The 72,089-nt window shown below is 32.6% G+C and overlaps 5 protein-coding genes across 5 annotated transcripts in view; 4 read left to right on the top strand and 1 right to left on the bottom strand.

Annotated features, from left to right (window-relative positions):
- The window catches only part of LOC111702270 (mucin-5AC), an 8,482-nt gene extending 8,442 nt beyond the window's left edge, over positions 1 to 40 (bottom strand). Inside the window, exon 1 of the mRNA XM_023473906.1 lies at positions 4 to 40. Within this exon, the coding sequence (XP_023329674.1) occupies positions 4 to 34 (31 nt within the window). The 5' untranslated portion in view covers positions 35 to 40. The remainder of the gene's footprint in view (positions 1 to 3) is intronic.
- Positions 41 to 14,548: 14,508 nt separating this feature from the next.
- LOC111702266 (uncharacterized) lies at positions 14,549 to 15,746 on the top strand. Its single transcript, XM_023473902.1, has 2 exons — positions 14,549 to 14,885; positions 15,356 to 15,746. The coding sequence occupies exons 1-2, from the start codon at positions 14,554 to 14,556 to the stop codon at positions 15,420 to 15,422; spliced, it is 399 nt and encodes a 132-aa protein (XP_023329670.1). The 5' UTR covers positions 14,549 to 14,553; the 3' UTR covers positions 15,423 to 15,746.
- Positions 15,747 to 24,260: 8,514 nt separating this feature from the next.
- Positions 24,261 to 32,665, top strand: LOC111702269 (protein fantom). The gene is made up of 10 exons (XM_023473905.1): positions 24,261 to 24,403; positions 24,768 to 24,860; positions 25,688 to 25,792; positions 25,852 to 25,978; positions 26,662 to 26,798; positions 27,197 to 27,242; positions 29,226 to 29,300; positions 30,282 to 30,323; positions 32,046 to 32,120; positions 32,588 to 32,665. Exons 1-10 carry the CDS (start codon positions 24,264 to 24,266, stop codon positions 32,663 to 32,665), a joined length of 918 nt encoding a protein of 305 aa, XP_023329673.1. The 5' UTR covers positions 24,261 to 24,263.
- A 384-nt stretch (positions 32,666 to 33,049) lies between these two features.
- On the top strand, positions 33,050 to 48,885 carry LOC111702280 (protein fantom). The gene is made up of 18 exons (XM_023473921.1): positions 33,050 to 33,133; positions 33,464 to 33,552; positions 35,291 to 35,336; positions 36,080 to 36,232; positions 36,834 to 36,907; positions 38,253 to 38,303; positions 38,895 to 38,959; positions 40,025 to 40,112; positions 40,520 to 40,617; positions 40,915 to 41,002; positions 42,242 to 42,366; positions 43,065 to 43,177; positions 43,480 to 43,668; positions 44,038 to 45,108; positions 45,631 to 45,768; positions 46,381 to 46,511; positions 47,535 to 47,772; positions 48,663 to 48,885. Exons 2-18 carry the CDS (start codon positions 33,479 to 33,481, stop codon positions 48,717 to 48,719), a joined length of 2,799 nt encoding a protein of 932 aa, XP_023329689.1. The 5' UTR covers positions 33,050 to 33,133; positions 33,464 to 33,478; the 3' UTR covers positions 48,720 to 48,885.
- A 5,942-nt stretch (positions 48,886 to 54,827) lies between these two features.
- Positions 54,828 to 70,333, top strand: LOC111702268 (G protein-activated inward rectifier potassium channel 3). The gene is made up of 15 exons (XM_023473904.1): positions 54,828 to 55,948; positions 56,238 to 56,301; positions 56,832 to 56,909; positions 60,798 to 60,913; positions 61,484 to 61,564; positions 63,103 to 63,267; positions 64,130 to 64,188; positions 65,276 to 65,425; positions 66,131 to 66,192; positions 66,299 to 66,348; positions 66,597 to 66,692; positions 67,178 to 67,292; positions 67,730 to 67,836; positions 68,390 to 68,465; positions 69,572 to 70,333. The coding sequence occupies exons 2-15, from the start codon at positions 56,239 to 56,241 to the stop codon at positions 69,899 to 69,901; spliced, it is 1,548 nt and encodes a 515-aa protein (XP_023329672.1). The 5' UTR covers positions 54,828 to 55,948; position 56,238; the 3' UTR covers positions 69,902 to 70,333.
- The last annotated feature ends 1,756 nt before the right edge of the window (positions 70,334 to 72,089 follow it).

The raw sequence follows: 72,089 nt of genomic DNA, 5'->3' as shown, positions 1-72,089 counted from the left end.
TACCTAACATATAAAGATACAATGCGGTCTGCATGTTCAGTGCTAACTGTTAGGAATGAGAAAACTAATTTGGAAACAACAATAATTAATATTTTGTAATTTTTCCATTCGCAGATGTTAAATGAGCTTAAGTAGCAAGCAATGAGTAATTAGCGAGAGTTATTAGTGCTTCAAAGCTTTTCTGAAAATACTACGTAAGAATGGAAATGTTTAATACAATAAATTTAATTGTTGAGTACTTTATACCTAGACGGCATGTACCTTTTGTTTACAAAAACACCTTTGAACTATTAAACCAGAATCTGACAGTTTCGTTCCTTTAAAAATAAAGCTATGGATATAAAATGTAACTATGTATATTTTGAAAGCCAATGAAATATGGAGTTTTAAATATGTGTTACATACAAATGCTTATGTTTGGCCACCAAATAATTTAATTACATTTTTTAGATACATTTTTTGAAGCAACATACAGTGAAAACCAGAAAACTGTGGAATAAAACGAAGACATATCATCAGATAAGACAGATATAAATAAAAAATAATGAAGTTTTATGACATGAAAACTATAGTCACAAGTTTGAATCTTTTTGGGACTCATTGTATTGAATTTGTGGAATTTTTTAAAACTTCAATGTTTTAAAAACTAAGATTATTGGCAAGAAGGGCAAAGAAAAATATTTTATTTTGTTCTAGGTGTAGAGGTTTACAAATCAAATTTTATTATGCCGGCGTGTGATGTATAATTTGTTCAATCTTCTTCATAAATATCAGTTTATAAAATGTGATTATAATTCATTTTGAAAATTTTTTTTTCAATTTTAAATAAATGAAAAATATTGTTTGGATTTCTGACAAATGTTGCAAGTATAAATCTTTTGTTTTTACATTGCTCTGACTACTAAATATTGTATGTACAGGGTGTCCCACGAAACATGACAGTTGGCGAATGGTTTTTAATGTCTTCTTCCTTATACTATATTTGATAAAGACTTTTTGCAGTTTATTTCGTTAGAAAAATCTTTTACTCAATTATATTTTACTTTGAAATCAATTTCCCTATAAAATTACTGCCATGTTGTATTTCTTTTCAATGATAATTAATCTCTTTTGTATCAAAGAACTTAACAAATTATCGAAGAAGACATTTAAAACTATTCACCAACTGTGGGACACCCTGTAGTTCAGGTGCTTTTATTTCCAACTTAAAACTAAAAAAATTAAACAAATTCTTTTTTTTGAGTGCTTTTCTGGATTTTGCATTTTGCCAATTAATCTGAAAAATATTAATACAACTTTACGTCAGCAGTGGATAAATGTCGTCTTCCAGATTCTATCTCAATTTTATCATGATTTTACGTGAAAGATTGAATCTTGTGAATCGGAAATGCCCCTCCTTTTATATAATGAAGGGTCACTTGAAACTAAAACAACAGTTCTTTAAATCAATAAACATTTCAGATTGTTAGTTTAAAATTTGACACCCTGTAGTACAGTACAAGTGTCCTAATAAACATGGGAATTAATTGACGACTTCTATATCATCTTTGTTCCATGCTGGATTATTTCGAAAATATAATTTTGTAGTACCACAATTGAAACATTTAACACCAAAAAGTACTAGTCTCGGGATTTTCAAATTGTGGTCTACCAATTTTTTTATCTTCAAAATTACCGGAAATATTAGGAAATTTGTCCGGATTCCAGTTTATTAAAAATTAACAAAACTGTTCAAATGTTAATATTTCCGTCAATTTTAATGATACAGAAAAAGGTAGACCGCATTTTGGTAAGCTCATAAGACTTTCAATCTTATTTAATGCTCTTAGTGTAAATTATCAATTATCGAAAATCAAAGGCGATATTCAATTCCCATGTTCCCATGTGTACGTGCTGTAAATATTTAATCGACAAAATTTACATAAAACACCGGGGTTTCTGGTAAAAACGATATTTTGAAAGAACATTGTGGCTCTCACTAGCATCGTCAGACAGCTAGAAGGGGTTAGTTGTGTTAAAAAATTAAACTATTGTGTTTATTTTCAAATCTGTGAAGAACCTGTGTGATGACCGACATCACTAACAGATTTAGATTAATAGAAATCACTTTAAATTAATAACAGGGTGAAACAGCTTGTGTACATTTCACATTAAGGTAAAGAGAAATACAAACAGGTTTCACTTTTTTGGCATAATTTTAAAAGTCATAAACTAAGATTTTGGGTGTATCAGACAATTTTAAATCAAAATATTTTTATCATTTAAACAGAAATCTTCTGATAAAAACCAAAATATTATATTTCAGTCCATTTACCACTTCACATTTAGAAACTATAGTTTCAGCAAGGATTAATTAAATTTTTTAGAAACATACATAATGCAGTAATCTCTTTTGACTGAGTTAATATTTTTAAAAAAACAAGGGTATTAAAGCAACAAGGAATAAGATTGATTCTCAGAAAGTTGGGATGGGGGGCTGAATGGAAGGGGGCTGAGGAGGGGCGGAACCGAATGGGAGTGGGGAACCGACTGGGAGGGGGGTAAGCCGAATGGGAGGGGAGCTTAGGGGTAGGGGGAAGGCGAGGGGGAGGGGTGGCTGAGGGAGAGGTGGGAGCTGAGTGGGGGGGGGAGTAGAATAGATTCGTCGTAACCCCCCCCCCTCTAGCCGTGGGTGCAGCTATGGTTTCAAATTTGTTTGGTTTAAAACTAAATCTTAGTCTTGGTTCTGTATTAATTAGTGTTGACCCAAATATTATGGAACAGCTTGATGTTAGTATTAGAGCGTCAGATGTTTTAGCAACAAGCATTTATCCTTTCATAGAATTTATGCCTAGGTTTTCTTAGTTTAATTCTATAATCTATCATCTCCGTTTTTTAGATGTTTTCTTCTCTACATTATTTTTTCTCATTTATTTCTATATTAACCTATTCTCTTTTCATAAATTTATATTCAATGTATATCAACCCCTTCTTCGACTCACCCTTTTTATATAGCCAAATTATTTTTCTAATTTTTATTCTTTTTTTCTTTTATTGCTCTTTGCCTTTTTTATTCCATCTTTTTTCCTTATTTATTTATCTTATTTCCATTTTATTTCCTTATGTATTCCCATAGTACCTTTATTTCTCCACATGTTCCTCTTCCTTCCTTCTTTTAATTTCGTTTCTCCTTATTTTATGTAAAATATACATACAATATTCATAAATGCTTCATCGTTAACCTTAATGATACTTAGACCTTAGAATTAAACTTGATTTAATTATTTGGTTTATATCTTTAAATTCTTCACGGGCGGGCGGTTGAAGAATTCATGGTTTGTTTCGTAACTAACCATCACAGCTGTTTCAGGTTTAAGCTAATCAAATCCTCACAAGGTCACAATTTTATTGCGAAATGACGAAAACATAATTAGTGTTTTTTAGTAAACAGTTTTATCATTAATGATTTTTTAAAAGTGTGCACTCATGGTCGCTTCATGGTAAATTGCATTATAGACGTGCTTTAGAAGTAATCATCATGCTGTATAATTTTGAATTCGCTGTTTATCATAAGTGCTATAAAGTTTCATCGGTTCCCGGATTTTCTCAAATTTACCTATTAAACACTATTATTTGGCACACGTCTTATAAAGATTTTGAACTTAAATTTTCTTTGATTTTCTGATATTTGATTATTTGATAATATAATCTTAAAAAGCTTAAACGTTGCTTAAACCTTCTCGATAAAGAGAAATCTTTATAGCGCTGCAAACAAAAATATTATTGTTATGAATAAGTCCTCAGATTAAAGTTGGTTTTAGTGATATTTGACAGAAGTTTTTAGAATAACTCGTTTTTTGATGGTCAAACATTCGAAAAAAAATGTGAATAATGGGAGAGACTGAAGTTTTCAATAATAATTGGAGACTACTGGAGAGTACCGGAGGGTTCTAAATCCAGTGGAGAGAAAATTATTGCTACTGGAGAGCTTTTAAATTTTTACCAAAATATAAATTCTACCGGAGGGTTTTCTTTTCCACTGGAGTACAAACTATTCATATCAGGGAGCCTTGGAATTTGAACCTAAATTGAGCTTTCTTCCCTTATTATTCCAAAAAAATGTGTCCAAATCTCGAATTTTTCGAGGCACCCCCCCCCTCCCCAACCCCGGTTTGTAACCTTGGTTTGCACGATAAATGCAACAAAAAATGCAGTGTGAGTGTTTACAGTGTACACATCACATTTGTAGAATGATTCAGCAATTATTTGCACTGTTGCTGTTGCAATATTTTTAAGGATGATTTAGCGGAATTCAAACCATTGACAACAAAGCATCATTTTTGTCCATCGGTCAGTTTAAATTGTGTGTGGAGGTCTAATGTGTTGTTGCAGAATATGTAATAGTTGTCTGTGAAATCTAAATGTTTTTATGTTAAACGATAATTCCTATTTGTCTGTGAAATCTAAATGTTTGTATGTTAAACGATTATTCATATTTGTCTGTGGAATCTAAATGTTTGTATGTTAAACGATTATTCATATTTGTCCATGAAATCTGAATGTGTATCTGCTATCTATTAAATGATCAGTCCTGATTTTCAGTGGAATCTGAATGTGTTCCTGTTAAAGGATCAGTTCTTTTTGTCCTTGGAATCTGAACTGAATGTGTGTCTGTTAAAGGATCAGTCCTGATAGTCTGTGGAATCTGAATGTGTGTCTGTTAACGAATCACTCTAAATTGTCCGTGGAATGTTTGTCTGTTATCCGTATAGAATATGAATGTGTGTCTGTTAAAAACATCTGGTGACTAAATGTTACATATGCCTTTATTCCAAGGATTTTAGTTCAATAAAAGCTAAACATTGAAAATGAAGTATGGGGGGGGGGGAATAGCAATATTATAACTGTCTGTATAGTTAACTGTGTGTTCGTGATTATTTAGATTCGCGTAGATTAATAAATTTCACTTGTTCTGGTCTCTTGCTTTCAGGACATACAATACACACCAGATCCAATACACACCAGATACAATACAAACCAGATACAATAGACACCAGATAAAATACAAACCAGATACAATACACACCAGATAAATCCAAACCAGATACCATATACACCAGATACCATATACACCAGATACAATACACAACAAATACTACATACACCAGATACAATACACACCAGATTCTCTATACACAAGATACAATACACACCAGATCCAATACACACCAGAAACATTACACACCAGATACAATACACACCTGTTACAATATACACCAGATACAATACACACCAGAAACATTACACACCAGATACAATACACACCAGATACAATGCACACCAGATACAAAAACACCAGATACAATATACACCAGATATAATACACACCAGATACCATATACACCAGATACAATACACAATAAATACTACATACACCAGATACAATACACACCAGATAATATACACACCAGATACAATACACACCAGATACAATGCACACCAGATACAATAAATACCAGTTACAATACACACCAGATATATTACACACCAGATACAATACACTCCAGATGCAATGCATACCAGATACAATACACACCAGACAAAAAACACCCCAGATAAATACACACCAGACACAATACAAACCAGATACAATACACACTAGATACAATACACACCGGATACAATACAAACCAGATACAATATACACTAGATAAAATAAACATCTAATACAATAAACATCAGATACAATACACTCCAGATACAGTTCACATCAGATACAATACACTCCAGATACAATACACACCAGATACAATACACACCAGATACAATACAAACCAGATACAATACACACCAGATACACCCTGTCATTTAATTCATTACCGTAAGAAAGCAACATTTGTGTAAGTTAAAATAACACAATTTTAACGTTTTTTACGTAGATTTAGTTGAAGCAATTTATTGTTTACTTTTAATTATCCTTCAAATAAACCAGGTTTAACGATTATTTTACCAACAGAGGAGATTATTAAAATTAATAATCCTTAAACATATGTTAGCTCAGTATGGGAGGAGGGAGGGGGGGGGCTACAGGAGTATGATCGAGGGGTTGAGGGGTTTCGTTAATATGGATAGAGAGATTATGAAATTATTACCCCTTCCTCCCCTCGACTTCAACCCTACTCCAACCACTTCCCCCTTATCCCTGCTCCAACCCCTCAATGTCACAATATCCCTACTCCAACCCTTCACTTTCACCATATCCCTACTCCAACCCCACACTTCCCCCTTATCCATACTCCAACAGCTAACTTCCCCATATCCCTGCTCCAACCCCTCACTTCACCCTTATCCCTACTCCAACCCCTCACTTTCACCATATCACTACAACAACCCTTTAATTCCACCATATCCCTACTCCAATCCCTCATTTTCACCATATCCCTGATTCAACCCCTCACTTCCACCATATCCCTACTCCAACCCCTCATTTTCACCATATCCCTGCTCCAACCCCTCACTTCCACCATATTCCTACTCCAACCCCTCACTTTCACCATATCCCTACTCCAACCCCTCAATTTCACCATAACCCTGTTCCAACCCCTCACTTTCACCATATCCCAGCTCCAACCCCTCACTTCCACCATATTCCTACTCCAACCCCTCACTTTCACCATATCCCTACTCCAACCCCTCAATTTCACCATAACCCTGCTCCAACCCCTCACTTTCACCATATCCCTGCTCCAACCCCTCAATTTCACCATAATCCTGCTCCAACCCCTCACTTTCACCATATCCCTGCTCCAACCCCTCACGTTCACCATATCCCTACTCCAACCCCTCAATTTCACCATATCCCTACTCCAACCCCTCAATTTCACCATATCCCTACTCCAACCCCTCACTTTAACCATATCCCTACTCCAACCCCTCAATTTCACCATAACCATGCCCCTCACTTTAACCATATCCCTGCTCCAACCCCTCACTTTCACCAAATCCCTACTCCTTACCCTTACTTTCAACATATCCCTACTCCAACCCCTCAATTTCACCATATTCCTTATCCAACCACTCAATTTCACCATATCCCTACTTCATTCCCTCACTTTCACCATAACCATACTCCAACCCCTCACTTTCACCATATTACTGCCCTAACCCCATACTTCCCCTAAAGGTATAGGGGTCGGGATTGGGTGAAGGTATATATGTTTGGATGGTATGGGGTGGGGGAGTTATGGGCCATCATGGGAGCAGATGTGAGGTGTTGGGAAGGTTAGGGTTGAGTATGTGGTGGTTGGGGGAATAGGGGATGTATGAAAGACATTAACCCCGAAACCCGGATGCGTATCTTCCGTTGACACATATGCAGAAATATCTTAATTCAAATTTCACGATTTTTTTCTCCCGACTTTGACATTTAACATTATGCAACTTTAAGTTTGTATTGAGGATTGTAGCATTAAGCGGGTAAGCATAATATTCTGTAAACTTGCAGTACGCTGTACATCAAAAATGATTTAATGTTTTAAACTTAGACATTTTGTGATTTTTCATTGAAACTGCGTTTCAATCGAATACTTAACATGATTAGCTCAAATCATGCGATATACTTAAATTACGCTATAACATATGGACAGAGAAGATTGACTGTGAAATATCTATTCTCTTTAATCCTTTAAATATGTACCTTAAACTGAAACTGTGCGATAAATACGTAATAAGATGGTCTTAATCATGTAATATGGATAACATTGTAGGAATTGAATTACGTCAATTCCTGTTAACTTTGTAACTAAAGCTATTGAATAAAGTTAGTTGAATGAGACTCTGCTTTTGATTACGTTATCAGAAGCCTAAGTAAGCTTGAAAGAAAGCTTTGGTACTTGTTGAATTAAACGAGTTGAGTTGTTTGAGTAGCAACTTCATTGTACTGTTTGTCCTTTAGAACCAGGGAGTTTAGCCTGGTTAAGATTCGGCCTGTGTGTCCTTTAGAACCAGGGAGTTTAGCCTGGTTAAGATTTGGACTGTGTGTCATCTAGAACCGGGGAGTTAAGCCTGGTTAAGATTTGGACTGTGTGTCATCTAGAACCGGGGAGTTAAGCCTGGTTGAGATTTGGACTGTGTGTCCTTTAGAACTGGGGAGTTAAGCCTGGTTAAGATTTGGACTGTGTGTCATCTAGAACCGGGGATTGAAGCCTGGTTGAGATTTGGACTGTGTGTCCTTTAGAACTGGGGAGTTAAGCCTGGTTAAGATTTGGACTGTGTGTTAGAACCGGGAAGTTAAGCCTTGTTGTGATTTGGACTGTGTGTCCTTTAGAACTGGGGAGTTTAGCCTGGTTAAGATTTGGACTGTGTGTTAGAACCGGGGAGTTAAGCCTGGTTAAGATTTGGCCTGTGTGTCATCTAGAACCGGGGATTGAAGCCTGGTTGAAAAATTGCATGAGTAGCAATTTCATTGGACTGTGTGTCCTTTAGAACCAGGGAGTTAAGCCTGGTTGAGATTTGGACTGTGTGTCCTTTAGAACTGGGGAGTTAAGCCTGGTTGAGATTTGGACTGTGTGTCCTTTAGATCCGGGGAGTTAAGCCTGGTTGAGAATTAAGCCTGTGTGTCCTTTAGAATCGGAGAGTTAAGCCTGGTTGAGATTTGGACTGTGTGTTCTTTAGAACTGGGGAGTTAAGCCTGGTTGAGATTTGGACTGTGTGTCCTTTAGAACCGGGGAGTTAAGCCTGGTTGAGATTTGGACTGTGTGTTCTTTAGAACCGGGAAGTTAAGCCTGGTTAAGATTTGGACTGTGTGTCCTTTAGATCCGGGGAGTTAAGCCTGGTTGAGAATTTGGCCTGTGTGTCATTTAGAACCTGGGAGTTAATCCTCGTTGAGATATTGCCTGAGTGGCCTTTAGAATCTGACAAGTTAGTCCAAGTTGATCTTGATAACGAGTAGACCTGGATAGATACGTCTCCAGTAAATTGCTTTAGAGTAGATATTCGCTACAGGGGATGAGTAAAAGAAGTGTAATTTGTGTCGGACTGTGCAAAATTATAATCTTTCCCGTGCTTAACATTTTAAATGTATTTCTATAGTTTTTTAGATTCTTTGGCAGGGCAAGAAACAAAATCATTTTTCCTCACAATATCAGTAATTAAAGAAGATAAAAAATATTGATATCTATTTCAAAGAGGAAAATTCTGAATGCGTTGAACGCAATACAAAAAACAGAAAAGAGAAATCAGACTTTCTGAAAAAGAATAATTGCTTCAAACTTAAAGAGACTCTGCCCATTTGTAATGGTTTCCTTTAAGAACGCTGTACTATAGACAAATTCTTGCTAACAGTTTGCCTCAATTTAGTCTTTTTTCGTGTCTCATGGCTAAGTCATCTTTAATCAAATAAATAATGTAGATCATAAAATATAATTTTTCAACAAAAAAAAAACTTTTAAAAAATTGTGTACGTTATGGATAATTGTATGAATGTAATATGGTTCATGAGCATACTTGAAATAAATCTAATGTTAATTTTCTTTCACATTTTATTATTAAAAAATATCTGTAGACAATTTTTGACATCGTTTTAGAATGATTAAATGTACTTAAAAACATAGTTTTGATTCATTTTTAATTCATTTTTCCTAATTTCTCACTGTGTTTAACTGTTTTATTTACAGAAGTATTATTGCATTTTTTTAGAAAAAAATCTATTGGCCTTGCAATGCATTTATCTCGAAATAAGCAATTAATAAAACAAAAGATTATCATTGTTGGTGTAATGGAATCCATTAATCAAATATTGTTGGTGTAATGGAATCCATTAATCAAATTACACGAAAAAATAAAAACTGTCATAATGTGATTTTACGTATCAAAGCTTGAACATTCTACCTAAATTTAAAGATAAAAATGCATAAGTTAGATGCATAAAATAGTTTAAATTAGAATGGATGACAAATCTAATTTTAAGTACACTGTACTACTTTATCTTCTCAACTGCAGGCACTTGAGCAAAAATGTTTATTAGTCATACACAAAATTTACATTTTAAACAAGATGTCAAAAATGCTCTAATGACCTTCAAGAAATACAATTAACATACAAGAAATATTTCAAGAAATACTATTTTCAAACTCTACTGAGAAAAGTTATGAAAATGTGCAATTTTTCGAACAGACTTTATTTATTCACAAAATGGGAAGTATTTTCCGCCTGCACCTACTTTAAATACTGATAATATTGGAAGGTTTTACATTTACAGTACACTTACACTTGTAGAAGAATTCAAAATCTATATCTCTTTCATCGAGTAATTTATATAAGATATAAATCAAAGTTGTTTGTGTTATTCTATGGTTGAAACAGAAGGAAATGACTTGCAGATTTAGGCTGCAGAGACAGTGAAGATAAATGTCAGAATTAAACACTTTTCAATATATAAAACTACGACATCTTTCTCATTGTTACTTAAATAAAGGTTTAGAGGTTGTGGTTGTGAATCGTACACTGCAATAATTGTGTCAAGATAATTGTAATCGTTCACTTGACAAAATACATTTCGTGAGAAAAAAATCTGCCATTAAAGTCATTAAAATTAGTTATTTCTTCATTGAAACTTTCAAGAAAAAATTGTTCAAAGTTTGCAATGTTTAGAATCAATCTATATATAGCATATGTATTTTGCCTCAAAGCAATATCGAATTTTAGATAAACCTTGAAAGCCACTGCGAAATCAAAAAGTATCAGGTTTTTTATTGTAAAGCGTTATCCAAACATTTACAACTTCAAAAAGTGTGAATTTTGAGACAAGTTGAGTGGCTTGTGCAAACTTAAACCAATTAAAAGTTTGGAGTAAAATGTCAAAACTTTTATTCAAACATGCGAATTACGCAATAATGTTATTTACAAAAAGTGTCAACATCTTGTGTTAATTCTACCAAATTGTGGGAAACAAAGCCAAGACGTGTACGCGTGCTACATACGATTCTTAACGAGAGTTTACGCATTCCTGCGTAACCTTGGATTATTCTGCAGCTCTGGTCGGAGCAAAGTTAAACTTTCCCCAGGGTCTACATCCGCCACAGCTAGCGTTAAACTCTCCTGAGCTCCGCCAGACCGCGTTCATGTCTCCAGGATAGAAGTAGAACACAGATCAGTCTCCGCCAAACCATTGAGCCTAGTACTACTAGTACACAGTAGTAGTATTTATTATACTGCACTCCACAGTATTAGTATTGGTTTAAGTGTGAGCATTTAAAGATAAATTTGTTAAATCAAAACCATAATATTGGTTTAAAATCAAACTTTTTAAACATTGAAATAAGCATTTGTTTTAATGATTTATACCTTTTTGATGATTAAAACTTCAATGTTTGTTTTACTTTCCCTGCTGTTAAATTTTTGCAGAATATCCCGACAAAAATGTGAGAACACATTTTGTTTTCTCATTTGTGTCTCTTCTGTTTTATTTGGTTGAGTCATCTTGTCTGAGGGGAACCCCCTCAAAGAATTGTCCAGTCATAACGTACACTAGACTACAGTACACAATTCAAGATCTTTGTCATCAAAACTTGCATTTTTACATATTCTATTGCAATTTATCATTTTTACATATTTTATTCCAATTTATCATTTTTACATATTTTTTTCCAATTTATGATTTTTTACATATTTTATTTCAATTTATCATTTTTACATATTTTATTCAAATTTATCATTCTTATATATTTTATTCCAAATTATCAGTTTTACATATTTTATTCCAATTTATCATTTTTACATATTTTATTTCAATTTATCATTTTTACATATTTATTCCAATTTATCATTTATACATATTTTATTCCAATTTATCATTTTTACATATTTTATTCCAACTTATCATTTTTACATATTTTATTCCAATTTATCATTACTTATTTTAATATTGTTGTGTTCAGAAACGGAATTGTGAGGATTAACCAACATTTTTTTTTAAATTGCTGATTCTTGAATATTTGTCACAAATAGGGATCTTGCAACCCAATGTTGAAGACCTTAGAAATTTTGTTAGATCAAAAAGTTTGAAATATCAAAGGTTTATACTATCAGGAAGCAAAGATATAAGGATTCAAATATTTGAATTTGTGACAAAAACTCAATTCCTTTCCGAATCCTTTTATACCCAACTTAGACAATCAAACATGCACTTTGGATCTTACAGCATGCTATCGGTTTTTATACTTTCTATTCGCATGCTATTTTCTAACCGTTTAAACATGCTGCTTTTCTCCAACTTTTAAGCATGCTTTATACAGTTTAGTTTCAGTATGCTGTCATTAATTTCAAATCTTCCAGAACGCTGGCATTATCTTCAAATCTATCGGCATCCTGTCCACGATTTAAAAATTTTAAGCATGATGCTTTAATCTTTCTATTTTTCAGCATGCTGTCAACCCCTTGCATACTTTCTTTGATTTGTTATAAAAATGTTTTAATCTCTTTTTGAAATGTGTTGAAATCTATGATAATTATAGGGATTCAAAATGATTATTTAAATATATTACTTCTAAGCCCTGGGACAAATAATGTGAAATTTACTAATTATACTTTCTGTGCAATCCAAGAAATGAACAATAGTGAAATCGTGACTAAATCTAGGAAATTGACACCCTGTAGAAACAATAAGATGCACAAGAAAACGTTTTCAGTTTCAAAATATGTTGAAAAAACACTTTCATTATTTCTAACTTTTGTTTTGGTAACTCTTGTTTTCTATTTGTTCCGGGTGAAGAGTTTTATAACCAAATAATTTCATGTTTATGTATAGTATCGTAAATAGAGCACATTTCCTCATTCATCACACCTTACAGCACACCTCAACCATAATATTATTAAAACTTTAAATAGGAATAGATCACAAAATAAGTATATTAAAGGCAAAAGGTTAAAAAGTAACCAATTTAATATGTTTAGCTACAGGGTTACCCACAAAGAATGAGATTGTAAAGACGACCTGAAACGTATACATTATGAAGATTCCATGGTTTAAATCAGAATCAAATAAGTCTTGTGGATTACCCTGTACTATGTATCTATGTATGAGCCGGCGATTTAAAAAATTCAAGAAAATACGACTCAGGTCTAAGATGTTGTTGAGCCTTATTTACGGCTCGGGCTTTCGGATTTCAGTTACTCTAATTACAGAGTTTAGTTCATAAAACGTGTTTATTGTTGTATTTGGCGGATTTTCATAATTGGTTTTTTAATCGCGGGCTCTGGCTGGTTGCTTATATCCGTATCTATGTATATGTATCTTGTATCCATATCCGTATAATGCTTCGCTTCCTGTCCATCTAATTCCTGCCATACTGTTGTGATTATAGTCCACTTCCTGTCTTCCCAATATGATTCCTGCCGTGAAAATTGTGCTTCTAGGCTAATTCCTGTCATACTAATCTAGTTCCTGTATAATCCATTTCCTGTCCTGTGAATCTGATCTATACTGTACTTCTAATCTATTTCATGTCATGTCATCTCATTCTTGTCATGCCTCTTGGAGATTTTTTGGATGATTTCAAGTTCTTGCCATCGAGATTGTTTATCATATTAAGTGGTGGGATCAAACCTCTTTACATTTCTCATATTAGAGCTTTGATCTAATATTCAATTCCTTGCAGCTGAATTTTTGTTTCTCTTTTTTGTATTTAATGGGATTTTACACGACTTTATAATTCCCGACACGGTACCATTTCAACCCTAGTCTCAGCAGAAATGATACAAATATGCTTGTTTTTCTATCTACAAATTGAGTATTTTCAATTGTGTTTTATACATAAAAATGACTTGCGGATTTGACCAGTAGAGACAAAAAAGAAAAAGGGAAGATATCTTTTTTTAAATGCTGCTCAGATAAAGGTTTAAAGGGTTCCATAGTGAATCGGAAATGTAATTCTAAAAATATGAAGGTTCACTTGAATTTTAGTCGACAGTCTCTTTTCTAATTAGTTTTGAAAAATCAATTGTTTAGAAATATAAAATTAATATTAGACTAGTTGATGATATTACCACGCTTCGGCCTTTGTTCATGGTAGGGTAAACTCTTGGCACATTATGTGCTTGTGTGTGTGTATACTTTCCACGCCTTTGAACCTTTAACACCTTTAAAACCTTTAAACCTTTAAACCTTTAAAACCTTTAAAACCTTTAAACCTTTAAAACCGGGCAAACAACAAAATTGAAAAAAAAAATTAATTTTGAAAATCTAATAAAATATTTTAATAATATGCACTTTTGATTTATATTCTAAAGCTTGAAGAAAAGGGAAAGTGAGAATATAACCATATGTTTATCGAACCATATGGTTGGATAGTATGTATATATGTATGTATACATGTCCAGCTGCTGTGTTAGCCTAATGACGGAATAAGGTCAATCCCTCTCAGCTTTAATTAATTTCATTTTCATTTGAATTTTGCACGCTTTAAAACCTACCCTTAATCCCCGGCATGCTATTCTTTAAAAATAAACATTAAATTTAAAAAAATAGACTAAAGATGATATTTCTCCATGTCATTCTTAAAACTTATTCCAGATAAAATGAAACTGTTTGCCTGTGCCATTGCCCTCGCCCTGTTTGGCCTCAGCTCCGCTGAGTCCTACGAGGATGGAGATGAGAGGCTGGGATATGTCTCCGTGGGTAGTTCAGGCGCAACCTCCCTTACCTTTAACGCAACCTCTATTCAGAACGCGGTCATCCTCGGTCTTTTTATCCTCGTCCTTGCAGCTCTCATCCTTCCCCTGTTCGGTATAAGTCTGGCTAGTCTTTCTGGAGATAGCGGGGATACTGGATACGGATACGGATACGAGCAACCAGCCTATGATACTGGATACGATGCTCCCGCTCAGAACTATCAATCCTTCGCTAAGAGGTAATCAATCAAATTATTTCAGGTGCGGGTGAGTACCCTGAAAAAATGTCAGAATGCGCCGGATTTGGTTTGAAATGTCTGATCGAATATTTATCCGCCGTGGCGGAATCTATCATGGCCGATGAAAATTATCGATCTGAGAGAGCTCTTACCGTGGATCTTGGGGCGGATGTTGGACGTACTCTCGCCACAAATGCGGCTTATATACTTCCTGCACTAGGAGCTCTTCTTCTTGTTGACTCAGCAATATTTGGAGCATATGCGGATGAGAATGATAAGCTTAATCCTGTCTCAAACTTCTTTTATCACACTAAACGAGGGTTCAATTCTGTCCGCTCAAAATCAGCTTTACTCCGTCCTTTACGTCCTATACGTCCTCTCCGAGTTGGAAGGTTGAATTTACAAAATGTTGACCGATAAATTTTTAAATTTAGTTTTTTGTTATTCATATAATATTAATTTTTTTCTAGATCTATTGAGATGGCTGTTCCTGTTCTGGATGCTCTCAACAAAGCGAAGGAGCAATATGAATATTAAATCCTGAAACCCTACTCCAGGATATTTATAAACAATCTACTCCAGATGTTCTCCGACCCTGAGCTAACCGAACCCAACCCGAAAGCACGGCAAACAAGTACAAATCGCAGGGAAACCAAACTACAAACTGACAAAATACCACACGAATACGTAAACTGAGCACTGCTCTAGGACTCATATATATAGAAGTGATTCTTATCCTAAATATTTAGGAAAACTTATATACTCCAGTTAGGAGGGTTAGTACGTCAGATTGACAAATATATTAAACCATGCATTATATGATTTTCATGTTTATAGTTTAATATAATTATTTTTGTTTTTGTTATAAAAAATTGATTATTTTTGAAAGATTTAAGAGGTTTACAATTTATTCGTATTTTTCATAAGATTTTCTTATTCAAGTTTGGTCGTCGTTGAATGGTTAATTATAAGTGTTAAATATCTGTGTAAATTATCAACAAGGACAACATATATTGTTCAAAGCTATTTTCCCCCGGATAACATGGAACTTTAAAATCTTCTTTTATTTACACTAGTAAGACATGTGTGGGTATTTCCATTGTTTAATTGAACGACCTTTTGTATAAACATAGAAGTTTGATAATTGTTTTTGTTTTAAAAAATTTCCTTTATTTGTTGACAATTTATCCGTATTTTTTAGATTTTCTTATTCAAGTTTGGTCGTCTTTGTATAATTAAATATCTGTTTATATTATCAACATTTCCAGGAAAACAGTACTTTTAACATGATGTCCAAAAAAAACGCTTGAAAGACGTGCAACTTTTCTACTCTCTTTATCATAATTTGTTATCGGAAATGAAAGACGATATTTTGGTGGGTATTTCTCGTGTTCATTTGGCCGACCTTTATACAGGAGTAGTCTGATATTTGGTTAACCCCCATCCCCATCTAATTACTACAGATCAACAATTCTTAATAATTACGGTTTCTATTGAAAAAGGATATTAGTCATTGCCCTAAACTCAAATTTCCTAATCCTGATATCTTTGCAACCTGAGCTGAAAACTTTAGAATGGGATATCTTTAATCCCGATCGATTAAGTAATCTGGAGATTAATAACAAGAGGAAAACAAGTGTTATTTAATCTCGAGATTAAGAAAAAGAGTAGATCAAGCATTAATCCCGATGTCGACCATTCAAAAGTTCCCAGCTCTTATACCTTTTCATATTTCAAGCCTAGATTATTTGATCTAATAGAATTAAAAGTTTTCACTAGTTCACATTGGGTAACAAAGCTTTCGGGATTTGAATAACAAACCTTGTTTTAAAGTCTCAATTTTTTTAACAAAAATCTTATTTTTTCCATATTTTTTGCACCGTATTGAAAAGAAAATCAGAATCGATATAGACGATTTCAGAGCTTACGACGTGTCTTACTATAGCTAACTAACTGAAAAAAGGAAAAATTAGTTTTACGATTAAAATCTGGGAATATCTTCCTTACAAATACGGATGCAATAATAAGTCAAAGGAAAATGAAAGTTTAAAGAAAGTTTATTCGAAATAGATAGATAGATAATAAGATATATCACACGTAAGTGAAAGTTAATTATCTGAAAATAATTCCAAATTGACAATGTATATATTTTATAATATGGGAAACCAAGGAGAAAGTGTCCAAATAACTACAACCAATTATTCGGACGGATTAACATACAAATAGAGAGAGAGAGAGAGAGAAATTCAACTTACTTACAAACACATATGTAGTTTTTGCAAGGAATACCACAGGGATATCAGGGATACCATGGATACCATGGATACCACGGATACCAGGGATACCAGGGATACCAGGGATACCGGGGATATCAAGGATATCAGGGATACCATAGATACCATGGATACCAGGGATACCATGGATATCAGGGATATCAGGGATATCAGGGATATCGGGGATATCAGGGACACCAGGGATACCAGGGATTCAAGGGGTACTGGGGGTACCAGGGATACCACGGATACCAGGGATACCAGGGATACTAAGGATACCACGGACACCAGGGATACCAGGGATACCAGGGATACCAGGGATAACAGGGATACCAGGGATACCAGGGATACCAGGGATACCAAAAATTCTTGAAGAAAAAAATAAGAACATTCTTAAATTCTAAATTTTAATTATTTTCTAAAGAATGGCAATTAAATCTATTAGCTGTAAAAACACAAGTGTTTTTAAATGAAAGAGTTGCATGAGTGGAACCACTAAGTTTACCTAAATGAAAACCGAAGACAAAAGATTCATGAATGAATGTCAAAGCTGCTTAGACTAATATCTTTACAACACAGAGCAATTATAGGATTGTCTCATGGAAAATTACCAGGTAGGGTTTCTATTCAATTTTTTATAATTCAAAGTTTAAAATATCAAGGGTCTAATTCATAGGGGTGTAAAGATATAGTGATTAGAAAATCAGAGTTTGTTGCAAAAACTCCATTTATTTTGAGAAATGAAAATAAACACAGTACAAGCAACATATAAAAAAACTATTTTATGACTGCAAAAAAAAGCAAGATGAAGAAAAAAAGGTATTATTATGTCCACTGACAGAAGAAATAGATGGTTTGAGAAGATTATGATTAAGATTGTTTGATGCAAAAGTGCCAATCATTTTTTATTTAATTTTCGTACTCTTAAAATTCGGAATTTTTATTTTTAGGTTTAAATAAATGAATCAATAGCTAGAAAAGAAAGTAAATAACTGATTAGGAAAGGTTCAAAGGGAATAAATATTGAAAAATTTCAAATTAGAAGAAAAAAGTTTTTTTCAGGAATAGATGTAAAGATGTCATAAAACGTTTAATGGGCACATACTCAGACATAACAATATAGAAAAATTAACGAAAGCTAGAGATGAAAGAAGAAAAAAGTTATTTTCATTAATTCATTCATGTGGTAGATGCAGTAGCTGCTTAGAAACATATTTTACAACATAGAACAATTAGGATCGTTTGAAAGAAAAGTACTTAAAGTACGTTTTTGTTTTGTTTCAATGTATATATTTTATCATTGTATGATTAAGTACTGGAGAAAAAAACAGATAAGGCCGGGGGAAAAATACGAAAAAAGAAATAAATATGGAGTAAAAATGTTTAAAATACTAAAAGAAAAAAGTTTTTTTCATGAATAAAAATAGAAGGAATTGAGGTAAGGAATAAGGAATGAAATTATGGAATAAATAGGGGAGAAAAAAATAAAGTGGATAAGAAAAAAAAGGGGGAAAGTGATAAATAAATGAAGAAAGAATGGATGATTAAATAAGGAAAGAAATCATGAAACAAATAAGGGAGAAAAAAGAAAAGAAAAGTAAATAAATAGGGGGAGGGGGGGGGGGGGGGGGAAAAAACTGAAAGAAAAAGTTTTTTGTTCCATTAATAAAGATAAAAGAAACTGTGGTTATAAAAAAGAAAGCCCAGAGAAAAAAAACGCGATGAAGAAAAAAAGCATTAAATCATAGTAACGAATAAATAAAAATATTAAAAACGAAAGAATCAGAAAATTAATAAAAATGGAGAAAAAATTAGTTTAAAGAAAAGATATTTTTTAAGTGAGTTTACTTATACTTAGATACATAAAAAGTTTCAATCATAAATGTTTAAACATCTGTTAAATCATGATTTGTCATACTTAAAATAACCGTAAGCATGTAAAGAAATAAGGACAGAGTTTTATTTATTTTATATTTATTTTTTTACACGTTTCCAATGTATGATAAAAAAATACAAAGAAAGGTAAAAGAGAATATTAGAGTCACTCATAAAGACTGGGGTTGAACTATATACTCCAGTTAAAGTTTATAAATGTCTGCTTTGAACGGTTTTTAATCTTAATGGGACTGTAAAGGAAAAATGGAAGGTGGTATGGGCTAATACATAAGATCTTCAGGAGTTAATTGAGACATATAAAGGTTCTATCTGATGTTCCTCTTTCGTTAAATTGATATAAAACTGTTTCAAAATTATACCAAAACTTATATATAAGATTTGGTATAATATTCTAAGTTTTAAACAGACCATATTCAATAAATACTAAACCAATCTGAAAACGACGATATCCCAGAGGAGCCTAAAAAACTCAGGTTTGCTCCTATTTTCATTGGAATTTAAAAATTTTAAAATTTTGAAAGATATAATTGATAATATAATTGATTTGTACGTATCACGATAGAACTACTTCCAATAGCAGTGCAGTATCATTGTCATGTGTCTCCGCCTGTGTCACGTGACAATGAACTTTTAATTGTGGCTCAATTCTAAGACCATCTTGAACTAATACTATTTTTTGTGTATTTCTAAATTTTACAAAAATCCCAAAATGTTGGGATACAAATTTTTGTAATTATGAGCATCCATATACCTATATTTTTGTTAAGTGAGTTGCCACAAAAATGTTAAGCTTCATCGATTCAGCCGTTTTAACGTTTATTGGATACAAAAAAAACAGACAGACAAACGGACAAGCAAAGTATATATATATATATATAAATTAGTAGAAAGCTATGAGTTATCAGGTAGAATGGTATTTATATATAAATATATATATATAGATAAAGTATAGACCTGCTTTCTAAACTATGTTTAGTGCAAGAACCAGTATAAAATATTGTACAGAATGTGAGCAATAAACCTTAAGGATCCATAATTACTCAACTCGTTTTTAATCCCATTATATTTGCAACCTGTTGGTGTAAACCTTTTACAAACCTTTTACATTTTAAAGCTGATCTAACAAAATGTATGGTCTAAAATATCAAAGGTCTACAACATCAGGTTCAAATTGTTCAAATGTTTCATTTGAAGGAGATTATTAAACGACACAACCGTTAAATTAAATAAAAATTAAAAAATATAGTCGAACACCGCTATACTAAACCTAAAGACGTTTAAAAAAACATTAACTTAAATGTCCATCTTGAACACGCAATGCAAGCTTATTAGCCACAAATATGTTTGTTAAAATATATGTTAGTTCTATACAGTAACTTAGTATTTAGTTCAAGTTGATTTGTCATAATTATAAATACGAAAACAGATTTATCTAACATTGCAAACTGCTTAAATAGTTAGCCCTGACATTTAGATTTGTCTTTGCAAGTTCTGACAAGTATTCTATCTTTATAATTGAAAATACTATTTATTTCCCGTTTTCATCATTTCGTAATATTCAAAATTTTAATCTTTGTTTCTGATATTTTAGAAGTTTTAATGAATAAAATGTTAATCTTTTATATTTGTCTTTTCAAAAACTTCTTTCAAAAATGTAACCTGTTAAAGTTAGCTTTTACCTTGCAACATTTTGTCCTTGAAAACGTGGAAAAATGTTTTTGAAATGATCATTTTTGCGTATATTTTGCGTATATTTTGCATATATTTTGCGTATATTTTGCATATATTTTGCAATATTTTTTATATTTTTTTGCCAAAAGAGAAGCAAATATTTCGAATAACAAATGTTGAAAATATTTGCTTCCACCAAATTTTAACCCTGAGAGATAATAAATGCAAAAATCGCTTAACAACAATCACACTCCTCTGCCGCTTAATAATTGTAAATTGGCGGAACAGAGTCCAAAGTAGGACTGCAAAGGTTAGCCCAAGGTACTAATGCAAGGAAAGTTATTTCAGAGGTGTACGCATTTATTTTACTGCAGTGTTTGTCTTTGGGCGGAAAAGTAAATTAAACACAAGACGGATTCCACAGCCTGACATGGAATTCATTTTCACAAAAATAATCTATAAATATTCTGGTCATAGGAAACTATTGTGTGAATTATCAAAATTATCAAAATTAAATGCTTAAATACTCCTCGTATACTAAACGAACACTGATGCATCTATTCTTGTTTACAAATTCCGCCCAGAGAGAACTGGTTTTAATATGTACGCAGAGGTAGTATACACAACCGCAATTAACTTTCCTTGCATTAGTGCCTTGGGTTATCCCAGCTCGAATATTCAAATGTACACCGGTGGGGCGTAAAATAGTATCACATTTAAAAAATACATCAGTTGATCTGTTCTGAATAATTCCTTAAGATTATGTTCTTTTTAATATTTTATACATCTATTTGCTCCAGAACTGCACAGTGAATGAAACCAAAATATTAGAATTAGAATCCAAATCCGGCAAAAAATAGTGGTGATTGTATTATAAAAATAACTCACTCTCAGTTATACTTACATAAAGTTGTTAAATACATACAGGACACGTAAACATTTTTGTTTTTTTTGTTCAGTATATTTAAAATTCCATTGAATAAATGCGTAATTCGTATTATTGACGCTTTAATCAGGTTGGATTGAAATGAAGGCCATATATGTAATCAAGTGCGTAGTTTGTTATTAGATGTCCGAAATATATGATTGAAACACTGTGAAGGCCTTCATTCTTTTTGATTTGTTAAAATGTGTTTACTGAATTATTTACTTATATTTATTTAAGTATTACGAGGGTGCGAAGCTCCCAAAATGCCTGTTCTCTGTGTTTGTTCTAAACAAACCACCGAACCTGCATTAACTAAGCGAAGTATCCTTGAATTAAAATTACAAACCACTGATCAAGGACAATTAATATATTCCTTCTGATCACACCATACTGTTTATTATACCATACTCTACTTTATCATGCCTATGCACGGTGTTTGTTTAATCACCCTGAGGCTCAAAAACGCCAAAACAACAAAATTTGAATTGCTGCTAGTAATCTGCGTGTCTGGTCAGGGTATAATATGTAAACTCCAAACAAGTTTTCCCTCCATTCTTAAAACTCCCACATAAACAAAAACAAATGAAAAACGAATTCTGATCAAGAAAAAAGTTTGTTATGGTTTATTGGTTATTGGTAAACAGCTGGTTTTTTTGATGATTTTAAAGACGAAAGACTTTTATACTGACATTTTTGACGAGGGTCAACCCAGACCGAAATATATTTTCAATAAATGTGGAACTAACATCTATTTTTTTACTCTACAGAGGTTTGGTCCATCACCATCACTGAATTTTAAATCAGTACACTTACAACTGCTCTTATTAATAAAGATATACTATAGGTTAGGCCAGAATCTCTTTATAATAAACAAATATGCAGTACGCTCTTGGTATAGTTCATGGCCTATACAATTAGTAAAGTATTAGCGTCAAAGATTATATATATACATAGATGTGCAGGCAGGCATAAATTTTGAGGTCTTGAGAAAATGTACAAACAGCACCATCTCTGTCGTACGCATGGCATTTTATCCTCTGGATTGTTGCTAATTTATCACTTTGTTTATGCGTAAAAAAACTCCATTACTTTCCTAAAATGATCATCCTAGGTTTGTTGCGCTCAAAACTTCAATTTGATTGGTATATAAAAAAGAAATGAGCCAGCCCCAGTCCATTATCCCCTTTGATAGCCTTAGTTTATTTTTTTTAAATAATTCAAACTTGCCATGAAATTACCCAAATAAGTAAACAGTCCCTTTAAACCTCTGTTTTTTAAACTTTCCAAACAGTAATTTTAATAATTCTTTAAACCATCAACCCCAAGATCTTAATTGCATATTGTGGTACCAATTAAAAAATCTAATTTTATTTAAATATCTCATTAAAACCGTTTGATTAAATAGATATCACTTATTTAACAAATATAAAATAATTTCCAAAGGTTTGTCAATATTTCTGTTTGTCTACTATATCTTTACTAAGTACAACTGATCATAACATAAACAAAACGCGTACTGTATGTTTGTGTTACCTTGAAATTTAATTTTATTGGTCAAACAGGTCCAGACAGCAACACTTGAACTATACAGGATGCAATACGCGTACTGTATGCTTATATAACACAAATGCGTATTTCCTACAGATGGCAGCAAGGGGAGAAAGGAATATAGAAAGTAATCAATTTGCTATAGATGTCTCTCCTTGCACTTTATCTCAGAGGGACAAAAATTGGTTGTCTGCTACAAGCAATTTAGGAAGGAGGTTTCTACCTGCCTGCATATCTATATATATATTATCTTTGATTAGCGTACATCATTAATCTTTACACTATAACCTTGTTGATTGTGTATAGCAGTTGTGTGATGGGCTAAGGTTCTAAAATCTTTTGTAGTTAAACAAATATTTCAAGCTTAACAAGATGAGACCGTGGGGGGGGAGAGGTAGTTGTTTCTTGTCTCCTTCTTATACTCTTCTCATTTCTAAAGCTGTCAACTTGAATCTTTCAAACTTTCAAGAACAATTTATTGTCCTCCATCATATTATAAATGGCTGAAGAACACAAAAGGCCCATGTAGAGTTAGGACAGAAGTCAGTGAAATCTGATCTCCATCTTAAACAGACCTATGTAGTATGTATATGTAGTATGTAGTATATAGTATGTATATGAATTAATTCCTTTCTGACATTTCGTGATGTTCATTTTAACTTTAATTAAGGGATCAAGCCCTGAGCCTCAATTTTGAAAGTGCCCACGTTTGAAATCGAGATCAAAATTAACGATACGCTTTCAAAATAGTTCCGCTCAAAAAACTTAACGATTTATCGCTCGTCAATAATCATAAGCACTAGGTTGTTATGGCAATTAATTTGTAACAATTATAATAGTTATAAGCTAGAATATGTATGAGTTTAGACGAAATAATTCGATGTTGTAAATCCATATGTCGACGGTAATTAGAGATCTATCCTTTTCATGGTTTTCCTGTAAGGATGGGATTGGAAATACTTTATGATTTATTTATTAAGATCAATTTTGACCCATTTTATCTTTTGTAGCTTGGCGGTTAATGTCTGCTCTGTCGGTATCTCCATTATTTTCAGAACTAGGATGGATCTAGACGATGATCTAATCCCTACCAAGGATACATCAGGAGGGATTCTAGAGATAGATTTGAGTAAACCTGATGCTCTCCTTCTACAGCAGAGATCCATTGTATCCAGGATATCTAGGGAGGACTTAGAGGACAGGTAGAGATATATTGTGTCCTGGATATCTAGGATTTAGAGGACATGTAGAGATATATTGTATCCAGGATATCTGGGGAGGATTTAGAGGACATGTAGAGATATATTTTATCCAGGATATCTAGGATTTAGAGGACAGGTAGAGATATATTGTATCCAGGATATCTAGGGAGGATTTAGAGGACATGCAGAGATATATTTTATCCAGGATATCTAGGATTTAGAGGACAGGTAGATATATATTGTATCCAGGATATCTAGGGTTAATTCAGATATTATGCTGTATCCAATATATGAAAGGAAAAACATGAAAACCATGTAAAAGTTTTAAAAAAAGGTCGAAGAATTATGCTTGTTTTATCTCTAGGTACTTGAGAGTACTAGAAGAGAATGCGTCTCTGAAAAAGCATGCAGTTAAGCAGGAGGATAAACTGAAGAAACTTGCAACTAAACTTATCAGGTTCTAAAATTCGACTACTAACTTACAGGGTGTCCCAAAAAACATGGGAATTCAGTAACGAATTCGATATCGTTTTTGTTATGAATTAGCATTGTAATACCTAATTTATAAGACCATAATATTATTATGCCTGCTAGAGTTTATTTAATGAAAAGGGTAAATGACTGTAAATATGTGTCTATAATGTCTCCGCAAGATGAACAGTGAAGACGGACAAGTTTACTCTGTTTGTATACTGTAATTTTCTTGTTTTACTAAGTACACCCTTATGCAGTCAAAACATAAACAAACAAAATGTGAACATAGCAGACGAGCTCTTACAGATTACAGATTTCTCAGTAGGTATCACTATACGTTAAATCAAAGAATTATTTAAAAAGACGCTATCGAAATCGTCACTGAATTCCTATGTTTATTGGGACACCCTGTATCTGGATAAATCTCAACTCATTTTATTCTACACTTTCTTATTTACCGTTTTTTTTTACCTCACTACCAGTCATCATTGCTTGTTTTGAATTTGCAAGTAAATGTCGATTAAAAGTTTCGATTCTTACAATCTTTGTAAATGCTATATACTTTTGCATATATATTCGCGCAAAGAATTTCCCAAAAAGGACTGATTGCAGGGTTTATTCAATTTTTGTCTTTCAGTTTTCGAGCTCTTAATTTTCCAAATCAACATGGATTTAGCAACAAAAAAATAAAATAAAAGGATCATATTAAATCCTCAGTTCACATGATTTACAGTTTTTTAAGTCAAATTGTTAAAGTTCCTTTGAGAATACTCCTAGCTGTATATTGATTTGTGTTTCTAATGGTTTTAGAGTTCTCTCTGACAAGAAGCGAATGGAGAATGCAGCTGGAGGCCAAGGAAGGATCAGAGATATCGAAACTGAAGAACTAATTGAGGATCAGCAACAAAGAATCAGGTAAGAACTTTATAAATGTCGTCTTCAGAATGGATGAACTTTTACCTGTAAATAATTAGGGAGCTGGAGCAACAGAACGGAGGATTGCGGGAGAAGTTAATGGTTGCGAGGAATCAGATCGTCGGAAAACCTGTTCGGAGGCATACTCCTAGTACACCTCTTCCTCCGAGAGCACCATCCGCTCAAGTAATAGAAACTTTACAATTATACAGCATAGGATATAAAAAAAATAAAGAAACACCCAACTCAAATAAATATATGTAAATCAATACACACAAAAGTTTATATAAACGAATTCTAAAGTGAGAACCCGTTAACAGTGGATTTCTCGCTGTATTCTAATTATGAAATTTCATATAACGATCTTGTAAATTGTAGCAGAACTATTTCTAAAAAAGTGCTGTGACCCAGAACTTCGGATACATCGAAAGAATTTATAAAATGTCGTCTTGACTATTTTTCAATGAGGTTATACTGTAATACCTAAATCTACAGTGATAACCAGAAAACTGTAATAGGAAGACGACATTAAAGCAATTCTGAAGTGCATTTGATGCTGTTACAAAGCGAATACCTTCAATAGTAAAATATTATAACTTATTAAGTGAAATGGGTCTGTTTACATTGCACAATTGCTCTGCCTCATGTTAATCGGACTGTTTAATGTGATATATTGAGTCTAAAAGTCGACTATTCCAGAGTTTTCTGGTTATCACTGTCCCTTAAATATGCGAGAAACGTTTTAAAGAGCTCTATTGAATAAAAAAACGAAATATTTGGAGAATTCCATCACCAGTAAGTTTCGAATACGACATTTTATAAAGTCTTCCGATGTGTCTGAAGCTCTGGGTGAAATTGCACATTTTTAGGGATACGTTCCTGCATCTCCTGTACCAGGATACGGACCAGGACATGGACACGGACAGGGAAATGGCCACGGATATGGACAGGGGAATGGACAAGGACCAGGAAATCAAACACAACTTATCTCACAACAAGCAGCAAGGTACAATTACACTTTTTTAAAACTAATAAAAATTCCAACAGGCATTAAACTACTGTACAGAAATTTGACCAATTATTTTTTTATTTAATCTGGATTCCCGATCCCAGCAGCTCTGAACTTGTTTTGTTATTAGTCAAATTGATTTAGATGACAATACAAAACTTAATTTAATATTTATATATTATTATAATCCCTTATCATCAATGTCGTAGATCTTTGATAATTCAAACTATGAATAAGCTGTTGGATCAATTAATGTCAGTTTGAAATATCAGAGCTTTAAACCATCAGGGTGCACATGTAGAGAAGTTAGTAAACTTAAATTTTAACAGAAAACTCGGTTATCTATTTACTAAAAGTACTCTTTTTTATACTTTTTATACCCTTTGTGTTTTTAGATTACTGGAAGAAGCTAGGAATGAAAACCGGCAACTAGAAGATCAGGTATCAACTTATAAACACTTTTTAAATAACCAAATAACCCAACATATATGGATATTGTAGAACTACTGTCAAGTGAACAAGACAAGCTACTGTAGAATACTGTAGTCTGTATTTCATATAATATACAATGAGTTTATATAGTAAGGTGGATTGTTCTAGAACCAGGCTGCAGTACACACAGTACTGCAGTATGCAGATCAGGGGCTCCACAATATCAATTTATCAATTTGATAAATATTGACGCAGCACTCGGACCCCTAGCCTGTCCTAGCCGGAGCCGCTCGGCCCAGTTATTTTCTTAACCTAACCTAACCCCACATATTGAATATCTTAGTATTAGTTTTGATAAGTATGGACGAAGCGCTCGGCCCCATAGCCTGTCCTAGCCGCAGCGATCAGCCCAAAAATCATATTAACCTAACCTAACCAAAATTTTCAGGTTACCAAATTTTTAGCTACCAAATTGGCAGGTTACCAAATTTTTAGTTACCAAATTGGCAGGTTACCAAATTGTCAAGTTACCATATTGTCAAGTTACCAAATTGTTAGTTACCAAATTGTCAAGTTACCAAATTGTTAGTTACCAAATTGTGAGGTTGCCAAATTATTTGTTACGAAAAATTATTACTTACCAAATTGTTAGTTACCAAAATATTACTTACCAAATTGTTGGTTACCAAATTGTGAAGTTACCAAATTATTGGTTACCAAAGTTTAGTTACCAAATTGTTAGTTGCCGAAATATAAGTTACCAACTTGTTAGTTACCAAAATAGACAGTTACCAAATCCAGGCCCATAGCCAGGATTTGACCAGGGGGGGGGGGGCAACCTGATGCGCTGCAGGTGAAAAAAAAATTTGGGGGGTTTTTAATGATTTTTTTAAACAATGTTTGGTTTGGTTTTACAGTGGCATATGGTTGTTTTTATTACATTGTAAATGCACACTATAAAGGCTAACCTTTTTAACGAGTGTATTTGAGCTTTTAAGGGAGTACTGCTTAACTAACAGAGTCAAGTAATCATTTATTACTTTGACTTTGCAATATGAAAATGATATGATCTTATTTCTTATTCATTTAAAAAAAAAGCTTTTCAAGGGTCAAGGGGGAAACCCTTAACCACGGAAATGCCTCAAAAAAACAGACTCATAAAACATAGCACACAGGTCAAGGGGGCGGGGAGGGGGCTAAAAGTCTGAAAGTGTACAGGAGATTACCATTTCATTTCCATGGGACTCTATGCATATAATTAATAAATCATACTATTTTAATTAGACTTAAATAACTATTAAATGACTATGAGTAAATTTTGATGTTGTGTTATATTTAATCAACAGAGTGTACTGATCAACTGTTAGTTAGCCTGCGATAGGTCACAGGAGAGAGATGACTCAGGGGATGAGTTGAGAGAGTACACAAAAACTCCGTCACACTTTCAATGAGTATAAAGCACAAATAGATTATAATTTGGTTTGGAAATCAATTCTTACTCGGGCTATATAATTTATAACTAGATTTTAGAAACAATTTCTTTTATATGGGACTAGGGGGGGGGGTGCAAATTCGTCATTGCACCCCTCTTTCAGAAGAAAGGGGGGTGCACCTGCACCCTTGCACCCCCCCCTGGCTACGGGCCTGACCAAATCATTAATTATACCAAAAATCCGTTCATCTAATTTTTCTGATTTTTGTCTTAATTTTTTCAATTATCTTCTCCTTGTTTCTACACGATCCAGACATTTCTCCCAGGGTCTCGAGAGTACTAAAGTCAGAGTTAATTACTCATTTTAGACGGAGTGTCCTGTCTGTTATTTTAATTAATCTATGAAGTAGATATATGTACTGTACATAATGAAAACAAAAATCACTAAATCGTCTAGAATATATATATGTCGGAAGTCAGAAGTTTTGAGTGTGATATTAACTATTGTTTTACTAAATCATAGTCTTTTAGATGACAACTCTTCGACATTTGCTGTTTAGGTGAATACAATTCGTGAACAGCTAAATATTTATGAGCAGGAGATTGATCAGATTAAAGAGCAGAGCAGGATAAAGGTAAGGATTAAATCTATTATTTATTTTTTAATTAACAAAGATTTTTGTGAGCAAAATATTAAAATTAGAAATCTTAATTATAATTTCAATTTCGTGCTCGAATTCGTGGACGCACTTGCAAATTTTAATTATTAGCGATGTGCAAAATGCTACTGCTTCGTGACTTAGATTTTATTAACCTGTAGGTCGTATAAAAACAATTATCTATGTAGAAAATTATGCAAGAGTTCAGAAAGATTAACATTTGAGACTGTTACTTTGAGACAAAAAAACACTTGGATCCTATAAACCCGTGAAACCACATGTTGCTGCGGAATCAGATTTAGAGAGGTAAAATGTTGCGGATCCGGATTCAGGGAGGTATTATGCTGCCAATCCAGATTCAGGGAGGCATGATGCTGCCAATCCAGATTCAGGGAGGCATGATGCTGCCAATCCAGATTCAGGGAGGCATGATGCTGCCAATCCAGATTCAGGGAGGCACTTTATTGCGAATCTGGATTCAGGGAGGCATGAGTGATGTTGTGGATCCAGATTCAGGGAGGCATTTTATTGCGGATCCGGATTAAAGAAGGCATGATGTTGTGGATCCCGATTCAGGGAGGTATGATGTTACGGATCCGGATTCAGGGAAATATGATGCTGCGGATCCGGATTCAGGGAGGTATGATGTTGCGGATCCGGATTCAGGGGGAAAGATGTTGCGGATCCGGATTCAGGGAGGTATTATGTTGCGGATCCGTATTCAGGGAGGTATTATGTTGAGGATCCAGATTATGGAGGCAAAATGTTGCGGATCCATGATGCTGCGGATCCGGATTCAGGGAGGTATGATGTTGCGGATCCGGATTCAGGGGGGCAAGATGTTGCGTATCCGGATTCAGGAAGGCATGATGTGGTGGATCCGGATTTAGGGAGGCATGATGTTGCGGATCCTAATGACTATACTCGTACATATTTATGAATAATTTAAATTTTTAGGAGAATAATCTTGAAGAGGAGGTTTCAGCACTTAAAACTCAGGTAAACCAAGTTTCAGCACTTAAAACTCAGGTAAACCAAGTTTTAGCAATAAACTGACAAGTTTCAACCTTAAAGATCTACTTCGAATTAGAGTTTTTAATTTTTTCCTGATTAATTTGGATCCGCAATGGCCTAATGGAACCTTTTCTAAAGCTGACTTTAAGAATGATAACCCATTAAAAACTATTGTAAATTCAGGGTGGAACCCTTCTAACATCGATCCCGTAAACTTTTCCCACATGTCATACCTAGCTCTTTGTAGCATTTAGGGGGTAGATTATTATAAAAATCCGTAAAGGAAGGTTCCCTGAAGTGACAGAGTGACATGTCCGATTCACAATGGTACCCTTCACACCGCTGTCTTATCAATAGTGAATGAAAAGTTGGTATTTCGCTATCTGAAAACTGATCATAAGCAATTGCCATGATTTCTCTGTAATAGTCACTTGCGTTTTTAAGCGGCCGAGACAATGAAGGAAATTGTAAAAAATTGTTTGTCAGAAAGAGGTTTAAAGGGTATCATTGCAAATCGGACATGCCACTTTTTTTTAAAATGGAGACTAATTTGAAATACGTCGACACTCCCTTTAAGCTGGGAGGAAAATATGCAGTTTAGTGTAGAGAAGAGAAGAACAGGAGAAGAACAGGAGAAGAACAGAAGAAGAACAGGAGAAGATCAGGAGAAGAACAGGAGGAGAACAGGAGAAGAACAGGAGAAGAACAGGAGAAGATCAGGAGAAGATCAGGAGGAGAACAGGAGAAGAACAGGAGAAAATTCTTCAGATTCAATTTCTGAGATTCTTGTAGAAATGAAAAAAAGAAATCGTGGGATAAGGAGAGCTTTTCTTGTACGGAGCTCAGCTCTTTTATCCTGATAGAGAGAGTGAAACCCATTCTCTCATAATCTTATAGAGAGAGTTAAACTCATTCTCCTATTATCTGGATAGACAGAGTTTATCTCATTCTCTTATTATCTTGTAAGAGAGAGTTAAACTCATTCTTTCATTATCTTGATAGACAGAGTTGAACTCATTCTCCTATTATCTGGATAGACAGAGTTTATCTCATTCTCTTATTATCTTGTAAGAGAGAGTTAAACTAATTCTCTTATTATCTGGATAGACAGAGTTTATCTCATTCTCTTATTATCTGGATGGAGAGAGTTAAACTCTTTCTCTCAGTATCTGGATAGACAGAGTTTATCTCATTCTCTTATTATCTTGTAAGAGAGAGTTAAACTCATTCTTTCATTATCTTGATAGAAAGAGTTGAACTTAATCTCTCATTATCTGGATAGAGCGAGTTAAACTCGTTGTCTTATTAACTTGATAGAGTGATTTCAACTTATTCTATAATTCTTTTGAAAGATAGAGTAAAACTCATTTTCTCATTATCTTGTAAGAAAGAGTTAAATTCATTCTCTATCATTATCTTAATAGAGACAGTTAAACTAATTCTCTCATTATCTGGATAGACAGAGTTTATCTCAATCTCTTATAATCTGGATAGACAGAGTTTATCTCAATCTCTTATTATCTTGATAGAAAGAGTTAAACTCATTCTCTCATCTCTTGGAGATTAACCAAGCTCTAAGGTCCAATCTTATAATTTTCAACCAATAAATGAATTATTTTGGCAAAAGTCCTGATTATCAAGAGAAAAGAGCGATTATGTCTGAGGGTAATAGAACACTTAATAATTGATTTTAAAATCTGATTTTAGGTTTCCCAAAGCCAACGGCAAACTGTAGCTGAGAATATAGAACTGATCAGGGTTCAACGAGAGTGTAAAGTAAAGGTACAGTCAGGTGCAACCACAAAGAAGCAGACTTTGAAGACGACGTGTAGCTCTTAATATAAGTTTATAATCCTAGAGTGATAAAACATTATGTTAAATAAAATGAGCGTACTTGTACTGTACAATGTACAGGCTACAAAGAACCATTAAATAATAAAAAAAATAGCTCTCTGTCCTCTCTGAGGTCTCATCTATTTGGGGGTAAACCAGTATTATTTCTATTTAAAAATCGAAAGGATATTTTTAGTGTTCAGCAATCTTCAGAATTTAACAAAGTTCTATTGAAATTATAAATTTTTTTATTCTGTAAAATTATCTTTTTTTAAATATTAAATGAATCATTGTATTTCTGTATTTTTTAAATATTATTTTGCAGAAAAATTCATTAAACCACTTCCACTGAATATGACATTTAATTCTTAACACAATAATTACATTTTAAATTTAAATAATGATATTAATTTCAGGGTTCTGAAATACAAAGTTTGAAAGCTCAGCTTGAAGTAACAGAAGAAAATATCAGAAAACTGAAGGTCAATTTTTAAAAGGAGGCGTGTGAGATTTCTAAAAATGTATCGAGAAATGTTATAAAATGCCTATGGAATTTCACGTCAGCGTTTTTTCTTTCTAAAAAGCTGAGAATATAATATTCTATAGAAAAAAAGAACTATAAATAGAAAATATCTAACCAAAGATAAAAAATATATTATAACTGGCTTAGGAACCCAGCTTTGTCTAGAAACTAAACACTCTATATAACAGTCAACTAGCTCAACTTAGAATTTTCAATCGAGGCTAAAATCATTTCCGTGGTCCTACCGAGTTCCACAATCAAAATTTAAAGCAAATGGGGATATGCAAGCAAAATCCATGTTTTTTCCAATAACGTACTTTGTGTAACCCCCTGGATAGAACAGGATAGAACAGGATAGAACAGGGTAGAACAGGATAGAACCAGAGATTTAAATCATCAACTTCTAGAGGAACAAAGGAGAAACAGCAATATCAATCAGGTAGAACAGTATAGAACAGGATAGAACAGGATAGAACAGGGTAGAACAGGATAGAACAGGATAGAACAGGATAGAACAGGATAGTACAGGATAGAACAGGATAGAACAGGATAGAACAGAATAGAAAAGGATAGAACAGGAGAGAACAGGATAGAACAGGATAGAACAGGATAGAACAGGATATAACAGGATATAACAGGGTATAACAGGATAGAACAGGATTGAACATGATGGAACAGGATAGAACAGGATAGAACAGGATAGAACAGGAAAGAACAGGATAGAGCCGACAATTGGAACGCTTAAAATAATAATTTATTAAAATTACAGGATGTAAACTCTTCTATGGCACTTCGACAGTCCTTGAACCAATGCCAAGAGAAGATTAGAGAACTACAGAGAGATAATACTATTCTTAGGAATACAACCTGGATATATACTTTATACAGGGTTATTCACACAGAGCTGGGAACGTTTGAATAGTGGTTATCGGGATTAATGCTTGATCTCATCTTTTTCTTAATCTCCAGATTAAATAATGCTTGTTCTCCTGTTGTTTTTAATCCCCAGATTAATTAACTGATCGAGATTAAGGATATTTCATTCTAAAGTTCCCAACTCAGGACAAACATTTACTGAGTTTAGTTAGTTTCATTTGCCATAAATATAGTTGCCATAAATTACAGTTGGCTTAAGTTACAAGTGCCATAATTAAAATAAATTTTAATTACAATTAACACCTATCTAAAGTTGGGAATTTTCATGAGAATTTAGCGCAGTTATAAAAACTAGTTAGACTTTATTTTATTTATGAAAAGTGTATTTATGGTATAGAGGACGTGAGTCAGACTCTAATAAAACGCATAAATAACTTCCAGTATNATTTACATTCTAAAACTTGAATTTACATTCTAAAACTTGAATTTACATTCTAAAACTTGAATTTACATTCTAAAACTTGAATTTACATTCTAAAACTTGAATTTACATTCTAAAACTTGAATTTACATTCTAAAACTTGAATTTACATTCTAAAACTTGAATTTACATTCTAAAACTTGAATTTACATTCTAAAACTTGAATTTACATTCTAAAACTTGAATTTACATTCTAAAACTTGAATTTACATTCTAAAACTTGAATTTACATTCTAAAACTTGAATTTACATTCTAAAACTTGAATTTACATTCTAAAACTTGAATTTACATTCTAAAACTTGAATTTACATTCTAAAACTTGAATTTACATTCTAAAACTTGAATTTACATTCTAAAACTTGAATTTACATTCTAAAACTTGAATTTACATTCTAAAACTTGAATTTACATTCTAAAACTTGAATTTACATTCTAAAACTTGAATTTACATTCTAAAACTTGAATTTACATTCTAAAACTTGAATTTACATTCTAAAACTTGAATTTACATTCTAAAACTTGAATTTACATTCTAAAACTTGAATTTACATTCTAAAACTTGAATTTACATTCTAAAACTTGAATTTACATTCTAAAACTTGATTTGTTATGATTTTTCCTTGGCTTGGGCCTGGGACTGGGAATATCTGAAATAAGCTTCCACTCCCTTCCAAAATGCTTAGACAAAGCGCCATGACAATTCATACTTATTCTTTGGTGAATATATACTCATTAAATATTCTTATGATTATGATTTTACTACCTGGCGATCTGTATCCGATTTGAAAAAGTTTTTGATACTTTCATCATGGCTGGCAAATAGTCACCTTTTGGACTGTTTAAGCCAATTGCCACTTTTCACTTTTTTTTTGGTCTATGTAAACTTCTTCCGTATGTTTATGCCTGAATTAGAACATTTTCAGCTTAATATTCGGAGATTTACATAGTTTTGAGAAGAAATGATAGATGGGAACCTTTTAATGCACACCCTTTAAGTAGGGGTGTTGAAAAGACTTATTCTGTAAGGCAGTAAAATACTCTCTGTTGACTTCATTTTTGTTCTTGAATTTTTTATTTTCAATTCGCTGAATTCAATGATTTTCACGCCATTTTGAGCTTAACCCATTCAAACCTGTTTGGTATTAACCGGGGTCTTAAATTTACATTTCGTCTCTGTAATCTCGTATTTTGAGGTTAACCCTGTAATTAAACCTGACTCCGGGTTGTGTAAACTCCAGGGAGAGTAATGAGAAACTTCTTAACTCAGCATTCGACATTGAGAAGGAAAATTTCATTTTTCAAATGATTTTAAAAATGTTTGTTTACTTTGACATTGACAGGGGATAATTTAATCATTTTTCAGGAACACTATACGTTCTGTTCCGCTAAATTCTTTGTGTCAACTTACATATTTATATTTTTTTCTGAGATATTTTAAACTTAAGTAGATTTCTATCTTTTGTTGGAAAACTGCAAACTTGCTAATTTCACCTTTTTTGTTTACCAATGTTGCAAAATATGATGAGTAGGAGAAGGATCGGGAATTCTAAGAATCCTTGAGTTTCTTTTGAACTTGATTCATTTTGATTTTTGTTGTTTTTCAATTTGGAAGACAACAGATACAGCAAGGACAAATTCAACTAATACGTATGGTGATGGGGGGTACAATTTTATCAAGCTTTGACCTTCTTAATTTCTCATTACAAAAAATGAATTTTTTGTTATTTAAAAAAGATATTTGGAAATAAACTTTGAATGAGGATGTATGCGATATAAATATTAATAACAAGTTTTCTCTCTAACCCATTATAGTAATTGATCATTTATCACAATAGTTTTAAAGAGATATTCCATCCTTTCTATTTTAGGGTTTAATTGACTAAAATCTGTTAATAGGCAAAAATATTATTGATTCACCAAAACAACTTTTCTGTCATACTACGTGTTATACGTGGTAGAAAGAAAGTTACTGCTACATCTAAAAAATAGTAAAAAGTATTTATTTGAATAAATGAAATCTGGATCAGGAGCGTCAGTATCAAGCTTCAGAGAACGCGTTGAAGGTTCAGATCTCCCAGCTGGAGACTACACTTAAGAGTGATCTCAACGACAAGCGGAGACTGGCCGATACCCTGGCTCAGGAGAGAGATAACTATGCACAGCTAGACTCAGATTTCCAGGTATTCAGGGGGCCCGGGGGGAGATGATCTATTACAGGAGGTTCCCTGTTACCACCAAATTTTTTAACAAAAATTAAATCATACATTTGCCTGCAGTTATCTTTTTTAACAATTAAAGGGAACTGTGAGCCTAATATCATGACACCCTCCAATTAAAGGGAACTGTTAGTATAATATCATGAGACCCTCCAATTAAAGGGAACTGTTAGTATAATATCATGAGACCCTCCAATTAAAGGGAACTGTTAGTATAATATCATGAGACCCTCCAATTAAAGGGAACTGTTAGTATAATATCATGAGACCCTCCAATTAAAGGGAACTGTTAGTATAATATCATGAGACCCTCCAATTAAAGGGAACTGTTGGAATAATATCATGAGACCCTCCAATTAAAAACAGGCAATTCTTGATGTACAACGTTACTTTAAACCTTTAAATGATCGTCAAGGTCAGAGAACTCTGTGTATTTATCTCTCAAATAGTGAACGAATTTCCGTTTACGTACTTTACATAACATTTTTTCTTTTAATTTAAAAAAGAATATTATTGGTTATAATATAGTAATCTCAACATTTTTTATTTTTTTAACTATTTTTAGGATTTACAGAGTAAATTCTTGAAGCTGAAGGAGGATCTGGAGAATCATGATGAAAAAATGTCTTGTACATCAAGGTAAAATGTCATGTATATTAAGGTAAAATGTCTAGTATATTAAGGTAAAATATCTTAAAATGTAATATCAAGGTTAAATGCCTTGTATACCAAGGTAAAATGTCATGTACATCAAGGTTAAATGTCTTGTAAATCAAGGTAAAATGTCATGTATATTAAGGTAAAATGTCTTAAAATGTAATATCAAGGTTAAATGTCATGTATATCAAGGTAAAATGTCTAGTATATTAAGGTAAAATGTCTTAAAATGTAATATCAAGGTTAAATGTCTTGAACATCAAGGTAAAATGTCTTGGTTATCAAGGTAAAATGTCTTGTATATTAAAGTAAAATGTCTTGTAATACCACGGTTATATGTCTTGTATATCAAGGTAAAATGTCTTCTGTATCAAGTTAAAATGTTTTTATATCGATATATAAATCAAGGTGGAAGAACTTCCTAAATGCTTAATAATTGCTATGTAAGACCCAAAACTCGTTTTTCAAAAAGCACAAGGCTGGTTATTTTTTCTTTTCTTTTAATTCATTCGCAAATTTCTTTAAATGTCGTCTTTGCAATGAAATTCAAGAAAATCTATCGGAAACGTCTTGGATAAGAATCAAATATTGCATAATTACTAAAGTCAACCGCACTGAACTTAGAATTTTTAAACCAGGCTAAAAGACATTCCCGTGGTTCAACTGAGTTCTCAAGTAAAAAAATTAAGGGGTTCATGAGCTATGATTACACATCGAAAAATTAAAACAAACAGATATAACTACTTTATTTATGTATATAGATTATTATTATTATTATTATTGTAGCAATAACAGAACGTAAGAACGTCTTGAAGGTATCAAATTAATCCTGATTTGTATTGTAAAATGCTGCACTCTCAGTTAACCTACCATACCTATAGTCAGTCACTCCCTTTTATGTGCCATTGAGTGGTCATTTTTTCAGACGCTTTGATTATTTTATTTTTAGCAAAACAGGCTTTGTTAAGATCTTATGAATGGAACGAATGAAAAAATCTAAAAATTTATTTTCAACTGTCCAAGAAGAAAAATCTAAATTTAGAATTAATTGTTTTAGAGAAGAAACTGCAACGTTAAAAAAACATGAAGATCGTAGAAAAATATCTATTCTTTTAAACTTTAAAAATTAATTCAAAGTTGCAAACCTAATGTCGAATATCTTTGTTATTTCAAAATATGATTTCTTCTAGATAAAAAGCCAAAGTTTGAAATATCAAATGTTCACTCCATCAGGTTGAAAAGATGTAGGACTAAGCAAATTAGAGTTTGAAGCTGTAGTCAGTTCCTTTGAAATTACTAAATTACTAAATATCTTTTTATTTTTCAGAGAACAGACTTTGGATAATGTAGAAATAGAAGAAGCTGTTCTTTACCTTAGGAAACAAACTTTTTTTAAAAGCGTGGAATATGAATCATATTTTTAGTCTTTTTATTACTGTCTGATGATTCCAGAACATCTTTATAAAACTAGATTGAGAGATTCGATGATATCTTTGTTCTAAACAGAAATACAAGGATATAGGATACAGAATACAGAACTCAGAATATAGACTGAAGGATACAGGGCATAGAATATAGAACATGGGAAACAGGATACAGAACACAAGATATAGGAAACAGGATATACAGGACACAAGATACAAAACACAAAACACAGAATACAAGATACAGGTTTATAAAATGTACAGAATGCAGAATGAGGCTAAAGAATACAGATTACAGAATACGGGATACAGTTTCGTGGATACAGAATACGGGATACAGTTACGAGGATACAGAATACGGGATACAGTTACGAGGATACAGAACACGGGATACAGTTACGAGGATACAGAATACGGGATACAGTTACAAGGGTACAGAATACGGACTACAGTTACAAGGATACAGAATACGGGATACAGTTACGAGGGTACAGAATACGGGATACAGTTACAAGGGTACAGAATAAGTTTGGATGTGGTTTTAGACAGAAGAAAGATTTGAGCTACTTCGGATCTGAACCTAACTCATTCCTGGAGAAAATAGATTCAGGTTCAACCACCTTATATTGTATTATTGTAGATGTTTGTAAATCTTTGGGATATCCTAAAGTGGTCGTTGGTCGATGGTTTAGGTACCATCAGTCATCAAAACTTTTCAAATGCAACATCTTAAAACTATAGTTCATGTTTAGGACGGAGTTCGGAGAAAGAACTAGTTGAGCTCCAAATCCTACATCTTAAAACTATAGTTCGTGTTCAGGACGGAGTACAGAGAAAGAACTAGCTGAGCTCCAAATCCTACATCTTGAAACTATAGTTTGTGTTTAGGACGGAGTACGGAGAAAGAACTAGCGGAGCTACAAAACCTACATCGTGAAACTAAAGTTTGTGGTCAGAACGGAGTACTAAGAACTAGCTGCGCACCAAATCCTACATCTTAAATAATAGTTTGTGTTTAGGATGGAGTACGGAGAAAGAACTAGCGGAGCTTCAAATCCTAGTTTGTGTTTAGGACGGAGTACGGAGAAAGAACTAGCGGAGCTACAAATTCTACATCTTGAAACTATAATTTGTGTTCAGGTCAGAGTACGGAGAAAGAACTAACGGAGATACAAAACCTACATCTTGAAACTATAGTTTGTGTTTAGGACGGAGTACGGAGAAAGAACTAGCGGAGATACAAAACCTACATCGTGAAACTATAGTTTGTGGTCAGAACGGAGTACTAAGAACTAGCTGCGCACCAAATCCTACATCTTAAATAATAGTTTGTGTTTAGGATGGAGTACGGAGAAAGAACTAGCGGAGCTTCAAATCCTTCATCCTGAAACTATAGTTTGTGTTCAGGACGGAGTACGGAGAAAGAACTATCGGAGCTACAAATCCTAAATCTTTAAACTATAGTTTGTGTTCAGGACGGAGTACGGAGAAAGAACTATCGGAGCTACAAATCCTACATAAACTATAGTTTGTGTTCAGGACGGAGTACGGAGAAAGAACTATCGGAGCTACAAATCCTAAATCTTTAAACTATAGTTTGTGTTCAGGACGGAGTACGGAGAAAGAACTATCGGAGCTACAAATCCTACATCTTGAAACTAAAGTTTGTGTTTAGGAAGGAGTACAGAGAAAGAACTAGCTGAGCTCCAAATCCTACATCTTGAAACTATAAATGAACTTGAAAAAACTAGATCGTTGCTCAGGTAGAATAAAAATAATGTCATACCAAGATCCATTGTTTCTCAGAATGGAATTTTGAACAAAAGGGGTAGAAATTACGCAGGAAAATTTTTGCAAATGCAATTTTTAAGTTAGCTTTAAATATTTTAAGAATTCGCTGCATTCCATGCAAGTCTTTCTTTGTATAAAGTTCACGAAGAATATTTGATGTGACATTTTACCATTGAGTTAAACTGGCATCCTCAAAAGAATTGAGCCTTGGCAACAAACTCAAATTTGCAACCTTTGGTTGAACCATCTTAGGTTTACGTCATAGAATTGCAAAGATTAGGGATTAGAAAATCAGAGTTTGTGGCAAAACTCAATTTCTTTGTCAGAGAGAAATCCGAATTTATTTATTTAGAAATGACAAAATAAATTGTATATTTAGGGTTCAGAACAGTATTAATGATGAGCAAAAGAAAGAGATCTTGATCCTGCAAAGAAGGATGGGTCAGGTTAAACAGGAGTTTGTTGAACAGATTGCAGGTTTAGTAATGAATATTCATTTAATAATTTCTTATTATCCTGCTTACATTGGGTATTAATTTTAGCATCTCTAAACTATAACAGTAATCATAACAAAACTCTATTTTTCAAATCCTCATCTTTTCTACGCTTTAAACTGATTTAATCAAGCAGAATTCATAATTTCAAATTAGATTGAAAAGTATGAGGATTAGAAAATTTTAGTTTAAGGATAAGTTAAGTTAGTACTTTTAAACATTCAAACCGCCTGGTAAACAAACTAAAAACCCTTGTTTTTCAAAACCATTTGCATTTTAGAATACCAGAAACTCCTGGAGATGAGAGCTGGAAAGATTCAGAAACTAGAAGCAGAGATCAGGGATACAGTGAGTTCAGTATCTCCGAGGTAAATCAGAGAAACAATGAGTATACTATCTCCAAGGTAAAGCAGAGATACAATGAGTTTAGTATCTCCAAGTTAAAGGAGAGATACAATGAGTTTAGTATCTACTAGGTAAAGCAGAGATACAATGAGTTCAGTATCTCCAAGGTAAATGAGAGATAAAATGAGTTTAATATCTCCAAGGTAAAGGAGAGATACATTGAGTTTAGTATCTCCAAGGTAAAGGAGAGATACATTGAGTTTAGTATCTCCAAGTTAAAGGAGAGATACAATGAGTTTAGTATCTCCAAGGTAAAGCAGAGATACAATGAGTTCAGTATCTCCAAGGATAAGCAGAGATCAGAGATACAATTAGTTCAGTATCTCTTCAAGGTAAAGCAGAGATCAGAGATACAATGAGTTCAGTATCTCCAAGGAAAGGCAGAAAACAGAGATACAATGAGTTCAGGATCTCCAAGGTAAATCAGAGATATCAGAGATACAATGAGTTCAGTATCTCCTAGGTGAAGCAGAGATAGAATGAGTTTAGTATCTCCTAGGTAAAGCAGAGATAAAATGAGTTCAGTTCTTTAAGCTGTGAAAAAAATGTTTAGCTATTGCAAATTGTTTTGGAAACTTAAGTAAATTGCAAAATGTTACGCTGAGTAATTTTTTAGAATTATGAAACTGAATCCAGGTTTGCTTTCATCTTTCTTTTCTCGTTTTTTCAACTTCATTCTGGGAAAATGATTTAGTTTTATGAAGAAAATTCGAAAAAAAACAATATCTGAAAACTGCACAAATGTACGCAGGAACATACATATTTTGATGATAATTGAAACTATTACCCTGAAGGGGTCATTAACAATTCACAACAGTACTTCATTTTCGGGAAAAGCCAGTTTTTTTTTCTGGGAAATAAAAAGTTTCGTTTTATAAATTTACTTAAAAGTAATTTTTATTGAGAACCAAAATGGAAATGATCAGTTTTAAGGTTAAAACATGGGTATATCCTTGATCAGACAAATCTTTTAGGGGTTCCGTTCTGAATTGAAACATACTATAAATGAAGGGTTACAGGAAATTATGTTTGCAGCCATCAAACCAAAAGTTTAAATCTTTGCCACAAGACCAAATTTTCTAATCACTGTATCTTTGAAATTTGTAATGTCTACGACTTTGGGTTCCAAAGATATAGGGATTAATAAATCACAGTTTGTGGCGTAGACTCAATTTCTTTTGCTGAACTTGTTTTTGTTCTAGAGCTTGGATACGGGATGGATCAGATGAGAGAACTGAGAGAAGTCTTCATATTCAATCCAACGAATCTCTGTTCCAACTTCATGTTCAACGGATTAGCTTATCTCAGGAGGCTCTTTTATCAACAGGTTAGAACAACGGATTAGGTTATCTAAGGAGGCTCTTCTATCAACAGATTAGAACAACGGATTAGTTTATCTCAGGAGGCTAATCTATCAACAGGTTAAAACAAAGGATTAGTTTAACTCAGGAACCTCTTCTATCAACAGGTTTGAACAACGGATTAAATAAACTCAGTAGACTCTTCTATCAGCAGGTTTGAACAACGGATTAGTTTAACTCAGGAACCTCTTCTATCAACAGGTTAGAACAACGGATTAGTTAATTTCAGTAAACTCTTCTATCAACAGGTTAGAACAACGGATTAGTTAATTTCAGTAAACTCTTCTATCAACAGGTTAGAACAACGGATTAATTAAATTCAGTAGACTCGTCTATCAACAGGTTTAAACAACGGATTAAATTAAATTCAGTAGGCTCTTCTAATATAGTATTATTAGAAACTGCAGATCACTATAGGACATAAATCTACCATTTTCATTTGTGTATTATTATTCTTTGATTCGACGAAATGCATATTACTAATATCAATAAAACTCTATTTCTTCAGCCTACAATACCATACTTTCACTTTAACTATGAACTTGTATCATCTGATCTCGAAATCCTATGTGGATACTTTTGAATTTAAAATGAAATAAAGATCAGTGCTTGATCCGCTGATTCAAAGCACAACTATTCTGACTTCAGGAGAGAAATTGTTTAGGTTTAACTGAGCCTAGTGTATTTGCCAGTTGGATATTCTATGAGAGTGAACAGTCCTATACTCCAGTACTTACAGGACCTGTTCTATCTCCAGATTCAAGCTCATACTACAAGGTACAGAGGATACCTAGAGTATTCTAAATTTAGAATCTGTTTTGGAAAGGATCTATTAATCTAATACTTGGTTATCTAATTCTTTTTTTATATGACCTAATTTTATAGGTTTGTAGCCACAACCTCAAACTTTCTAATCCCTATATCTTTGCAACCTATTGGTTTAACAGAATCCATAGTTTAAAATACCAACATGGGATTGCAAAGATATAAGGGTTTGAAAATCAGAGTTTCTGTCCTATAACTTGTATTCCACAATAATACTCTTTCCTCGAGAGAGACACATTATTCTCCTGGTTTAGGTTACAGTAGACGCGTCCTTCCTTGAGTACCTGGAGACAAGAGAAGTTAGTTTCCAGGTTCATGTTGTCCTGGAGAATGATTGCCAAGGGTTGGCTGTAACAAATATTAATTTCTCCGAGATACTAGATTATCCGAACAACAAGCTGCATAGGACTCTTAAACTCAGAGGAATAAAGGGATCAACAAAGGTGAATAAACTTAAACCATCTAAATTCATCCATTTATCGTTTTTGAGTTAAAATATTCAGTCATGTCAATAAATTATGAATTATACATTTTCTATTCTCCAAACACTTTGATTTATTTAAGAATAAATGTATTTTCTACAATATTTATTCTCGAGTTATGAAAAAACAAAACAGATTTGATCTTTAAAACAAAACAAAATTACCATTAATTACATAAAGTTATACAAAGTCTGTTTTAATTTACGCTTTAGTCCAATTTGGCCAGCAAGACATCCCTTATACGATTTGGATGTTTTTTAGATCAAATTGTTCCCCAGAACAGCAAAGTACTTAATATTTTTAACAAACTATTTATATTTTATATTCCAGGATGAAGTCTTGGGAACTGTAGATCTCTGGTTCCGTCTTCATATCCATGATGTTCGTTCAATAGTTGTTTACAAACAAGAGAAACAGCTGGAGGAGACGAGGACAAACCAACCTCTCAGGTTGGAGAAGGATGTTCATTTTCTCCAGGGAGAGAGAACCCAACTTAGTTCAGGAGCAAACAGACATCAAGGGAAAAGTTTGCTTGAAAGAAAAAGATTGATGCAGAAAAATAAAACTGATAATACTGCGCAAAAGAGTATAATTTTGAATAAATCTGCGCATCCTAAACCAGAGAGAAAAATTATAAATCCTAAACCTGACAAAGAAAGTGAAATTAAATCTAATCAAAAAACGGAAGACAATCCAGTCGTTGAAACCAAAAAAGAGGAAGAAAAAGAAAAGGCAGAGAAAGAGAAAAAGATCAAACCTAAATCGAAACCTAAGCCTTTACCTAAGCCTGAGCCTGAGCCTGAGCCTGAAAGTGAAAGTGAATCCAAAACAGAGCCTGAACCCCAAGCTAATTCTTCAGATGACCCAGAACCTAAACCTTTATCAGTTGGAACGATTTCAGAGGATTCAAGTGTATTAAATATCCTGAGTAAGAAAGCAACGGAGAAGCTAGAGAATATAACCCGAAGCAGGATTAAACCTCCCAGAACCAAACCCGGCAAACCTAAAACTACTCCGGAGAATCAGATGAACCCTGATACATCACTGGATTCTCAGAATACAAAACAAGATCAGACAAGGGATGAGAGTAAAGAGAAGAAGAAACCTAAACCTATTCCTCCTCCTCAGGTTCAATCATCTCACGAGATAGAAGAGAGTGAGGATGAGGATGATACTAGTGAGGATTCAACTGATGACGAAGAGGATGATGAAGTTGATGAAGATGATGAAGGTGATGATGATGATGATGAAGATGATGATGATGATGAGGATTATGATGATGATGATGATGATGATGATGAAAGTGTTAGTGAGGGAGATAGAACAAATGGAATAAGTACAACAAGTGGAACGGAAACCAACCCTACAAGTAGAGATGACAGAAACATTAGAAAATCAAAGGTATGGTATTGGAAAGGATTGAATTTTTGCCACAAATTAAAATTTTTTAATCCCTATATCTTTGCAGTCTGATGGAGTAAAACTTTGCCACTACAAATTTTGACTTTTTATCTGACACAATTCATAATTTGAAATTAAATTTTAAAATTTTGAATTTTTAAAGGTCCACGACATCAGGTTGACAAGATATAAGGATTTGAAAATCACAGAGTGTTGGAAAAACTCGTGTTTTTAGTAAAATATTATATTTTATTTTATTATTTATTATAGTTTAATTGCAAACAAGAAATATATAGACCAGGAACCATATCTCATGTTTTTAGTAAAATATTATATTTTATTTTATTATTTATTATAGTTTAATTGCAAACAAGAAATATATAGACCGCCATATCTCATGCGTCAAATCTGTGTACTGCAGTGGGAGGAGATCAAAAATGTATTTAGGGGATACGCATAATTTTGTTAATAGTTTCATGGCAACCATAGTTTAATGTTAGATACAGAGTTTGATTTCTCCAGGTACATGTAGATACTGAGTTTGACTCCCATGACTCGGAAGGAGTAGTGGTTGGACCTGATACTGGAGAACTGAACCTGAACATGAACGAGAACATTCTGATAATTGTGTCAGATTTCGAGGGGGAGAAAGGAGCCCAGGGATTCAGTTCAAAAACAAAATAAAATATATTATTTAATTAAAATAAAATCACTTTGTTATTGACCTTAAGAATCTAATTATGTGACAAACTCCACCAAATACTAAAATCAATTTTGAACAAAACTCTAATTTAAAACTGGAAAAAATCTAATTTAAATCTTGAAAAAATCTATTAAGACCATCAAAACCTCCTAGTTTCAATACAATAACCTTTTAATAAAAATTTTCATATTTTCTAATTAATCAGTATTGTCTCGGTGAAAAGTAAGAGGGACAACTTTTATATCTTAAGTTTTTAGAATAATGGATATTTTGTTTCTTGCTTTCCACAAAAAGAATAACTCCGTTTTCGTGTCTTAGACCCAGGTTTGCAAATTGAATTAGTGGATGTTGAATGTGGTTGAATGTGTTGAATGTGGTTGAATGTGTTGAATGTGGTTGAATGTGTTGAATGTGGAACTAACATCTACTTTTTTACTCTACAGAGGTTTGGTCCATCACCATCACTGAATTTTAAATTGAATTATGTCACTCTTAAAATAAAGAAACCTTTAAAAATCAGTCAAATTTATCTCGATATATTATAATTTTTTTGAACTGGTTGAATTTAGTTCCTGGATGATCCCAATATCAGTAACCTGTACATAGAATACAGTTTCCTAGACGTACCCCAGGAGGACCTGGAGACACCCTTCTCCCTACCCAAACCTAACCCTGGAGAAAAGATAACGTTCAACTTCAGGAAAGAAAATCTTTCACTTCTAAGAAATTTGCGTCAAATTTTTGGACATTTTTTAGTTTTAAACTTTCCCCCTCCCTTCCTACATCTACATTCCTATCTTAGATTACACTGGAGACATTCCTCTAGTTTTCAATTTAGAGGTTAACCTTAGAGAAGGTCGGGTCTTTCCTCTCTAGTAGGGTAGGACAGTAGGAATAAACATAGGTTAACCTTAGAGAAGGTCGGGTCTATCCTCTCTAGTAGGGTAGGACAGTAGGAATAAACATAGGTTAACCTTAGAGAAGGTCGGGTCTATCCTCTCTAGTAGGGTAGGACAGTAGGAATAAACATAGTTTAACCTTAGAGAAGGTCGGGTCTATCCTCTCTAGTAGGGTAGGACAGTAGGAATAAACATAGGTTAACCTTAGAGAATGTCGGGTCTATCCTCTCTAGTAGGGTAGGACAGTAGGAATATACATGACAGGATGCACCACAATTTTACCAATTTTAGAGAAAAAAAATTTTTTTCTTATTTTCCAAGAAAAAAATTATCCACCTTCAAGTGCCCCAGTTTGTTTTTATAATTCAAACACAGTTTCCTAAACTGTCATTTATATTGAAACACCCAGTGCCGGTTAATCCTCAATATTAAGCAAAGCAATCTTTCCACTGAGAATTGTTTAAAAAAAAATACATTTTCACGTTTTAGAAGACTGTTCTAGAGTGATACGGATCATTTAAAAAATCTGGGGATTAGGTCTTTACCCCTCTTCCCCTCCCCCCTCCTCGACTTATACTTGCTTTGTTTTTAAATTTATTCTCATAAAAGGTAATGAAAGAACTGATACATGTATAGATAAGAAGATTCTAGCAGATTATATTTCTAAAAAAGAATTTGATGCATGACATTTATAGTGGCTAGATCTCTGTGCTTTCTTTTGGAACGAATCATATTTGTCTCAGCAAATAAATAATTTTTTTTAAAACCCGGGATTGAAATTCTTCAAATAAATTAAATAAAATGATGAAAAGATTTAAAAACAGTAAGATGATATCATTTGAGCGTGGAGCTGAGAATGGGCGGAGGAGAACCCTCTCTAAGATACTAAAAGGAGAGACGGAGAAGGGACGGATGATGAGGTTTTGTGTGGTCTCGGAGCCAGAGGATTCGAACCCTGATCTTGAATGTGATGAGGTTGGATCTGGAGTTATAGATCTTTGTAAGCTTGACAGGGATCTGGTAGATCATAGGGTACAGATTAAAGATACTTATGGAAACCTGGTGAGATTATTCATCCTTTTTTTCATCATTTCATTTAATTCATCATTTCATTTGATTCATCCTTTCATTTGATTCATCCTTTCATTTTATTCATCCTTTCATTTTATTCATCCTTTCATTTAAGTCATCCTTTCATTTGATTCATTCTTTCATTTTATTTTATTTTCATTTGATTAATCCTTTAATTTGATTCATTCTTTCACTTGATTCATCCCTTTATTTGATTCATCCTTTCATTTTATTCATTCTTTCATTTGATTCATCCTTTCATTTTATTCATCCTTTTATTTGATTCATCGTTTTATTTTATTCATTCTTTCATTTGAATCATCTTTTCTTTTTATTCATCCTTTCATTTGAATCATCTTTTCATTTGATTCATCCTTTCATTTGAATCATCTTTTCTTTTTATTCATCCTTTCATTTGAATCATCTTTTCATTTGATTCATCCTTTCATTTAATTCCTCCTTTTATTAGATTCATCCTTTCATTTGATTCATCCTTTTATTTTATTTATCCTTTCATTTTATTCATCCTTTCATTTTATTCATCCTTTCATTTTATTCATCCTTTCATTTTATTTATCCTTTTCTGTGATTTATCCTTTAATTGATTTATTTATTGATTTGTATAATTAAATATATATTGAATTTGGTATTACAAAGCTTAAAAAACCCCAGAAAGACAACCAGTTATTCTCTTCACATAAAGAAATTCTTCTGTTTAGTTGTTTAGTTTATATACCCAACTCTGCAAATTACAATTGTTTCCTTGCTACTCTTCTAATCATTTTACTGCTGATAAAAGTTTTCAAATTAATAAATTTTAGAGTTGTTCCTTTTTCGTAAATATTTTTCATGCACTAATGTACTATAAATATACTGTTCAGGTTGGAACTCTTACAGTGACGGTGAAAGCAGCAGCTTTAGTAAGGTCATTCACATAAAGCAGCGACATTAGTGAGATCATGAAGCAGCTAATTAGAATCAGCTTTAGTGAGATTATTCACATGTAGCCGCCTAATGGAAGCAGCATTAGTGAGATCATTCACCTAAAGCAGCTAAAGGGAAACATATTTAGTCAGATCATTCACATGAAGCAGCTTAATGAAAGCTGCGCTTTTATAGTGAGATCATTCACATAAAGCAGCTTGATGGAAGCAGCAATGGTGAGGTCATTCACATTGTACAGCTTATTGGAAGCAGCTCACCTGAATCCGCTTAAGGGAACGAGCATAAGTATGACCATTCTCACATGACGCAGCTTAATGAGAAGCAGCTTTAGTGAGATCATGCGAATGCAGTAGCTAAATGGAAGCAGCTTAAGTGCATATTCCCTAAGTATTGCCATTCCAAAAAAGGCTCTCAGTGTCCGAATTTAATGAATTCGAGCCGCGTCTTAAATCCGTCAAAAACCGGTTTCAATTGAGCGCCGGCTTAAATCTTGAAACATTGAATACAATTTTAAGTGACACCAACCATATTTGAGCCGCGGCTTAAATTTAAGCCGCCGCTCAAATTCTTTAAATTCGGCCTCAGCTGATATTATTTTTCATGCCTAATATGTTTAAGAAGCTTTGTTCATTGCTAAAGAGTATTGCAGTTTAATATTTAAAGAAGAAAATAAAATCTTCAAAAAATTTGAAAAATATAGTCCTGTTCCTTACAGTATGTAGATATATTGTTTTTCACTTTATTTTACACCAGTGCAGTCTCATTTATGATAAACAAATGTAATAACTTTTTACATTTACTTATAATTCTATTAATTTCTACACTATTAAAAAAATCTGAATATTCCATGATATATAACATGCCTTATCTATTTAATAAACCTCTTTGCTCGTAAATACATGTTCGTCATAGCTGGCCAAACGGCTGGACCAAATCAGCTAATTTTTGTTTGACAAATTTTAAATTTCACGGGCAACGCTGGGAACAAAGCTAAAAATTTACTTACAAGCGCGGGTAAACGGTGGGATTAACTTCGACTATGATAATTAATTTAAACCTGAGCAACACCGGGTACTCCAACTAATATTTAATATGCATACACTACATAATGTAAATATGCATACACTACATAATGTAAATAACTGTTTCGGAACATTTTTTTGTAGATTTAGTCATTTTCCAGAAGGCTTATATTAGTAGAATTGAAACCACATGTTTTATACTTTTTATTAAAACTTTTTATAACGTAAAGATTTTACATTTTACTGTTTTGTCCAGATTTTACATTTTTAACAATCTTACTTTTGTTGTAGGTTATAGATAATTTGTTTGAAATAAAACTGTTTTAAAATGGATTAATGAAATAGAATAAAAAAGACGTCTTAAGAAAAAAAGGACGTAAGTATAGAGAGTAAAGTTTTTAAAAGCAAGAAAGAAACAAAAAGTACTTTGACGAAAAAAATACAACGAATAAATAATGACAAAAATATGGGAGACAAAATCACAAGTCAAAGTATCAGAAAAAAAATGAAATAAGAAAAAAGTAAAGTATATTTTTGTTGCCCCTGTTTTAATTCCTAAGGTGTTGAATCTGATTATTTAGTATTGCGAGATCTCTCCGATATATCACTAAGGTCTCAGGTCTCTCAGGCTTTCCCAGGTCATCTAGCTTTACCTGGCCGGTCATTCTCCAGTAGATATTGTGACAAGACCTCATACGCTAATCTACCTGTATCCAGTTCTTCTGTATACATACCCCCCCCCCTCACTCCACCGTCTACTCCGCCACCTTACTCCCCCTTCATATCCCCGCCTCCCGACCTTTTTTTTTTGTAATAAACAACAACTTCATCTCTATCTTTAAGTTAATTTATTGGACCAAAGGAATTTAGTTTTTGCCGCAAACTCTGAATTTCTAATTCCTATATCTTTGCAACCCAATATCAACCCTAGACATAACGAACTATACATTTTTGTTAGATCAAATAATCTAAGTTTAAAATATAAAGGAGTTACTCCAAAAGGTTGCAAAGATATAGGGATTAAAAAATTTGAGTTTGCGGCAATGACTCAACCATAGAGAATAGAATATATAGAGAGGAATTAAAAGAATCTCTCGGTATGAATTTTTTCAGTCCCTTTCAGCCTGAAAGGGAGTTCAAAGTGTAAAAATCATCTAAATGTTCACAAATTATATGCAGCAGAGTACATTTATACAGTATGTTCCCTAGAATATCCATTTCAATTTCGAATTTTTTAAACTGTTAAATAAACTTTATAATGAATTAGGTGAATAAAAACATCATTTGATTTATAGTTATAACGGAAAATCATCGTTTGTAAAGTGGAAGGCAGAGAGTCTATGTGAAATGATCATTGGTCAATTATGAAACCAGCCTATTTCATAATTTGGTTTTCTTTTAACAATAATTTTAGATTTTCTATAAAATGATATTCCAGGGCCCAACAGGTTATATCGCATAAATATGTGAAGTACACCTGCAGTATGGAAACAGTACAACAAAATGGCCATTTTACACTTTTTTCTAGTAAATTCCTCTCTATATATTCTATTCTGGACTCAACTCATTTAAATTGCTTTCTTTGATATGAAGGAAATATTTACTATTTCTAAAATAGTGTAATTATTCATTTCTAATTTATAATTTTGATCTTATTTATCTTCTAGGATTTCTTTAATCAAACCAGTAACCAAAATATCTCCAATAGAACCAGTAACCAAAATATCTCTATTAGAACCAGTAACCAAAATATCTCTAATAGAACCAGTAACCAAAATATCTCTAAAAGAACCAGTAACCAAAATATCTCTAAGAACCAGTAAACAAGATATCTCTAATAGAACCAGTAACTAAAATATCTCTAATAGAACCAGTAACCAAAATATCTCTAATAGAACCAGTAACCAAAATATCTCTAAAAGAACCAGTAACCAAAATATCTCTAATAGAACCAGTAAACAAGATATCTCTAATAGAACCAGTAACTAAAATATCTCTAAAAGAACCAGTAAGCAAAATATCTCTAATAGAACCAGTAATCAAAATATCTCTAAAAGAACCAGTGACAAAAATATCTCTAAAAGAACCAGTAACCAAAATATCTCTATTAAAACCAGTAACCAAAATACCTCTAAAAGAACCAGTAACCAAAATATCTCTAATAGAACCAGTATCCAAAATATCTCTATTAGAACCAATAACAAAAATATCTCTAAAAGAACCAGTAACCAAAATATCTCTAAAAGAACCAGTAACCAAAATATCTCCATTAGAACCAGTCACCAAGATATCTCTGATAAAACCAGTAACCGAAATATCTCTAATAGAACCAGTAACCAAAATATCTCTATTAAAACCAGTAAAAAAAATATCTCTAATAGAACCAGTAACCAAAATATCTCGAAAAGAACCAGTAACCAAAATATCTCTACTAAAACCAGTAACCAAAATATCTCTAAAAGAACCAGTAACCAAAATATCTCTATTAGAACCAGCAACCAAAATATCTCTATTAGAACCAGTAACCAAAATATTTCTAATAGAACCAGTAACAAAAATATCTCTAATAGAACCAGTAACCAAAATATCTCTATTAGAACCAGTAACTAAAGTATCTCTAATAGAACCAGTAACCAAATTGTCTGTAATAGAACCAGGAACCAAAATATCTCTAATAGAACCAGTAACAAAAATATCTCTAAAAGAACCAGTAACCAAAATATCTTTACTAAAACCAGTAACCAAATTATCTCCAAAAGAACCAGTAACCAAAATATCTCTATTAGAACCAGTAACCAAAATATCTTTACTAAAACCAGTAACCAAATTATCTCCAAAAGAACCAGTAACCAAAATATCTCTATTAGAACCAGTAATCAAAATATCTCTAATAGAACCAGTAACCAAAATATCTCTAATAAAACTATTGACAAAAATATCTCTAAAAGAACCAGTAACCAAAATATCTCTATTAAAACCAGTAACCAAAATATCTCTAAAAGAACCAGTAACCAAAACATCTCTATTAGAACCAGTAACCAAAATATCTCTAATAGAAACAGTAACCAAGATATCTCTAAAAGAACCAGTATCCAAGATATCTTTAAAAGTTCCACAGTAAACAAGATCTTCTAATAGAACCAGTAACCAAGATATCTCTAATAGAACCAGTAACCAAGATATCTCTAACAGAAACAGTAACCATGATATCTCTAATAGAACCAGTAACCAAGATATCTCTAATTGAACCAGTAACCAAAATATCTCTAAAAGAACAAGTAACCGAAATATCTCTAAAAGAACAAGCAACCAAGATATCTCTAATAGAACCAGTAACCAAGATATCTCTAACAGAACCAATAACCAAGATATCTCTAATAGAACCAGTAACCAAGATATCTCTAATAGAACCAGTAGCCAAGATATCTCTAATAGTACCAGTAATCAAGATATCTCTAATAGAACCAATAACCAAGATATCTCTAATAGAACTAATAACCAAGATATCTCTTATAGAACCAGTAACCAAAATATCTCTAATAGAACCAGTAACCAAAATATCTCTAATAGAACCAGTAATCAAGATATCTCTAACAGAACCAAAGTAGCCAAAATATCTCTAACCGAACCAAAGCACTTTATATCATTTAGTATTTTTATTTTATTTTTTTTCGTCTGTTTTCCTTACTCCGTGCTTTTACTGTAATATGTAATATATTAAAATGTTTGATTACATCTTAAACTTCCTTGTTTTCTGTTTAGTAGTATAGTGAATGTGAATATCCCCGTGAAAAACTGGCAAATTTCAGATTTTTAAACGCGCCCGAACCTGAAACTTATACTCCGACTGAAGACCCTTCAAACTTCATTGTGTTTCAGTTAGCGCCCAGCGGTCAGCCTGAATATTCATAAGTGTGTTACATGAATATATTTTGTAACTTATAGTAAATGTATCAAATATGTTTGTAATCAAGGTAATGTAATTTTAACGGTGGTATAAAAATTTCTCAAATCTCAAGGGTGGCTTCGGAACTAACTAATTTCACTATTCCCAATTTTTTTCAAATTCAATTATTGTTTAAAGAGCTGACCGTAAAGAAAATTTGTTATAATTAGAATTAAAAATGTCTCTTACATTTTTAACACTAAAGAAAATGTTTTGAAAAAAAGAATGTCTTCCTGAAATTATTTCCAGCGTGTTAGGGTGGTCTGTTGAACACATTTTATATCAATTTTTTTTCCTAACATATTGTCAAAAAGTGTAAATTAATAATAGTTTGACAATGGTTTCTTCATTTTTACTAGTTTCTTTTATTTTTGCAAAATATTCCTTTCGTTAAAATCAGCAATTGAAAGGAATTTTAGTTTTTTTTAATTAAAAAACATGTATTCCGGTATTTAGCTGATTGTTTTTGTCCGAAACATAAGCTTTGGAAAACAACTCTATTTTATCAAAACATTTCCTTTTTTGTTGTTGTCTTTTTAAGTGTAATTGTACAAAAAAAGAAAAAAAACCATTTTTTAATTAAATTGTAAAGGGTTACATTACAATGTAGATTTATAAAAACAAATTAAGATTACATATAAATCCTGATCCAAATATGAAAACTGATATAAATCATCATCCAGCTTTAAATGTAACATTATTGTTGTCAAAAAAGAAATTTCGGGCAATCAGTTTTTATTTATGTGTATTTTAAACCCCCTTTAACATTGTCCGGGATTACAATTGAAAAATGACTGACCCATTAAATATCTGATTTTTGCTTTCCACATTAGTATTTTTTTCTTCTGTGATGTGAGAAGTCGAGTAAAGGGGTGAAAAAATGCTGTGTTGGCAAAAAAAAGTCGATCAAATTTAAACAGTTTACTTCAAAATATGTCCTGTTATGAAAATAAAATCTGAATTTAATTAAATAATATTTTCTAGAATTTAATTGGTCTATATGTCTGAATATTTGTTGATTTGTCTGAAATTAAGAACTGAAATATATTTTCTTCAAAATGTTTTTTACAAGACTAATCTATCTTCATGTTCCTATACCGCTGATATGTATTCAGCTCTTTTTCCTACATATTTCTCTGGAAAGTTCTCTTTCAGTTTTTTTTCTCTTGTTGAGGGTTAAAGGGTTAATGTTTATAATTGTGAAAACTGATTATCATTAATTTGGGTTTCTCTTCAAAAGGGACTTGCGCAATTCTACTACAGGAATTAGATTAGATCCGAAGATAATCTAATCTGATAAAGGTTTCAGGAGTTTCGTTGTAAATTTTCACGAAGGGTCCCTTTAATTCTAGGAGTGTTTATATTTTATCTCTCTTTTATCAATATTGGGATCACTTTCCTAAACAGGGGTGTATCTAATCATTTAATCCATTCCTAGATTCGATCTTTTAACACGAATATTTTCCACCAGACCCAAATCTAGATTTTTAATAGTTTAAGTTGAATTCAAATAAAATCTCCGGTTACAAATTACAATTACATGCTCATTTTCATAAAGTGACTTTAACGTAGATTAAACAGATAGGACACAAGATAAAGATATTGTAGTTTTCTTGGGCTTCGTACTTTTGTTCATGTTTTCAAAAAAAGGTTAGAATTCGACACGTTTTGCTGATCCTAAAAATACTACAAAATCGCATTTCTTTTATATATAACTTACTAACAATACTATGAGTACTTTTTTATTCAGTATTTTTATTTTTCATACTCGGTTATAGACCAGGATTTGGGGTAGTTACACATATTCAAATGCACTATCATTGATATCTATGTTCTAAACCCTATGCACAGACAGTGCTTTCTTGCTAGTCATAAGAGAACCAGGATCAGATTAATGTTCAGGGTCTGAATTAGTTTCAGCTTTTCAGAGTTTAGTTAACAATTTTATTATATTGCATGCAGATTAATAAATATGTAGAGTGACCGATTTCTAATCACAAATTAGAATAGAGTCGGAGCCAGGACGGGTTTGGAGTTAGAACGCAGAAGAGGCAAGGACGAATACGGAGCAAGGACGAAAAAGAAAGTGGTCGGATGTAGCACGAAGACGGGGTTAGTGATTTAAAAACATTGGGATAAGCAAATATCAAAGATTGATTGAGAACCTGAGGAAGGACGGATGGTGTGCTAGAACCAAGCGGAGTTGGGACGGAAATTATGGAAGTTTAAAACCTGCGAGATAACGAAACCGCAGGTAATGTTTTTATTAATCGCTTTAAATCTCGGTGTTGGATGAAGAGTGAACAAGGAACAACAACTTTGGGACATCATGATTATTGATTTAGGTAAAATTAAAAGGTAGAAACTGTTGTAATGCTTAATGCTTGAAAAACAGCTGACTTGTATTTCGGGATCTCCCATTAAACTATAGATAGAGATATCCAGAAAGAATTACCTTAATCTGTCGGACCTAAACAAATATCAAAAGTTCCAAGATCAGTTTTAGAATTAAGGTTAAATTAATAATCTTTAAACATTTTCAGAATGTTGTGGTGGAAAAAAGAAACGAACCGACCTTATGAATGGGAGGGAGAATTAGATCCGGAGGAACTTAATCCTGACTTTATTCATTGTTAATTCTGACTAAATCCTGAATTCATTTAAAGTCAATCCTAGCTTATTCCTGACTTTATTCATAGTTAATCCTGACATAATCCTGGATTCATTTATAGTTAATCCTGAGTTAATCCTGGTTTCATTCATTAATCCTTTTTTTATGTAAATTGTCCAAACTGGCAAAAAAAGGTTTCACTCTCACAGGTAGAAAAACTCGGGTTTGGAAATTAATTTCGATATATTTCATATCCTCATCAGTCCTTAAAAAATGGTGGTATTGTCCTTTTTTTTAGTCACAAAAGTAGCTTTAGTCACAAAAATGTAACGGGTTATTTAGTTTTTTTAAATCACTTTTTTATGCATAGGGTAGAGTGCCAGTCGGGTATTCTACTCTATGCATAAAAAGAATTATAAAAATCCTTTTGTGATTGTGTCAAAAATTAAAGTACTGGGGCAAAAACACTAAAGGGGGTCCAACACCCCCCCCCCCTTTTAGGGTTAAGGATTGAGTTGTTTACCAGGGAGAATCTGATGATGACGAGGAGGGTCCAACCCTGGTTACTGTGGACGATGGCAAGGGTGGTATCAAACATATCAAGGTAACATATTTAATCAAGAACGAACAATAAACGTGATTTCAAGTTAACCTACTTACATAGAGGGTTCATGTCCGATTTACAAGGATACCTTTAAAACTGCAATCTAATCAATAATATAGGTAAGCGTAGAAAGTGTTGAATTCTAATGATTTCTCTAATGTTTCTGAAGCAAGAAATGCGCTAGAAGAGAAACACACAAAAGAAAATGAACAGTTTTCCAAAACAAAAACATTGATATCTAATGCATTCTAGATCAGACATAGCTTTTAGGGTTACCGTTGTGAATCAGACATGTTACCTTATCAATGGAGAGTCACTTTTAATTACTTTTTTAGTCCCTTTAAGCAATATTCTAGAACAAATGTGACTAAACTATTTGTAAATATAAGTTTTCTATTACAAAAACACTTAGAACTGTCCACAAAACACCTGCAGGATTAGCTGACTTTGCCAGCACAATCTAAAACTAATGTTTAAATTTAATATTAGATGTTAAATGTATTTGATTTAAATTATACAGGTTAGAATGTGTAGGATTAAAAGTGTAAATATTAGAATGTGTAGGATTAAAAGTGTAAATATTAGAATGTTTAGGATTAATGGTTAGAATGTGAATGATTAAAAGTATAAAAGTTAGAATGTGTAGGATTAAAAGTATTAAGGTTAGAGTGTGTAGGATTATAAGTATAAAAGTTAGAATGTGTAGGATTAAAAGTGTAAATATTAGAATGAGTAGGATTAAAAGTGTAAAGGTTAGAATGTGTAGGATTAAAAGTATAAAAGTTAGAATGTGTAGGATTAAAATTGTAAATATTAGAATGAGTAGGATTAAAAGTATAAATATTAGAATGTGTAGGATTAAAAGTGTAAATATTAGAATGTGTAGGATTAAAAGTGTAAATATTAGAATGTGTAGGATTAAAAGTATAATGGTTAGAATGTGTAGGATTAAAAGTATAATGGTTAGAATGTGCAGGGTGAAAAGTATAACGGTTAGAATGTGAATGATTAAAAGTATAAAAGTTAGAATGTGTAGTATTAAAAGTGTAAATATTAGAATGAGTAGGATTAAAAGTATAAAAGTTAGAATGTGTAGGACTAAAAGTGTAAAGGTAAGAATGTGTAGAATTAAAAGTATAAAGGTTAGAATGTGTAGGATTAAAAGTATAAAGGTTAGAATGTGTAGAATTAAAAGTATAAAGGTTAGAATGTGTAGGATTAAAAGTAAAATGGTTAGAATGTGTAGGATTAAAAGTATAAAGGTTAGAATGTGTAGAATTAAAAGTATAAAGGTTAGAATGTGTAGGATTAAAAGTAAAATGGTTAGAATGTGTAGGATTAAAAGTATAAAGGTTAGAATGTGTAGAATTAAAAGTATTAAGGTTAGAGTGTGTAGGATTAAAAGTATACAGGTTAAAATGTGTAGAATAAAAGGTATTAAGGTTAGAATGTGTAGGATTAAAAGTATTAAGGTTAGAATGAGTAGGATTAAAAGTATAAAGGTTAGAATGTGTAGAATTAAAAGTATAAAGGTTAGAATGTGTAGGATTAAAAGTATTAAGGTTAGAGTGTGTAGGATTAAAAGTAAGGTAAGGTAAGGTAAGTTGAATGTTTCGGATTAAAAATGTTAAAAGAGGAAAACGAAGGAACTAATTGAAAACATGAAGAATAAAAACACTTCTGACATTAAGGAACAACGCATTAAAATCTGTTTGTCTCACTGCCAGCCTTTCTAAAGAATTTACTACAGAACATGTTTAGGACTGGAACATTAAAATTCTTAGTAGATTAAGTACAAAAAATAAGGAGGGACGGGGGGGGGGGGATAGGACGATGAAATCAAGTTTTCAAAAATTATTGAGATACTAACTTTTCTCAGAATTTAATTTTATTAAATGTAACTTTTACTTAATTTTTAGCTCAGCCCACATTTGTATAAGACCAGAGGCTGAATTTAGATAATTTGAACCGTGCCTAGACGAGGTTCAAATATTAAACGCGGTTAAAACATGTTCTGATCAACTTGAAATTTAAATCAGTGTTTCGAGATGAGAGTCAGCACGCAATTTGAACCGGTGATTGGTAGTTCAGGACGCGGTTCAAATTCATTAAATTCGGCCTCAGGAGTTGTAAATTGTGTATCTGCATCCAATACATATCACTCCAGTAACATCTGTTAATTTCAACCAATTACAAAAATGGACCAACAGGTTCTTTTTCAACAAGTATCAACGTAAAGTCCCAAGTGTTACTTTTCAGGCTCCAACAGAGAGTTGTACGGATTCCAGGGTTAGAACTGTTTTTCTTTAACATAATTTCCCGGATTAGAATTTCCCGCATTTTTTGACGTTTTTTAGTTTTAAGAAAATTGAAACTGACAAGATACTTCTAAAATACTTTTTTAAATATGCTGTATTTAAAACAGACTGAGTCAATACGATATTTAATTAGAAAAAAAGAAAATGGAAATGTTCTTCATTGCATGGCTTTTATTACTTTAGCATCTTCAGTTACTGTAGTTAAAGAAAATCTGTGTGAGTCTCAATTTAGATCATGACATACCCTTTAGCCCTTATTTCATTAAATGGTAGATAAAAACCCACCGGTAATAACAATGTCTGATTCAAAAATGTTCGAGTCGGAGAACCAGGAGAACTTTTTTTCTGTTTAAAAATACCTTTAAAAAAGGTTAAATATATAGATAAGTTGAAGTTCTTTGCAGATTAGTGTTTTCTGAGTTTGTTATTATAGATTTATTTCAAACACAAAAACATAATGGTAAATAAACATTAATTAACTTTCTAATTTTTTAACTTTTGGTCTAACATAATTTGATTAAATACATTGGTAAGCGATTATATCAATACAATAAAAACTACTTTTTTATATAAGTTTTGATCGAATTACAAGTAATTAAAAAGAAGCCATTTTGATTATACATTCTCTTGACTTCTATGTTTATGTGTATCCATGCTGTTCAACAGCTTGATTTAAATCAAAATTTAAATCGAAAGCCGTCTTCATTGTGTTGATATAATCGCCTACCGCTGTATCATATTTTATCTTGAAAAAAACTGCAATGAATGGCAAAATAAAACAAAATCTTGAAAAAGGAAATTACCAGATAAAGCAATTAAGGAAATTTAGATTTTACTTGAAATAAATAGATGTACACATAATTAATTATGCATTTATTTCAAAAAAGATAATTAATACTAAATCAAAAAACAGCCTGGGAATCTAAGACCTTAACTTTTAGTGTTGAGAATCTCGGGATCTCTTGATTAAGCATTTACAAATGAGAACGTTAATTTTATTTGGTTAACTTACAACATTTACTTAAATTCTGCATTGTCACTGTTTTTGAAAAATAATACCAGTTACAACTTACAACCCTTTAAATCGAGGAGCAAGAGACAAGTATCTAAACTAAAGAAAGTGCACTAAAATTTAAAGGTGTTAAAAAAACTTCGAAAAGAAATTTGTTTAAGAGATTTTTTTTGTTCGGGTTGTTACGATCAAATCTCGGAATTTTTTCCATTGCAAATTTCAATACATATATAAATATATTATTTTTAAATACTTGGGACATAAAATGTCGTCATCCAACTATGAGTTTGGCCCACTTTAGTATTTAATCACTTTGCACCAATCCAGCTAGAAAGTGTTCAGTCCTTTTGTTTTTAATTGTTTAGCTTAAAAATCTTTTATTTAAACTTTTCATGCATAATATTTTTCCGGATAAAGGAATTATCTAAAGTTGAAAAGTTTTAGATTAACTAATTAAACAATATTTCATTGCACAAACTTGGAAGATTTTACAAATCAGAAATAGCCTAACGAGAATGGGTTTAACGGATTCCGTCAATTAAAAAGTTTCCTACCTAGATCGACCGGCCTGCTGATACGCAGTCGGAGATGGGTCATCTCTCAACAGACGGAACGAGTTCTATGGATGGGAGTAGTATGGGATACAGAGTCACTTCAAAAAATTCCTTATCAAAGTAGGTTCAAACTAATTCAATCAAAAAAGGGAGTGATCGCGAGAATAAATGGAGGATACAGAACATAAATTGAATTATTAAATTCCTCTAGTCTAAGCCATAAACCATGTTTATTGGAATATGAAAATCACAACTGAATTCTAAACGTCGTAGTCCTATTTCAGTTTTCATGGTTCTCATTATATTTTTAGAAATAAAAGTTATTTGAGTTCCTTGATCTGCACAACCCCTTTTGTAAACCACCCATGGTGTGTAATCTTAGCCTGTGACATTCAGAAATAATTAATTGAGTCTTTGCCACAAACTCAGATTTTCTAACACCTTCATCTTTGCAACCCAATGTCGTAGACTTTAGATATTTAAAACTATGAAATCTGTTAGATCTAATAATCTAAGTTTGAAATATCAAAAATTTACATCATAAGGTTGAAAAGATATAGGGAAAGGAAAATTTGAGACATTCATCAATAATGAGTCACTCCCCTAATATATCTTTAAAATGGTACTTAAATATTTTTCTTATCGACATAATTTTTTTAAAATAAACTTGTTGATGTTATTATTATCTAGGCCTGGGCTTGGTGATCTTGTCAAGAAAGAATTAAAAGGAAAAAATTTTCTAAATATTGAACCTCACTCGGAGAAACTCAGGATACAATTCAAACCTTTCCACACTGTTAGTTTATACCTTTCGGCGTCCGAAAGTTTAATTTGTCGCAACGGCCCCCATCAAGTTGGAAATGGTAAAGGAACTGATAATTCGCCTCAAATTCTATTTTATCTTTGCAAACTGATGGTGTAAACCTGTTCTGTTTCAAATTATTTCATTTCTAAGTTTGAAATTTCAAAGGTTTACGAACTAAACTGTTGCAAAGATATAGATATTAGAAAATGACAGGTTGGGACAAGTGATTCGTTCCTGTATCTCTTATGCAGAAAGTTTTAAAATCTTGAAAGAGGGGTGCCCGAGTGGAAAAAATCCAGCGAAAGTAAAATACAATTCATAATCCTCAATTTTTATTTATTTGAGAATAGTGAAACTGAAGTCGATTCATTGTTAACACTATTAAAACTTTTCCCTTTTTAAAAGGGATTGCAAGTGTAATCTCAAGTGACCCTCTATAGCAAATATGGCAATGTTTGATTTGATTTGTCTGATCAAGTATAAATTAAATATAATTTTTGCTTTTTTTAAACTGTTTTTTTTCTTCATTTTCACTCTAGTATGCCGAGTCCATTAGCGCCTGATCCAATCATGGTTCAGCCATGTGTTTTGTGTCTATTCTGAACCAATAGAAATAGTTTGGCGGTAACATATATCTTTCCATCTATCTCATTTTCGAATTAGGTTTATGAATCGGCGCTATCAGTAAATGGAAATATTTACTTCTACTGAAACTATGGCGGTAACATCTATCTTTCTATCTAGCTCATTATCCACTTAGAGAATAATCCTTCTATCGGCGCTATAACAGTAAATGGAAATATTTACTTCTACTAAAACTATGGTGTTTTAGGTATCATAGCAAAAGTGACTTGGCGCATTTCTTTATTTAAAGAAAAAAAAGTAAAAATTCACAGAAAAAACACTTCTCAGTCAAACCACGTTATCTTCCACATCTATGATCAGATTAAGTTAAAAGGGACCATTGTAAATCGGGGACACTTTAAATTACACTCTCAGTCCCTTTAATAAATGAAAGCCTCCGGTAAAAATGTAGAATTTAACTGTTTTCCTCCAATTTCAGAGTTCTCGGATTACTTTCAGCGTTTTTGTCCTAAAAAGGAATAATGAGTGTTTTAACTCAAATATTCATGGGGTAAAACAAGCTAAAAACTTTTCAGGGTTGGGGGGGGGGGGTCTGCGATGTAGTTTTTTAAGATTGAAAAGATTAAGAATATTTTATTTTCCCTAAATGTGAATTGGTTGCATGGATTTTATCAAATATGCTTTGACTGAAATGTAAAGACAAGGCAAAACTTTTTTATACGCAAAACAATACAGCTCGACCAAAGAAGTTAAGCACTAGGTTAGACAGGTTAAAATCTTGATTCAAAGTTATAGATTCATGAACATTTGAATCAGTGATTCAGGATTTAAACCGGCTGTAGTTAGTTCAGCGACCTTTTGCAATTCAATCCAGTTCTTCTCTATATAAATATTAATTTGAATTGTAAACCAAACCCAGGAAGAGAATAGTCTCAAAACGAGGAAATATTAATGTTGGAAAAACAAAAGTTTCAAAAAGGTTCCAAATATTTAAAAATCTAAACAGCTTTTACACCTCTAAGGATAAACTTGAGTTTCCAAACCGGGTTTTGTCCATAAACATTCTCTTAATTTCCCCGTTCTGGCCTGGAAACTAAATGAAACATTTCTACAAGATGCTACTTTTGACTGATTGTTAGTAAATAGGTTCAACTTTAACTATTTATTTCCGGACCGGACTATTTAGAAATAGTTTTTTCGATCATTTAAGAATTCCCGAATTCTCGAATTCCAAAAGATAAAAAAACCATTTGAAGCCCGAAAGATCATTGATTATATATTTAAACAGTTTCAGAAACAAACATAAACAGGTCAAAATCAAAACAAACAAAGCTTGTCAACACATTTTCAAAAAACGATTAATTACAAATACACACTCTGTAGAACAAGGAAACAAGGAAAGAGATGTTTGAGATTTTGTTTGAACTCGAGGTTGCGCGATTTTAATAATGAAAAATGCATTTTTGTTAATTTGCAACATTGCAAAAACCGGAGATAGGTGTTTCAGAGTTCAACAACCTTGCAATTTTTAAGTATCAAGAGTAGCCTGGAGTGGGGGGAGTATTATTTGACACTGGGGTTAATAATAATAATAATAATAATAATAATAATAATAATAATAATAATAATAATAATAACACGAATCCAATAGGACACGTATTCTATTAAGCTTAAAATTTATTTTTTCGTAAAACTAACCCTATTTCACTGATGTCTAATGAATGTTTAAAATTACATAAGAATTGGAGATATTGAAAATGTACACAATTTTGATTTTAATCTGTATTATAAACCTGAGTTGAACATTTATTTTGTGAAATAACGCTAATCTGCTTGATCTCTATATCCACTGCGACAACTTTGAAATTTTAATCAATTTTAGTCCCACTATCCTATTTTTACCTTAACAGTATATTCAAAATTAATCATATATAACTTATATCTAGGTATGTTCATATCCTGTTTCTTCTTAGTTTTTTCCTCTCCTGGCTTGCTTTTGCTTTAGGTAGGTCACCAGGTTTTTAGGGGTATTAGCAGAACAATAAATATTTAATTTCAAAATTAGAATTATATAGGGTTAAGAATTGCGAATCTGAAGAATAAGACAAATCAAAAACTGAGGTTCAAAAGCTTAAAAACCATAAAATCAAAACCAGAAAACTGAGTTTTAGGTTGCAAAAATATAATTCAAGGCAATTTAAGTTACTTTTCATAGTTCTATGCATTTCCTAGCCTATTTACGTTCGGAGGAATATTTTAAGAGTAAAATTTTGGTTATAAAACCAGGTTTCTGAAACTAGAAACCAGGTTTCTGAAACTAGAAACCAGGTTTCTGAAACTAGAAACAAGGTTTCTGAAACTAGAAACCAGGTTTCTTAAACTAGAAACCAGGTCTCTGAAACTAGAAACCAGGTTTCTGAAACTAGAAACCAGGTTTCTGAAACTAGAAACAAGGTTTCTGAATTTTTTCCCCCTGACAGTTGAAAAATATTTTAAAACTGAATTTCCGAAAATTTCAAAAACTAATTTAGTTTTCTTTTAAGAATATGGATTTCAAAGACTTACTTAAACTTAAAAATTAGATTGAGACTAGGTATTGAGAAGTTAGAGAATTTAATTTAACTAATTGATTTTTTTTCTTGAAATTCTTGTTTGTCCTCTTATCCTTTCAGATTAAAAAAATATACGATGTGCATGGTGCATGTTGTCTAACTAAATAACCAATGACCACCCTAAATTACCAATGACCTCCCTAAAATACAAAGGAATTCCTAAAGTACAAATGACCACCCTAAAGTTACAATGACCTCCCTCAAATACAAATGACCACCCTAAAGTTACAATGACCTCCCTCAAATACAAAGGACTTCCCTAAAGTAACATTGACCACCCTGAAGTACCAAAGACGACCTTAAAGTACCAATGACCACCATAAAGTACCAATGACCTTCCTAAAGTACTAATGACCGCCCTAAATAAGTTTACCTATGCAGGGGGGAGGGGGAATGGGAGAATTAAAAGTCATGGTTTAGAAAAAGATTACCAAGGGCATTTGGGTTATCAGAAGCAGTCCTTTAAAGGATATTGTTTAGTTTGGTATGCTATCGTGTACTACCATGGAGACCTGGAGCCTGATCACCTGCCAGCAAACCAGGAGAAGGTTGGATGGGTTCCTTGTGTCTGGCAAATTAATAACTTCGCCTCAGTATTCTTATTCAGTGTAGAGACACAACATACAATAGGTAGGTCAACATAGGTCACATTAGGGCATAGGTGATAGCTAGGGTATAGGTCACATAGGTCAGGGTAGGTCAACATAGGTCACATAGGGTATAGGTCATAGCTAGGGTGTAGGTCAGGGTAGGTCAACATAGCTAGGGCATAGGTTACATAGGTCAGGGTAGGACTGTAGCAAATATCGTGCAAACATGATATTCTGTAAACCTGCAGAACATTAACAATTTATGTTGTAGACATAATGTCATTCTTTATTGAAACTAAGTTTCAATTGAATACGTAGCACGATTAGATTAAATCATGCGATATACTTAAATTACGCTGTAAACATATGTGGAGATAGCTTAAAGGGAGTGTTCGTGAAAATGAAAAGGGGTATAGGCTTAATGCGATAAAAAAGCGCTTTTGATTGCTACTAATCTTACTTCTATCTGTTGCGTCTATAAGGAGAAAATTGTTAAAAACGACTAATACCGAAGAACGTAGTGTCCATACAAATTTAGAAAGATGTAACATTCAACTCGGATCGTAAACAAATCAATTTAATTCAAAACAAATCATTCAGATATTACAAACAATAGTCATCGATTATTTTTCGACGCATTCGTAAATAGTGTACATCTGAGCTAAGCTTTACCTCTTCGTTTTATTACTCTATGGCTAGGGTATAGGTCAAATAATAAAAAAAAATAAAATACTGCAATATCTAGGTTATGGTGGAAGACAGACCTCCGAGGAGTGTCCAGAGGCAATATTTGTCATGAGCTTTCAGGAACAAAAATATTCATTTTTTGAAAACTTTTCCGAAATGATGAATTATTTTGAATAAGAAGTCTGAACTTTTTCTGAGTTTGTTGACGAGAAATATTTTGTTTAAGTCTATAGTTGGGGTGATGATTCAAGCTTGTATGGTTGGGATTATATTCAGGTATGTCATGACAATAATAATAATAATAATAATAATAATCATAATAATAATAGTAATAATAATAATAATAATAATAATAATAACAATAATAATAATTAATAATAATATTAATAATAACAATGATGATGACAACAAGAATGATATTAATGACAACAATGTTGAAAAAAATAATAAAATTAACATATTTTAAGTTCTTAATTCAATTTTTTGATCGATTGATATAAATCTTAATTTTTCATCTTTTTCAGTAAACTGTCCCGTCCCAAGAAGAGATCTCAGACCTTGATGTTCAGTAAAAACGCTGTAGTTTGTCAGAGGGATGGAGCAGCTTGCCTTCTCTTTAGGTGAGCAGTTAGAACTCTATAATTTATCAGAGGGATGGAGCAGCTTGCCTTCTCTTTAGGTGAGTAGTTAGAACTCTATTTTTATCAGAAGGATGGAGCAGCTTGTCTTCTCTTCAAGTGAGCGGTTAGAACTAGAGCTCTGTAGTACTGTTCGAAGGATGGAGCAGCCTGAGTTTTTGTCTAAAACGACCTAAATTGAAAAGTCCATAAATTTTATCAATATTTTTCGAATGTTCCAGATAAGCATATCTTGGTGATGATTTTGACATAAAAGTAATAAATATTATGCACGTCAAACTAAGTAAATTGCATTTGAATTTCTTTTATGTAACATACACAGTGTCTAACCCTTAGAAATATTTTTGTGTAATGAGATTTGGTTATTTATTCTCTGAACTTCAAAATCTAGGATATTACTGTTATATATTTTATATTTTAGTTATGTGAACAACCTGGTTCTTTATTTTTTCATTTTTTTTTTTTAGAGTTGGCAATATGCGTCATTCAACCCTTGTAGAAGCTCATATTAGAGCTATTATGATCAGTAAACGAGTCACTGAGGAGGGAGAGGTCATGCCATATCATCAAACAGAACTTAAGGTACAGAGAAGAGAACAGAGAACAGAGAACAGAGAACAGTGAACAGAGAACAGAGAACAGTGAACAGAGAACAGAGAACAAAGATCAGAGAACAGAGAACAGAGAACAGAGAACAGAGAACAGAAAACAGAGATCAAATAACAGAGAAAAAGAACAAAGAACAGAGAACAGAAAACAGAGAACAAAGAACAGAGTACAGAGAACAGAGAACAAAGAACATAGAACAGCGTACAGAGAACAGTGAACAGAGAACAGAGAACAGAGAACAGAGAACAGAGAACAGAGAACAGAGAACAGAGAATAGAAAACAGAGAACAAAGAACAGAGAAAAAAGGACAAAGAAAAGAGAACAGAGAACAGAGAACAGAGAACAGAGAACAGAGAACAGAGAACAGAGAACGGAGAACAGAGCGATAATATTGCAATCTTATGTTGAGGTTGGGACGGATCTAGAAGGGGAAGAGGACTGTTTATTCTTTATATGGCCAACTACAGTAGTTCATAAAATAACTGAGGATAGTCCTTTTTATGGCATGAACGCTAGGTATATTTTTCTTATTAAGAATAAGAAGCTCTTAGGTTTAGAAGATTTGTAGGGGCCACAGACCAACTCAGTTTCTTTAGAAATTATATAATATAGCACAATAATGAAAAAAGCTTCTTTTAGAAATTTAGTGTTGACGAAGTAGCCTAAAAAAACTTAGGTATTGCCAATCCCTGAATGAAGTTTGTAGCACCCAACGTTCTTTAGAAAATGTTTTTTTTACAAATCACATGGCATGAAGGTTAAAAAAGGCAAGAATTGAAAAAAATGTTTGATCACATTCTTTGTTGCATATTTAAAATTCTTGATTTCGCTAATTTGTGAGACTGTGACTCTGAAACTATTTCAGATCTTAATGCACAAAGATATTAAACTTTTCTGTATACATTTTCTGTTTTTCCAATCTTGAGGAAAATCATCAAATCTTATTTTCAAAAATGCAATTTGTAATGGCTTAGGTAAACTTTTGGTTGTTTTGATTTTCCCGCCATTCTTAGTTTTGATAAATAATCTTTTATATGATTAAATATTCAAAAAGAATTTTGTTTTTCAGAGATTTTTTGAAGAAAAGATACGAGATAGTTGTTATACTAGAGGGGGTTATAGAGCAGACAGGAAATTCAATTCAGGTCATTTTCAGTTCTTGTTCTACCTCTTCAACCCTTGATCTCGATATCCATTGTGGGCACTTTTGAATTAGAGGATCAATGCTTGATCTTTCAGTTTAAGTTAATCCTGAAGGGTATTACCAACACAGGATATCGAAGAGGGTTTAAATTAATCTGTAGATCTGCATAAGATAGAGATCAATGTTTGATCCCGTGATTCATAAAACAACAAAAAATAGTAAAAAAAACATATAATTATCATGAATATTTAAAATTCGTGAAACTTCTCAGATTTTGTTGAGCCTCTTTGCAGCCTAATAAAAACACTACTTTCAGAGCTATTATTCTATACAGTTACTTTTACATTTTTCCTTTTACATTACTTAAAGGGAGTGACCGGCTATGTAGGGTAGTTGAAAGTATGCAGTGTTGTGGAAATCTTCTTTCGGATTCATTTGAGACATTTAAAACTTTTTAAAGATCTGTAAATCCTGAGTTTGAGCGCAAAGTCGATGTTCAAAACTCCTACTTTGGGAGTCGATACGGTTTCAGATTTAGTTTTTTTTAATTAAATAAAGTTCTACAATAAACTACAGACGTCATGTATAGGAACGTTTTGAGAAAATGAAAATTAATCTTATCATCAATTATTAGTTTTATTCTCATTATTTGGTTTCTCATTATTCACAAAGATTTTCTGCAGATTTTCTAGAATTATTATTGGAAAGACGACATTTGGAGAATTTGAAGAAATCTGCAAATAAATTCAAAGAAAATAAGAAATTCAATATAATAATGAAAACGAAATAATTGATTTTAGCATTGATTTATTAACAAATTTCTATTGAGAAATATATGTTCCTAACCATTTAATTAGATTACTGTATAATTTTTACTTTATTTTTCGTTTTCGTTATTTAATAATTTTAAAAAAATAATTCTGAAAACGTATCCACCCCCAAAGTAGGAGTTTTGAACGTCGAATTTGCGCTCAAACTCAGGATTTAAAGATCTTTAAAAAGTTTAATATGTCTCAAATGAATCCGAAAGAAGTTTTCCACACCACTGCATACTCAGTTCAACTACCTTACATAGCCGGTCACTCCCTTTAACAGATATAATTTCAGGCCAGATCTTCCTACTTGCCTAACGAAGTACTATGGGGGTATAGATTTGTGAGTTTATTGAACTTTAAACATTCTAAATCTGAATACAAGATTGACTACTCAGCTTTCAACTCAGTTTATAAAGTTCACATGGACTGCAGAAGCCAGAAGGAGAGGGATGAGATGGAGAACGAGGAGGAGGAAGAGGAGGAGGAGGAGAAGGAAGAGAATAAGTTCCTTCCGAACCTGCAGCAGTCAGTGACAAATATATCCGGATACATTCCGACATATCTCTCCAGAAACCAACTTGAGAAAACTAATAGTTGTACAGAGATATTACACATGGTTTAAACCCATGCAAACTAGACTGACCGGAGCTCCTCTAGTTTTGAGTTTACCCCCAAGTAAGAGAGAAGCAAATTCTTCCTTTACAATATAGAACTGCAGAACATTTTTGTTCTTCTCAATAGAGCTCCCCAAAAAGAGGAGTTATGATTGAAAACATAAAAGATTTCAATCTTAAGTACAATTTAATTTAGTCTAACGTGAAACAAGTTGCTCAGAGCCCGCGATTTAAAAGCTTCGGCTCGGGTCTTAATTTCTTAACCCAGCTAATAAACCCAATCTAAGACCCAACTCTGACGACAGCTAGCTTGTATAACGTGATTGACAGCTTTCAGAATGATATCTTGGTTGGTTTTAATAGAGAATAAGGCTCAATGTTGAGCCTTGTTCTCATCAAAACCCGGAATGCGCCAATTCCAATTATGAAAATCCGCCAAATACAATAATAAACCGGTTTTATGAACTTAACTTTTTATAGAAAATTAGATGCAACTTAACCCTATTCCTGCTGGGGGGGGGGCAATTTGACCCCCCCTGTAGTTTTTTTTACATAACTCAAAAAGTATTGGTCTGAGGCTGTTGAAATTTTCTGACTTTTCTTACATACCCAAAGCCCTCCCTTTAGGCCTAAAACCTGGTTTTCAAGTACCCCAGCAGGGATAGAGTTAAATCCAAAAGCCCAAACTGTAAAAAAGCCCCAACGACAGCTTGGACCTGAGTCGTATTTACCCGATTTTTTAAAATCTTGTATCCACATGGTTCAGATATATATCATACAATGTACCTATAAATGGTTTAAACGTATACATATATAGTACATGACTGGTTTATTCTGTGCAATGGAAATGGAAATGGTTTACAATTTATCCATTCACCGTACGAGCCTTTAAAGACGACCTAGCACTTTTTAATAATTATGAACTGGGGATTGAATTTTCCTTTTTTTTGTCACAAATTAAATCATACAATTAGTTATCTAATTCGCAAAGAAGTGGATGTAATTACTATTAATTATGTAAGACATGAATTCCGGAAAACCTTTCTGAAGTCTCATCCTTTCTGGTCAACCCTCTGTATTAAAAAAACGTTTTGTAAAAAGGGCGCTTATGAGCGGTCAATGACAAAAGTTTGTTGTCAAAGCTAAGAGTCTTTTATTAAAATCTGACCTAAATTTTTATAAATATAAACTTGCAAGTGCAAAATAGTAATTCCTTTACTTTATACAACCATTCAGATTTTAGAGTTGCTCTATTTAAATGTCTCATTTAAAGATTTTTATTCTGAAAATGAAGTTTATTTAACATGAGTGTGATTTAAATGTTTAGAAAAGAACGTTATCCCTTATTTCTGAGTTTTTGCTCACTGTTTACTGAAAGAGTTAAATAGAATGTTGCAACCTCTAACAACAGAAAAGGATTAAAGTAGAATGTTGTTATCCATGTAAAGATTAAAAATACTCATAAATTCTCTGTGAACCAAGATATTGTTTTAAACTGCTGTAAATTTTGTACTTGTGTCTTCATTTATATTATAAAATGGCCTTGAATACTTGAATACTTGAATACTTGAATAATTGAATACTTGAATACTTGAATACTTGAATACTTGAATACTTGAATACTTGAATACTTGCATACTTGCATACTTGAATACTTGAATACTTGAATACTTGAATGAATACTTGAATACTAGAATACTTGAATACTAGAATACTTGAATACTTGAATACTTAAATACTTGAATACTTGAATACTTGAATACCTGAAAATTAGGGCGTAGTTATTTTTTACTATGGTTTTCAGATAAAAAAGCAAGAAAATGTCCATAATTCTTACTAGGACTTCGGTTAAAAGGGTACCGTACATGGGCATGTACCTTTTTAGATGTAAAATAACGCCAAAAGTCCTTTTAACTACGCTTAATACAGTATTTACTCCATTTAAACCAAAACAAAAGTCGATTTTGTTATCCTCTTCAATTCAAAATAGTTTTATTGATTTCTCTCAATTTCTTATTCTTATTAACTGCTTCAAAATGTTTGCTTCACTTAAATAAAGTTAAAAATACTATATTTAAGTGCAGTTAATGTAAAATGAACTCCAATCTCTGTTAAGATCATCTAGGAAAACTGTATCATGCATGCTTATTGTCACAGAAAAGTTAACTAATAAAACTTGTAAATAAACCTATTTAT

This window comes from Eurytemora carolleeae, unplaced genomic scaffold, assembly GCF_000591075.1.
Source record: "Eurytemora carolleeae unplaced genomic scaffold, Eaff_2.0 scaffold499, whole genome shotgun sequence".
In the NCBI taxonomy this organism is placed as follows: domain Eukaryota; kingdom Metazoa; phylum Arthropoda; class Copepoda; order Calanoida; family Temoridae; genus Eurytemora; species Eurytemora carolleeae.
This window is presented reverse-complemented; position numbering and strand designations above follow the sequence as displayed.

Bases quoted from the DNA above. Each gene is read 5' to 3' on its own strand.
- LOC111702266 (XM_023473902.1), top strand. From the start codon at position 14,554: ATGAAACTGTTTGCCTGTGCCATTGCCCTCGCCCTGTTTGGCCTCAGC. The intron at 14,886-15,355 runs GTAATCAATCAA...ATTTTTTTCTAG, and splicing joins TATCAATCCTTCGCTAAGAG to ATCTATTGAGATGGCTGTTC.
- LOC111702269 (XM_023473905.1), top strand. From the start codon at position 24,264: ATGGATCTAGACGATGATCTAATCCCTACCAAGGATACATCAGGAGGG. The intron at 24,404-24,767 runs GTAGAGATATAT...TTTTATCTCTAG, and splicing joins AGGGAGGACTTAGAGGACAG to GTACTTGAGAGTACTAGAAG. The intron at 26,799-27,196 runs GTACAATTACAC...TTGTGTTTTTAG, and splicing joins ATCTCACAACAAGCAGCAAG to ATTACTGGAAGAAGCTAGGA.
- LOC111702280 (XM_023473921.1), top strand. From the start codon at position 33,479: ATGGCACTTCGACAGTCCTTGAACCAATGCCAAGAGAAGATTAGAGAA. The intron at 35,337-36,079 runs GAAAATTTCATT...AATCTGGATCAG, and splicing joins CAGCATTCGACATTGAGAAG to GAGCGTCAGTATCAAGCTTC. The intron at 43,669-44,037 runs GTGAATAAACTT...TTTATATTCCAG, and splicing joins GAATAAAGGGATCAACAAAG to GATGAAGTCTTGGGAACTGT.
- LOC111702268 (XM_023473904.1), top strand. From the start codon at position 56,239: ATGTTGTGGTGGAAAAAAGAAACGAACCGACCTTATGAATGGGAGGGA. The intron at 56,910-60,797 runs GTAACATATTTA...TTTCCTACCTAG, and splicing joins GTGGTATCAAACATATCAAG to ATCGACCGGCCTGCTGATAC. The intron at 65,426-66,130 runs GTAGGTCAACAT...TGCAATATCTAG, and splicing joins AGAGACACAACATACAATAG to GTTATGGTGGAAGACAGACC.